Source organism: Cervus elaphus, chromosome 6 (genome assembly GCF_910594005.1).
Source record: "Cervus elaphus chromosome 6, mCerEla1.1, whole genome shotgun sequence".
NCBI classification, from domain to species: Eukaryota; Metazoa; Chordata; class Mammalia; order Artiodactyla; family Cervidae; genus Cervus; species Cervus elaphus.
The window spans coordinates 18563766-18635854 of record NC_057820.1 but is presented as its reverse complement, the minus strand read 5'-3'; the positions used below and the strand labels follow the sequence as shown (position 1 = coordinate 18635854).

The following is a 72089-nucleotide window of genomic DNA, read 5'->3' as shown; positions in this document are numbered from 1 at the left end:
TCTAGGAATATGCCCTGTACCACAAACCAAAGATTTGTCTGGACAGAGCCAGAAATACACACATAATGTCAAGATGCTCAACAAACCACATGGTCTCCATAGCTGGTTCTGATGACCCTTTCCCAGACTGCAGGCATCTCGATGCCTGAGTCTTCCAAGTCCATGCCACATGTAAGCAGAGCTCTGCCTTGCCTTGTTCCTAATCTTGCTTAGATAGAAAACTTCCCCCATAAAACTAGGAAGTCAGCCCTGAACCAATGGGTCAAAGAGTAAATCACAAGAGAAATTAGGAAATATATTGAGACAAATGAAAACAAAAGCACAGCATTGCAAAATTTATGGGATGCAGCAAATACCACTAAGAGGGAAATGCTTATATGTTAAAACTGAAGTGAAAGTGAAAATTGCTCAGTCGTGTCCAAAAAGTGAAAGTTGCTCAGTTGTGTCCAACTCTTTGCGACCCTATGGCCTATACAGTCCATGGAATTCTCCAGGCCAGAATACTGGAGTGGATAGCCTTTCCCTTCTCCAGTGAATCTTCCCAACCCAGGGATCAAACCTAGGTCTCCCGCATTGCCGGCGGATTTTTTACCAGCGGAGCCACAAGGGAAGCCCAAGATTACTGGAGTGGGTAGCCTACCCCTTCTCCAGCGGATCTTCCTGACCCAGGGATCAAACCCAGGTCTCCCGCATTGCCGGAGGATTCTTTACCAGCTGAGCCATAAGGGAAGACCAAGAATACTGGAGTGGGTAGAAAAATCTCAAATCAAAAACCTAAATTTATACCTCAAGAAACTAGAATAATGAGAAAAAGCAAATGCAAAATCCAGAAGGAATGACTAATAAAGACTAGAGCAAAAATAAATGAAATAGAAAATAGAAAAACAAAAGAAAAAAATGACAAAAATAAGAGTTGAGTTTTTTAGCCCATTAAATTGTCAAACCTTTAGTTAGACTAAGAGAAAAAAGAGAAGACTCTAAAAACAAGAATCAGAAATGAAAAAGGAGACATTACAACTAGTATCACAGAAATAAAATGGATTATAAAAGACTACTTGCAACAATTATATGCTAACAAATTGGATAACCTAAGAAAAGAAAACAACTTCTGGAAACATACAACCCAGCAAGACTGAATCATGAAGAAATAAAAAACCTAAACAGACTTATAATTAGTATGAGAACTGAATTAACAGTCATAAACCTCCCAACAAAGAAAACCTCGGGACTAAATGGCTGGAGAATGCTACCAAATATTTAAAGAAGAATTAACACTAGTTTTCAAATTCTTCCCCAAAAGAAAGAAAAGGGAACCCTTCCAAATTCATCTTGTGAGTTTAGCATTACACAGATGCCAAAATTAAACAAAGACATTAAAAGAAAAAAAATTATAGACTGATATCTCTGATGAATATTGAGGTAAGAATTCTCAGCAACATACCAGCAAACTGAATTAAACAACACATTGAAAAGATTATACACCATGTCTAAGTGGGATTTATCTCTGGAATGCAAGGATAGTTAAACATAGAAAAATCAGTCAATCCAATACACTATATTAACAGAATGAAGGAAAAACTCACAAGATTACCTCAACTGATGCAGGAAAAGTATTTGACGAAATCTAATACCTTTTTGGGAGAAGAAAGGCAACCCACTCCAGTACTCTTGCCAGGAGAATCCTATGGATGGAGGAGCCTGGTGGGCTACAGTCCATGCGGTTGTGTAGAGTTGGACAGGACTGAGTGACTTCACTTTCACTTTTCACTTTTGTGCATTGGAAAAGGAAATGGCGGCTCCAGGATTCTTGCCTGGAGAATCCCAGGGACAGGGGAGTCTGATGGGCTGCCGTCTATAGGATCTCACAGAGTTGGACACGACTGAAGTGACTTAGCAGCAGCAGCAGCAGCAGCAATACCTTTTCATGAACTCAACAAATCAGCATTAGAAGGAAATTACCTGAACATAATAAAGGTTATATGTGAAAAGTCCATAGCTAATATCAAACCCCAATGGTGAAAAACTGAAAGCCTTCCCTCTAAAATCAGGAACAAGGCAAAAATGTCCATTCTAACCATTTCTATTTAAAACAATACTAGATGTCCTAGCCAGACAATTAAGCAAGATAAAGAAATAAAAGGCATTCAAATTGGAAAGGAAGAAATAAAATATTTCTATTCACAAATGACATTATCTTGTATGTAGAAAACTCTAAAGACGCCACCAGGGAGGGGATATATGTATACATATATTCACTTCACTGTGAATGTGAAGTGAATCACTTCACTGTACAGTGGAAACTAACACAGCATTGTAAAGCAACTATATTCCAATAAAAAAATCAACAGAATTGTGGGAAACACACAAATATCAGTTGCATTTCTATACACTAACAATGAAAAATCTGAAAATGAAACCTAAAAAGGAATTCCACTTAAATATTAATAGCACCAAAAATATTAAAATTCTTGGAAATAAATTTAACTAAGGAGTCAAAATTTAACTAAGGCTCCAAAATTGCCACTGATGGTGACTGCAGACATGAAATTAAAAGACGATTGCTCCTTGAAAGAAAAGCTGTGACAAACCTAGACAGCATATTAAAAAGCAGAGACATTACTTTGCCAACAAAAGTCCATCTAGTCAAAGCTATGGTTTTGCCAGTAGTCATGTATGGAGGTGAGAGCTGGAACATGAAGAAGGCTGAGCTCTAAAGAACTGATGCTTTTGAACTGTGGTGTTGGACAAGACTCTTGAGAGTCCCTTGGACTGCAAAGAGATCAAACCAGTCCATCCTAAAGGAAATCAATTCTGAATATTCATTGGAAGGATTGACGCTGAAGCTGAAGCTCCTATTTTTGGCCACCTGATGTGAAGAACCAACTCATTGGAAAAGACCCTGATGCTGGGCAAGATTGAAGGCAGGAGAAGGGGATGACAGGATGAGATGGTTGGATGGCATCACCGACTCGATGGACATGAGTTTCAGCAAGCTCTGGGAGTTGCTGAAGGACAGGGAAGCTGGCATGCTATAGCCCATGGGGTCACAAAGAGTCAGACAGGATTGAGTGATTGAACTGAACTGAACTGAAGGAGTCAAAAAAACATGCACTGTAAACTACAAAACATTGTGAAACAAACTTAAAAATACATACGTAAATAAAAAGATTTCCCATGTTCTTAGATTGGAAGACGTAACATTGTTAAAACTGAACACTGCCCAAATTAACCCACAGATTTAATGTAATCCTCATCAAAATCCCAATGGTAGAAATAGAAAAGTCCATCCTAAAATTCATATGGAATCTCAAAGCACCTTGTATTAAAAAAAATCTTGAGAAAGAAAAATAAAGCTGTAGGCCTTATACTTTCTGATTTCAAAATATATTACAAAGCTATATTAAACAAAATCATTTAGTACTGGCATAAAAATAGACATGTAGACCAGTGGAACAGAATATACAGCCCAGAAATAAACCATCATATGCAATATATGGTCAGATTATCTTCAAAACCACAATGGGAAAAGGAGAGTCTCTTCAGTAAGTGATGCTGAGAAAACTGGATATCCACAGGCACAAAAATGAAATTGAACACTAACATTATGCTATATACAAAAAGTAACTCAAAATGAATTAAAGACCGAGATATAAGACTGAAAGCTATAAATATCCTAGAAGAAAACCTGTCATACATTATGATATTGTATTTCAGAATGATTTCCTGGTATGATGCCAAAAGCACAGGCAACAAAAGTAAAAATAGACAAATGCAAATACATCAAGTGTTAAAACGTCTGTTCAGTTCTGTTCAGCAGAGACAACAATCAGCAGAGTAAAAAGGCAACATACAGGGTTGGGAGAAAATATTTGCAAATCATATATCTGATAAGGGGTTAATATTAAGAATATCAAGGACTCAACAACAGCAACAAATCCCCCAAAAACCCAGTTCAAAAATGGGCAAAGGACTTGAATAGACATTTCTCCAAAGAAGATGTACAGATAGCCAACAAGCGTATGAAAAGAATTCAAGATTACTAACCATCATGGAAATGCAAATATAAACCACAATGAGATATCACCTCACACCTATTAGGATGGCCACTACCAAAAGGAAAAAAAAAAAAAGAAAGGAAATAACAAGTGCTGGCCAGGATGTAGAGAAATTGGAATCCTTGCATATTGTTGATGGGAATCTAAAATGGTCCAGCCACAAGGAAACCAGTATGGAAGTTCCTCAAAAAATTAAAAAAACAATTACTATGTAACAGCAATTCTACTTCTGAGTAAATATATATATATATGAAACTGAAAACAGGATCTCAAAGAGATATTTACACATCCATGTTCATTGTGGAGTATTTACAATAGCCAAGAAGTAGAAGGAGAAGCGGTCCCAATGTCCTCTGAGGGATGAAGGCATAAAGAAAAAAATGTCATATATGTAAAATGAAATATTACTCAGCCTTAAAAAGAAGTAAATTCTGTCATATGATACAGTGGATGAACCTTAAAGATATTATCCTAAGTGAAATAGACCAGCCACAAAAAGGCAAATCCTGTGTCATTCTACTTTTTCTTGTTGTTCAGTTGCTAAGTCATGTCTGACTCTTTGTGACCCCATGGACTGCACACGCCAGGCTTCCCTGTCCTTCACTATCTCCCAGAGTTTGGTCAAACTCATGTCCATTGAGTCGATGAGGTATCTAATGTGGTCAAATCCACAGAGACAGAAAGTAGAACGGAAGTTGCCAGGGGCTTGGGGAGTTATTGTTTAATGGGTACAGAATTTCCATCTAGGAAGATGGACAATTCCGAGAGAGGGATGGTGAGGATGGTTGCACATCAATGTGGATATACTTAATGCCACTGAACTGTGAACTTAAAAATGGCGACAGTGATGAATTTTATGTGTATTTAAACAACGCACATGCAAACAGAAATATATATTTGAAAAAATAGATATCCCTAAATGGCATCCTGAGAAATCCTGGTTCAGTAAATCCAGGGCCCAGGAATACACATTTTGAACATGCAACTGTGGTGATTTGATACGTGTTAACAAGCTGCTGGGCTTCCCAGGTGGCGCTAATGGTAAAGAACCCGCCTGCCATAGCAGGCTAGATGTAAGAGACATGGGCTCAATCCCTGGGTCGGGAAGATCCCATGGAGGAGGACATGGCAACCCACTCCTGTATTCTTGCCTGGAGAATCCCTTGGACAGAGAAGCCTGGAGGGCTGCAGTCAATGAGGTCTTATAGAGTCGGACTTATAGAGTCTGTGTGTTAGCACAGACACACACAAACAGTTAAGGTACAGGAAAATCAACGCTTATTCCTATTCTGGGAAGCCTCTCAAGTGAGCTGCCGGTGGAGCCCTGCATGGCTGAGACGCTTCCTGCTGCTGGACTGTTCCTTTTCCCTTTGCTGAGAAACTGGTTGAACACCACCAGTGTGTGAGGTGCTGTACTAGGATTTGGGTGGAGAATGTGAAATCCAGTTTCAGACTCAGGGGAGACTGTCAGACACAGGGAAGTACAAAGAAATAGAGATCCTTGGTAATTTGCAGCACTGTGGCTCTTCCCGTCCTCTTCTGAGCAGTGGGGCAATGATGCCCAGCTCACAGAGTTGCTCTGGAGACAGAAATGAAACAAAAGGTGTGTGAGCGTTTTTCATTTTTGTAACCGTTTATTCACTGTTTACTTTGAGGGCGAGTGCTTGCATCTTGGCTCCATAAAGCGCCAGAGCAGAAGTTCTTAATCCTAGGCATTACCATTACCTGGGAAGTTTTTTTTACATTTTTTTCTTTTTATTGTTTTTTTTTTTATGGGAGTATAATTGCTTTATGATGTTGCTTTAGTTCCTGCTGAACCACAAAGTGAATCAGCGATACGTATGCGTATGTTCCCTCCTTCTTGAGCCTCCCTCCCACCTCCACCCCCACTCCCCTATCCCACCCCTCAAGTCATCGCAGAGCGGCAAGCTGAACTCCATGCGCTAGACACCAGCTGCCTGTTAGCGATCTGGTTCACACATGGCAGTGCCTATGTGTCAAAGCTACTCTCTCAATTCATCCCACACTCCCCTTCCCACACTGCGTCCACATACCCATTCTCGACATCTGCATCGCTATTCCTGGGGAATTTATTTTTAAACAACCCTATTATTGACTCACCCTCCACCGGGGTTCTCATTCCGTTGGTCTGGGGAGTGGCCCGAACATGGGCCCTTGTTTCAAAGTTCTCCGGTTTTTCAGCCAACAGCCAACTGATGCGCTATTGTGCCATGAAATACACAGAAGGGGATGCTGAGTTCACACCGGTAGCATGGGAGAGGCTCACAGAGCCGGTCATGTCTGTGCTGGACCTTCCGAGGCTGTTTGAGATTGGGGGATCGTCTTTGGAGTAGTTATGTACACATGATATAAAATTCAGAAGTTTAAAAGGATCTCTCTTAACAGGCTTATCTTCCTTTTTCTCCTGGGCCCCTCCCCTGTCCTCCTCTTGGGGGCAAATACTCTTAGCAGTTCTTGTTTATACCACCAGAGATATTCCACACAGTTGTCAATAAGGAACTTGTCGGTTTGGTAAGTGGGAAGGAGAAGAGAGATGCAGGTGTCGTTTTCTTTTTCTTTTTCTTTTTTTTGTTTAGCCACACGGCATACAAGATCTAAGTTCCCCGACCAGGGATTGAACCTATACCCCTTGCATTGGAAACATGAAGTCTTAACCACTGGACTCTAGGGAAGTCCAAGTGTCATTTTCTTTAAACACAGGTTTCCCCCTGACACAGAATAGCATCTATGTGTAGCTTGATTGAGGAAGATCATCTAACAAAATAACAGAAAGGTGATTTTTCAGAATGATTTTCTTTTCTTTTCTTTCTTTAGGAGTGGACAGTGTTCTTTCCTCCTGTCACAGTACATTCTGAGAAGCTCGGTTTTTTAAATCACACTTTTTATTTAGAGATAATTGTTGATTCACATCAGTTGTAGGAAATAATAGAGAGAGATCCCATGTACCCTTTGCCTGAGTGGTTTAATTTTAATTCCAGTACTAATCAAGGTACTTCAAATCCAAGTTTTTTATGGTTTTGAAAAAATTGTACCCAGGAAATGAAAGCGAGCTTGCAGCGGAGGGTTGGTGAGCAGAGAGGAACAAAGTATTTTCAGTTTGCCCTCTTGGTTGCTGAGAAATCGAAACCTAACATCTGAATGTGCTTTCTTCTCCGTGGTGACCCACACCCCTTCTCGATCAGAGTGAACGCTGGTGAATCAGGGCCACACCAGGTGAGAAGACCAGCTGGAACAGAGACTCCCTTAGTGCAGTCCAGCAATTTCTAGACCAGGTTCTCCAGGTTGGAACTTGCAAGAGCACTGGGACTGCTTCTTTCAAAGCTCACCTTTCCGGTTTTCAGACTCCCAAGAGTGAACACATGGAGAACCATTCCTGACTTTCTCTTGGGTTTCCAATATCCTCTGTTAAAAGACTTTTACAAACAGATGACATGATAACAGTGTCACTGTGATCCCTTCCTGGCCTCTTCCTCTCTGAACTGCAATGGCAGGGAGGAACAGCTGGTTGGCAAAATTGTGGGTGCCAAGTTGTTTCAGTCGTGTCTGATTCTTTGAGACCCCATGGGCTGTAGCCCGCCAGGCTCCTCTGTCCATGGGATTCTCCAGGCAAGGATACTGGAGTGGGTTGGAAAGACTGATCTTCCCTCAATTCTCCTTCCACTATTTACCCACGTCCTGCATAACAGGAGTTCTATTGATTGAAAATGCAAATTGTCAGGCTTGAGATTCTGTCAGCAAGAAGCTTCTGAGTTATACATCCCCACCCAATGGAAGAATTAGGCCCAGCATTTAGTTCTTACACTGACGTCATTTGTATTCACACTTCTGGATAAAATAATACTTCGTTTTATTAATACATGGCTTTCTTGGTGCAGGAACAGGTACAGACATTGGTCTTCATCACATATGTTTCTTAAGATATTTAAAGACTATAACAGGGGGAAAGAGTGGATTACAATCATTAATAAATATGACCTGGGGCTTTGTAATTATGTGAAATAGAAAACTATGCATGTGTGTGAGATTTAGACACATTGTTTTCTATACAGATAATAGCTATCATTTACTGGATCTTCAGTTCAGTCAGTTCAGTTCAGTCGCTCAGTCGTGTCCAACTCTTTGCAACCCCATTAATCGCAGCACACCAGGCCTCCCTGTCCATCACCAACTCCTGGAGTTTACTCAAACTCATGTCCATCAATTCGGTGATGCCATCCAGCCATCTCATCCTCTGTCATCCCTGTCTTCTGCTGACCCCAATCCCTCTCAGCATCAGGGTCTTTTCCAATGAGTCAACTCTTCGCATCAGGTGGCCAAAGTATTAGAGTTTCAGCTTCAGCATCAGTCCTTCCAATGAACACCCAGGACTGATCTCCTTTAGGATGGACTGGTTGGATCTCCTTGTAGTCCAAGGGACTCTCAAGAGTCTTCTCCGACACCACAGTTCAAAAAGCATCAATTCCTGGGCGCTCAGTGTTCTTTATAGTCCAACTCTCACATCCATACATGACTACTGGAAAAACTATAGCCTTGACTAGACAGACCTTTGTTGGCAAAGTAATGTCTCTGCTTTTTAATATGCTGTCTAGGTTGGTCAAAACTTTCCTTCCATGAAGTAAACATTTTTAAATTTCATGGCTGCAATCACCATCTGCAGTGATTTTGGAGCCCCCCAAAATAAAGTCTGACACTGTTTCCATTGTTTCCCCATCTATTTCCTAAGAAGTGATGGGACTGGATGCCATGATCTTAGTTTTCTGAATGCTGAGCTTTAAGCCAACTTTTTCACTCTCCTCTTTCACTTTCATCAAGAGGCTTTTTAGTTCCTCTTCACTTTCTGCCATCAGGGTGGTGTCATCTGCATACCTGAGGTTATTGATATTTCTCCTGGCAATCTTGATTCGAGCTTATGCTTCTTCCAGCCCAGCATTTCTCATGATGTACTCTGCAACTTAGGAGAAGGCAATGGCATTCCACTCCAGTACTCTTGCCTGGAAAATCCCATGGACGGAGTAGCCTGGTGGGCTGCAGTCCATGGGGTCACTAAGAGTCAGACACGACTAAAGCGACTTAGCAGCAGCAGCAGCAGCATTGGATCTTAATATATTGGAGAAGACTCTTGAGAGTCACTTGGACTAAGGAGATCAAATCAGTCCATCCTAAAGGAGATCAGTCCTGGGTGTTCATTGGAAGGACTGATGTTGAAGCTGAAACTACAATATTTTGGCCACTTGATGCGAAGAGCTGACTCATTTGAAAAGACCCTGATGCTGGGAAAGATTGAGGGCAGGAGAAGGGGACGACAGAGGGTGAGATGGTTGGATGGCATCACCGACTCAATGGACATGAGTTTGGGTAAACTCCGGGACCTGGCGATGGACAGGGAGGCCTGGCGTGCTGCAGTCCATGGGGTCTCAAAGTGCCAGACACGACTGAGTGACTGAACTGAACTGAACTGAATATACCCAAGCAGAATGTTGATGTTTTATATGCAGGATCTCATTTAATTCCTACAACATGTCTGTGATACATACTATTGTTGTGTGTGTGCTAAGTCATTTCAGTCATGTCCAACTTTTTGCGACCCTATGGGAGGTAGCCCACCAGACTCCTCTGTCCATGGGATTCTTCAGGCAAAAATACTGGAGTGGGATGCCATGCCCTCCTCCAAGGGATTTTCCCAACACAAGGATTGAACCTATGTCTCTTACATCTCCTGCGTTGGTAGGAGGATTCTTTACCACTAGCACCACCTGGGAAGCCCACACTATTATTATCTTTATCTTATTGTTGGAACAACCAATGCTTGCAAAGGTGAAATAATTGCTGAAGGTCCACATGGCTGGTAGGTGAGGCAGGGATTGAACCCTGATCTGTCTGGCATTAGAGTAGGATCTCTTAACCTAAATATATGTTACATATAGGTGGAGAAAGGTGGATCTTTTCTTAGAATAATGATTTTCAGTTCAGTTCAGTTCAGTCGCACAGTCCCATCCGACTCTTTGTGACCCCACGAAATGCAGCATGCCAGGCCTCCCTGTCCATCACCAACTCTGGGAGTTTACCCAAACTCATGTCCATTGAGTCGGTGATGCCATCTAACCATCTCATCCTCTGTCGTTCCATCTCTGGCTGCAAAGAATATAATCAATCTGATTTCAGTATTGACCATCTGGTGATGTTCGTGTGTAGAGTCTTCTCTTGTGTTGTTGGAAGAGGGTGTTTGCCAAATGCGTTCTCTTGGCAAAACTCTATTACCCTGCTTCATTCTGTACTCCGAGGCCAAATCTGCCTGTTACTCCAGGTGTTTCTTGACTTCCTACTTTTGCATTTCAGTCCCCTATAATGAAAAGGACATCTTATTTGGGTGTTAGTTCTGAAAGATCTTGTAGGTCTCCACAGAACCATTCAACTTCAGCTTCTTCAGCATTACTGGTTGGGGCATAGACTTGGATTACCGTGATATTGAATGGTTTGCCTTGGAAACAAACAAGAGATCATTCTGTCGTTTTTGTGATTGCATCCAAGTACTGCATTTTGGACTCTTCTGTTGACTATGATGGCTACTCCATTTCTTCTAAGGGATTCCTGTCCACAGTAGTAGATATAATGGCCATCTGAGTTAAATTCACCTGTTCCAGTCCATTTTAGTTTGCTGATTCCTAGAATGTCGACGTTTATTCTTGCCATCTCCTGTCCGACCACTTGCAATTTGCCTTGATTCATGGACCTAACATTCCATGTTCCTATGCAATATTGCTCTTTACAGCATCGGACCTTGCTTCTATCACCAGTTGCATCCACATCTGGGTGTTGTTTTGCTTTGCTCCATCCCTTCATTCTTTCTGAAGTTATTTCTCCGCTGATCTCCAGTAGCATATTGGGCACCTATTGACCTGGGGAGTTCATCTTGCAGTGTCTTATCTTTTTGCCTTTTCATACTCTTCATGGGGTAATGATTTTAATGCCAAAAATAAAACACACTGAATTACAAAGAAAAGCAATTGTGTTGAACCATAGTTATCAATTATGGTAGGTTCAAGGACTTTCCTGGTGGCTCAGATGGTGAAGAATCTATCTGTAATGCAGGAGACCCAGGGTTCGATCCCTAGGTCGGGAAGATCCCCTGGAGAAGAAAATGGCAACCCGCTGCAGTATTCTTGCCTGGACAATTCCACGAACAGAGGCACCTGGTGGGCTACAGTCCACAGTCGCCAAGAGTTGGACACGACTGAGCTACTCACACTTTCACTTTCATAGTTATCAATTATGGTAGGTAGCCTTTAGGGCGATTCTCAAAGATCCTACCCTTGGTATTCATGCCCCCTCCCCTTATGTTTTTTTTTTTTTTCCCCCTTATGTTTAGGGTGGACTGAGTGACTCACTTCTAGTGAATAAAATATGGCAGAAATTATGGGATGTCACTTCTGCGGTTACATTGTAAAAAGACTGTGGCTTTGTGGGGGCTTCGTTCCCTCCCTCTTGGCTGACTTCCACGGCAGGGAGCCAGCTGCCCTGCCCTGTGGTGACTCTGTAAGGAGGCCCATGTGGCGAGGACCTAAGGCCTGACCACAGCCATGTGAGAGCACAGAAGCAGATCCTTCCCCATCCAGCCTCGACAGCACCGAATCTCAGGCTGACTAACCCAGACCTCCGGGCTGAACCACCCCAGAATTCTTGACCTCAGACACTGTGAAATAATAAATGTCTATTATTTTCAATCACTAGTTGTGGGTTATGAGCAATAAATAACTAACACATCAACATGTTAAAACAAATATGGGGGACGCGAGTGGTAGTCAGTAATGAGAAAGTATGTTTAGAATTTAAGCAAATTGAACATCCCTGGTGGTACAGTGGATAAGAATCTGCCTGCCGAGCAGAAGACATGGGTTTGGTCCCTGGTCTGGGAAGATTCCACATGCTGGAGAGCAACTAAGCCCACATGCATCACAAATACTGAGCCTGCGCTCTAGAGGCTGCAGGCTGCAACTGCTGAGCCGATGTGCCACAACTACTGAAGCCTGTGTGCCTGAGTCTGTGCTTTGTAAGAAGAGAAAACATTGCAATGAGAAGTCCTTGGCACTGCAACAGGGGTAGCACCCATTTGCTGCAACTGGAGAAAACCTGCGCACAGCAACGAAGACCCAGCACAACCACAAATAAATAAGTAAATATAGTTTTTCCAGTAGTCATGTAAGGATGCGAGAGTAGGAACATAAAGAAAGCTGAGCACGGAAGAGCTGATGCTTCCAAATTGTGGTGCTGGAGGTGCTGGAGAAGACTCTCGAGAGTTCCTTGGACAGCAAGAAAATCAAACCAGTCCATCCTAAAGGAAACCAATGCTGAATATTCATTGGAAAGACTGATGTTGAAGTTGAAGCTCCAATACTTTGGCCATCTGATGTGAAGAACCAACTCATTGGAAAAGACCCTGATGCTGGGAAAGATTGAAGGCAAAAGGAGAAGGGGGTGGCAGAGGATGAGATGGTTAGACAGCATCAGTGACTCAATGGACATGAGTTTGGGCAGACTCCAGGAGATAGTGAGGACAGGAGAACCTGGCTTGCTGCAGTTCATAGGGTCCCAAAGAGTCAGACAAGACTGAGCCACTGAATGAAACAGCAACAAATAAATAAAAATTTAAGCAAATTAAAGTTAGATTGTATATTTTAAGTCACATGAGTGTGAAGGCTGTTCTTTCTTAGCTCAAATCAGTCAGCTCAGTTCAGTCACTCATTCATGTCTGATTCTTTGTCACCTCATGGATGCAGCACGCCAGGTTTACCTGTCCATCACCAACCCTCGGAGCCTGCTCAAACTCATGTCCATTGAGTCGGTGATGCCATCCAACCACCTCATCTTCTTGTCCCCTCCTCCTCCTACCTTCAATCTTTCCCAGCATCAGGGTCTTTTCCAATGAGTCGGTTCTTCACATCAGGTTGCCAAAGTATTGGAGTTTCAGCTTCAACATCAGGCTTTCCAATGAATATTCAGGACTGATTTCCTTTAGGATGGACTGGTTTGATCTCCTTGCAGTCCAAGGGACTCTAAGGGTCTTCTCCAACACCACAGTTCAAAAGCATCAATTCTTTCTTTGGTGCTCAGCTCTCTTTATAGCCCAACTCTCACATCCATACATGACTACTGCAAAACCCATAGCTTTGACTAGACAGACCTTTGTCTGCAAAGTAATGTCTCTACTTTTTAATAAGCTGTCTAGGTTTGTTATAGCTTTTCTCCCAAGGAGCAAGTGTCTTTTAGTTTCATGGCTGCAGTCACCATCTGCAGGGATTCTGGAGCCCAAAAAAGAAAGTCTCACACTGTTTCCACTGTTTCCCCATCAATTTGCCATGAAGTGATGGGACTGGATGCCATGATCTTAGTTTTTTGAATGCAGAGTTTTAAGCCAACTTTTTCACTCTCCTCTTTCACTTTCATCAAGAGGCTTTTTAGTTCCTCTTCACTTTCTGCCATAAGGGTGGTGTCATCTGCATATCTGGAGTTATTGATATTTCTCCTGGCAATCTTGATTCCAGCTCATGCTTCATCCAGTTGGACATTTCGCATGATGTACTCTGCAGGCAAGTTAAATAAGCAGGGTGACAATATACAGCCCTGACACACTTCTTTCTCAACTTGGAACCAGTCTGTTGTTCCATGACCAGTTCTAACTGTTGCTTCTTGACCTGCATACAGATTTCTCAGAAGGCAGGTAATGTGGTCTGGTATTCCAAGCTCTTTAAGAATTTCCCACAGTTTGTTGTGATCCACACAGTCAAAGGATTTAGCGTAATCAATGAAGCAGATGTTTTTCTGGAATTCTCTTGCTTTTTCTATGATCCAGCAGATTTTGAATTTGATCTCTGGTTCCTCTGCCTTTTCTAAATCCAGCTTGAACATCTGGAAGTTAGACACAACAGAAGCAATTTAGCAGATATGTAAGTTGAAATGAGACCATAAGGATGGACTCTGATACGGTTGGTGTCCTATTTTTTTTTTTTTTTGATGTGGACCATTTTTGAAATCTTCATTGAATTTGTTACAATACTGCTTCTGTTTTATGTTTTGATCTTTTTGGCCTTAAGGCATATGGGATCTTAGTACCCTGAACAGGAATCAAACAAGCATCCCCTGCATTGGAAGGTGAAGTCTTAACCACTGGATCACCAGGGAAGTCCCCATGACTGTCCTTAGGAAATCTGGACAAACAAGAAACCCCAGGATGCACACTTATAGTGAACAGAGCACCTCAAGACACAGAGAGAAGGTGACCCTCTGCAAGCCCAGGAGAGAGGCCTCAGAAGACACTGCACCTGCAGACACCTTGATCTTGGACTTCCAGCCTCCAGAACTATAAGAAAATGAATTTTGTTGTCTAAGCCACTCAATCTGCAGTGTTATGTTATGGCAGCCTGAGCCATCTAATACAGTACACATCATCTTTCAACCCTGGGAAGATTTAGATTTTAAAACAGAATTTTTTTGTTTGTTTGTTTCCAAGTGTTTATTTTTTTTTTCCATGTGTTTTTATTAGTTGGAGGTTAATTACTTTACAATATTGTAGTGATTTTTGCCATACATTGACATGAATTAGCCATGGATTTACATGTATTCCCCATCCCGATCCCCCCTCCCACCTCCTTCCCCACCCCATCCCTCTGGGTCTTCCCAGTGCACCAGCCCCGAGCACTTGTCTCATGCATCCAACCTGGGCTGGTGATCTGTTTCACCCTAGATGATATACATGTTTCGATGTTGTTCTCTCGAAACATCCCACCCTCACCTTCTCCCACAGAGTCCAAAAGTCTGTTTTGTACATCTGTGTCTCTTTTTCTGTTTTGCATATAGGGTTATCGTTACCATCTTTCTAAATTCCATATATATGTGTTAGTATACTGTATTGGTCTTTATCGTTCTGGCTTACTTCACTCTGTATAATGGGCTCCAGTTTCATCCATCTCATTAGAACTGATTCAAATGAATTCTTTTTAATGGCTGAGTAATATTCCATGGTGTATATGTACCACAGCTTCCTTATCCATTCATCTGCTGATGGGCATCTAGGTTGCTTCCATGTCCTGGCTATTATAAACAGTGCTGCAATGAACATTGGGGTGCACGTGTCTCTTTCAGATCTGGTTTCCTCAGTGTGTATGCCCAGGAGTGGGATTGCTGGGTCATATGGCAGTTATATTTCCAGTTTTTTAAGGAATCTCCACACTGTTCTCCATAGCGGCTGTACTAGTTTGCATTCCCACCAACAGTGTAAGAGGGTTCCCTTTTCTCCACACCCTCTCCAGCATTTATTGCTTGTAGACTTTTGGATAGCAGCCATCCTGACTGGCGTGTAATGGTACCTCATTGAGGTTTTTTTTTTTTTTTTCCCATTGAGGTTTTGATTTGCATTTCTCTGATAATGAGTGATGTTGAGCAGCTTTTCATGTGTTTGTTAGCCATCTGTATGTCTTCTTTGGAGAAATGTCAGTTTAGTTCTTTGGCCCATTTTTGGATTGACTGGGTCATTTATTTTTCTGGAATTGAGCTGCAGGAGTTGCTTGTATATTTTTGAAATTAATCCTTTGTTGCTTCATTTGCTATTATTTTCTCTCATTCTGAAGGCTGTCTTTTCACCTTGCTTATAGTTTCCTTTGTTGTGCAAAAGCTTTTAAGTTTCATTAGGTCCCATTTGTTTCTTTTTGCTTTTATTTCCAATATTCTGGGAGGTGGGTCATAGAGGATCCTGCTGTGATTTATGTCGGAGAGTGTTTTGCCTATGTTCTCCTCTAGGAGTTTTATAGTTTCAGATTTTAAAACAGAAATGTTCAAGAGGATAACACCTATGGTATTAATATTTCTATGTTAATGTAGAACCTATACACGCTTAGTGTTCTAATTTCCGCCCTGACACAGGCAGGCGGAGGTCGTCTCTTGTTCAGGTTCGCTAGTTCAGTCCTGCTGCGGGGAGGGAGGGGCGCTGCAGGCAGATATCGCTGTGTGTGGGGAGCACTCACAGTGTTCCGGCCACACTGGGTTTGCCCCGCTCACGGGTGTGTGTTCTCCCCGTCTACACTGCTCAGGCTCCCGGCTGCTCTATATGGAGCGTGCACTGCGTTGCGTGTGGTTCCAGTTTTCGGGTATTCCCCAAAAGCACGGACTCGGTTGCACCTGCGTTTTGTGCCTTCCCCGGCCCGAGCAGCTCAGGCAGCCAGGAGCTTGAGTGGCGCACTCTCCCCGGGTGCGGTGCTCCTTCTCCCCTCCACGGCCCCAGCCTCAGTTTCCGCCCGCGCCAGTCAGGTGCGTGTGCCTTGTGTATAGCCGCGACCCTCCCGGCGGATGTCGACCATCCAGAATCTCAGGAGGTCTTTGGTTAGAAACTGGAGGCCTGTTTGCAGTGCAGTAGGGGATGCGGTCCTTGGGGCCGAGCCTGCCCCCTTCCCCTCCCCCCTGCCTCCTGCCTCCAGCGGGGATGGACCGGTCCACAGCCGGCTAGCTCCTCTGGACTTGCTTGATCCCTTTGTTCTGCGAACAGCCGGCAGTGTGTTCGGGCCGGTTAATTTTCTCTCTCTCTTTTGCTGTCCCACAGTGTAAGTTGGTATCTCACAAAAGCTCCCTCCGATTGTCCTCAGGGCACTCAGGCCTGGTCCTTACCCTAAGCAATGCCGCCCGCTCCTCTCTGCTCTGCCCCCACTTTCTGGTGGCGGATGCGGGCGTCTGGGGTACTTTTCCGCTGGGAGTTGCTATTAGGCACATAATCTGTGGGTTTTATTTGTATTTCCCCTCCCAGTTAGGTTGCCCTCCGAGATTCGAAAACTTCCCCCAGACCCAACAGTGCAAGGGTTTCCTGGTGTTTGGAAACTTCCTCTATTAAGACTCCCTTCCCGGGAGGGGTCTCCGTCCCCAGCTCTTTTGTCTCTCTTTTTATCTTTTATATTTTGTCCTACCTCCTTTCAAAGACAATGGGCTGCTTTTCTGGGCGCCTGATGTCCTCAGCTAGCGATCAGAAGTTGTTTTGTGAAGTTTGCTCAGCGTTCAGTTGTTCTTTTGATGAATTTGTAAGGGAGAAAGTGGCCTCCCCGTCCTATTCCTCCGCCATCTTGGCTCCTCCCTCTCGACTTCTAGTGTTCTAAGTACCAAGAAAGTTTAAGAGACTTTGTCGTGTTGGAATAAGAGATTAGTCTTGTGATTCTATTTTAAAATGTCAAAGGGAGTATAATTGATTTGATGCAATTTAAAGTCAAGCTCTTACTAGATCTCTTAAGAAATTAAAAATCATCATGTTCATAAGTTGTTTATTATATTTGTATGTATTATGTAAATTCCCAGGAAAATTTTGAGATTAAATCAAATAATTATGTATTTATGAATACAATAACATTAAATTTATAAAGGTACTTCAAGAGAGTTTAGGGAGTTTATTTAATTACATTTAGAAATGATACCAAATAACATTTAAGGCCTTTCACAGTGGCTTTTAAAATTTGCTATATTTATAAAAGAAAAATAAAAATTTTCACTTGAACTTAAAATCCTAAGGTGAACTAAGTTCTTAGACTCAACTTAAGTAAATTAAGTATTAATTTTATAAACAGATGTAGGGACTTCCCTGACAGTTCAGTGGTTAAGACTCTGAGCTTCTTCTTCTTTTTTTTTTTTTCATTTATTTTTATTAGTTGGAGGCTAATTACTTTACAATATTGTAGTGGTTTTTGTCATACATTGACATGAATCAGCCATGGATTTACATGTATTCCCCATCCCAATCCCCCCGCCCACTTCCCTCTCTACCCAATCCCGGCTCTGAGCTTCTAATGCAAGGGGCGCTGGTTTGATCTCTGGTCGGGGAACTAAGTTCCCAAGTGTGGCATGGCAATAAATAAATAAGGATCACCATAGATCACTCGTATTAAAATAAAGATCACCATAGATCACTCGTATTAAAAAAGATGTAACCTCTGAATTTTTTTTACTCACAAAAAACAACCTCAAGAGCATCTACAGACTCACACTGACAATTTATAATCTGACTCTGTGATCCCTGGATATTGTGCACAGCACGTCCTCTAGAACGAGAAGGATCAGTGTATTCGGTAATTGCACTCAAGGGTCAGAAAAACGCAGCATTCTTCTTTTCTATAACTATTCTCTCTCGTTCTGAAAGTTCCATTTTCTCTGACAGAGAGATGATGTGATGGAATGAGGGTAGATCACCAAACACCAGCTCTCCATTTAAAGGTAACCAGAGGCAACTTTGTGTTCATCCAACCTCTTCTGGGTAAGAGCTCAGGTTTTCAATCACGCTCCTTTCTCCCTCTTCTCCCAGCCAAAATGGCATCTGGGAGAAGGAAGGTGTATGTATCCACAGAGCATTGAGTGGAGGGGTGACAGGCCCACAGTGAGCTTCTGTCTGGCCCCGTGGGCCCTTCCTGGGCTCTGGTTGCAGGGTCTTGTTCCACTTAGCCCAGGACATCAGCATCTGCTCACACCGAATCCTCCTGGCCTCCAGTGGCATTTTTGCATTGACCTTACTAGTCTATTAGGTCTTCCATACTATTCCTGACTCATCCAAGGCACAAGGAGGCACCTTACCCAAGGATACATTTCATGGTCTCAGGGAGCTTTTCCAGGCTGTGCTTCTGAACTTCTCTGTCTGTCCTGCTTGTCTTCTACTCAAGACCTCTCCCTTAGGATGAAGTTCTGATCTCCTTGGACTAGGCCCTTTATGTCAAACTGAAAGCTGCCTTATGTGGTGAGGGACTTGAGTCTTCCTTGGCTCCCATGCTGTAGCCCTGGGCCAGCCCTTCTCATTTCCAACTGTCTTGGGCCCCAAGATTCTGGACTGGGTCTGCAGCTGGGCCCCTGTTTCTCAAGGAGTTGAAGCGAAAGACATTCAATCTGGGAATGTCCTGGAATGCTTAAGAATTAATAGCTTTTGAAAATGATGCAATAAGAATTGTTAGGAACATGAAAGTTTACAGGGTACTAATTCTTTCAAAACAAAAATTTCTTCCTAATAAAAGTTTAAATTTGAAATAATTTGGAAGAAAATGTAATCATAGATCAGAGCTACTATTAGCCAAATGATACTTTTATGAAAATTAGAGAGAGGTCCTTTCTTCTGTGGAGGGGTATGTCCCTAAGCAGGACTCAGCTTGACAAAGGAAGCAGAGCACAAGCTAAATCCAGCCCCCACCCATCCCACAGCTGGTTGCTTTCAGGAAATAGACATCCTGCCCAACACTACAGGAGATGAGAGAGATGCTATTTGGATGCAGAGTTTTATTAGCTGCCTGACTGGGGCAAACACATCAGTCCTTAAAAGCTTGGATGTCTTATATAACACGTGAACAGGTCATTACTGATCGGTAAGGTCCTTTTTATCTAAGAATGCCACGCTCCAGGGGCCACCAATTATTTTCAAGTGGGAGTTTTCTCAGAAAGTAGAGGAAGTAAGTACCAAATGCTCGCCACAAGAAGGAACTGGGCAGAGAAGTGGAAGTGATATGAATTCATGGGACGAGAATGATCAAATTATTTTAGAGTTCATGATAGTCAGGGAGAGTTGGATGCGGTCAGATACATACTCTAGACTTGAGTAAGGCAGAAGTTTTTTTGATAAATGGTAGGACTTCCTGGAAAATCCCATGGACAGCGGAGTCTGGTAGGCTGCGGTCCATGGGGTCGCTAAGAGTCGGACATGACTGAGCGACTTCACTTTCACGCATTGGAGAAGGAAATGGCAACCCACTCCAGTATTCTTGCCTGGAGAATCCCAGGGATGGGGGAGCCTGGTGGGCTGCCATCTATGGGGTCGCACAGAGTCAGACACGACTGAAGTGTCTTAGCAGCAGCAGCAGGCCTTCCTGGATCAGTTCAGTTCAGTTCCGTTCATTTCAGTCGCTCAGTCGTGTCAGACTCTTTGCGACCTCATGAATCGCAGCACGCCAGTCCTCCCTGTCCATCACCAACTCCCGGAGTCTACCCAAACCTATGCCCATCGAGTCAGTGATGCCATCCAGCCACCTCATCCTCTGTCGTCCCCTCCTCCTCCTGCCCCCAATCCCTCCCAGCATCAGGGTCTTTTCCAATGAGTCAACTCTTCGCATGAGGTGGCCAAAGTACTGGAGTTTCAGCTCCAGCATCAATCTTTCCAATGAACACCCAGGACTGATCACCTTTAGGATGGACTGGTTGGATCTCCTTGCAGTCCGGGGGACTCTCAAGAGTCTTCTCCAACACCACAGTTCAAGAGCATCAATTCTTCAGTGCTCAGCTTTCTTCACAGTCCAACTCTCACATCCATACATGACCACTGGAAAAACCATAGTCTTGACCAGATGGACCTTTGTTGGCAAAGAAATGTCTCTGCTTTTTAATATGCTATCTAGGTTGGTCATAACTTTCCTTCCAAGGAGTAAGCGTCTATTAATTTCATGGCTGCAGTCACCATCCGCAGTAATTTTGGAGCCCCAAAAAATAAAGTCTGACACTGTTTCCACTGTCTTAGAGACCACCAAAAGGAAGATGACAAATAGGGAGAAGCACTTTGACATCCAAATCTAAATCTTGCAAACATGGATGATCTTGGATAGGAAGAAAAGGTAGAGTTATCTAAAGAGACATACTTGGCAGCCTAGTAATTCTCTATAAAAATCTGAGTTTAATTCAGATATCAAAGGACATGCACAAAAGATGGAAGAGGATTAAATTTCAAGTGTGGCCTTTTTGAAAGCCAATTTTCATGAAGTTCAATCTTCAGAATGATATGATACTTGTGAAAATTTTCAAAGGCAATTGAAAGGAATTAAAGATCAGATTTAATGGGATACTATATACAAAAAGGCATATTATTTAATTGGACAGCTTGATGAACTTCAACAAATGTAAAAGCCTGTCAAAATATAGAATATTTTCAACAACCTCAGAAGTATCCTTGTGCCCCATTGCAGTCAGTCATCCCCGACCCTGCCTTAGGTGTCCATGGATCTGATTTCTATTATAGATTCATTTTGCTGATTCTAGAATTTAATATACATAGAATCAAACAGTTTGAAATGGTATAGGTCATCTTGTTTGCAAAGCAGAAATAAAGACATAGATGTATGAGCAAATACATGGATATCAAGGAGGAAAGGGGGGTGGAAGGAATTGGGAGCTTGGGACTGACACATATACACCATTTATACTGAGATAAAACAAATAACTAATGAGAGCGTACTGTACAGTACAGGGAATTCTACTTAATCCACTGGAGTGACTGGAATGGAAGAAGGTCCAAAAGGGAGGAGATATATGTATATGCATGAGTGATTCATTTTGTTGTACAGTAGAAACTAACAGTATAATGAAGCAACTATACTCCAATAAAAAATTAATTAAAAAAAAAAAACCCAGTCTGCATGTATCCCTGTGTTTTCTTAGAATAATGTAAAAGAACTATGAGCAAAGAAAGAGTAGAGTTTGCCCCTTGAACTGAAGGATCCGGAGTGAATCAATAATGAGTGAATGTGGAATTCCTCTGTGATAGGCTAGAATGCTCTGCAATGAATGTCGACTTTTGGAACCATGTGGGCAAAGCCCATAGACCTTAAAACTGGCGATCAGTGTGTTCGACCTCAACACATCATCAGCCTATGGTCTCTGCTCCATAAACTTCATGATAAAGGGGAGGGAGGGCGAAGTAAGAGATTATTTATTAAAAAAACAGATTGGAACTACTAAAGCTGGCATTGGAGGGTTGGTTTGAGAGCTTTCGTATAGACATCATAGAAGGAAGATGGCTGCCTAAGATTCACCAGACTTCAAGATCTGACTTGTTCTGTTTTCCTTATTTGTCTACACTACTTGACCAAATCAACTGCAATTGAATGTGGACATTATTTTGCTCTGAGTGTGTTCCAAGAAGTTGGAAAGAAATCTATCGTGTACCCTGCTCTGAGAACAAGGATACTTAGAGTTGAAAAAACCAAGGTATAATCAGCCCTGGTGATGTTGGCTGAGGTAGCAAAAGACCTTGGACCTCCCTTAATAGACTTCAAAGATTGTCGATGTGAGATTCAGCAAAAATAACTACTGTTGCCCTGTGTGGGCCTCATAAAGGATTTGCTATCAAAAAAGTCAAAATATCTTCAAGTACAAGATTCAGGAATTTCCAAATATTCTATCCAAGACATTAGCATATCACAAGGAGAGGACTCTCCTTGAAGGAGAAAAATAAACACACTGAGCAGGAATTCATAAAAGTGTCACCACTGTTTTCTTAAGTGTCTCGAGTCTATTTTGATATCAGGAGACATGAATTTCTTATCTCACTGTCCCCTCTGATTTGAAGCGTGTGGTTAATGTATCACTGAGGACCACAATGAACCATCTTGAGTGATGTGACTATCTTGCCATCATAGGAACCCAGACCTACCTCTGGACTAAGCATTACAAGGAGACTGTAAAAGAATAATAATTGGGGATCAGGAATCTCTAAGGTGTCCTTTGGTAGAAAGAATTTCTCCTCCAATAAGTACTTACATGTGTGTAACTGTGCTTAGCTTGGATGAAACCATTTTTCTGTCACTCCAATTCTTTAGCATTCAAGTCTTTCTTAGAAACAAGGTGGGGATTTACTATCTTACCAAGGACTATCTTATTTTATGATACCACCAAAGATTAGCTTGTCTGTTAATTTTACCATTAAGACCTCTACATCGGGGACTTCCCTGGTAGTCCAGTGGTGAAGAATCTACCTCCCAACACAGGGGATGCAGATTCAACTCCTGGCTAGAGAATGCCACATGTTGGGCAAACTAAAAGCCTTGGAGCCACAACTAGAGAGCCCGTGTGCTGCAAAGAAGAGCAGCACCCCCCCCCCCAAAAGACCTCTGTCTCATCTCTTTTCCTTCCAGTAAATTCCAGTAAAATGTGGAATTTTTATACAGTTTGCCATCTCTCAAGCATTCAAATCTTTAAGAAAAAAAGCTTCCTGTTAACTCTCCTCAGAAAAAAAAAAGAAGAAGAAAATCTGGATGATGAGGCACAATGACAGGTAAGATATAAAATATCAATATAACTGTTGTTGCCCCCAGGGAGTTTATAAAACTAGAATAGCAACGCATATTGAAACAATTTATCAGGTTAAGAACTGATATACTCACTGACAGAAGTAGAATATTACTCACTTCCTTTCAAAATTATAAGTACTGAACATTTTAACCAATACCTAGATTCTATTTACTACTTCTAGGAAAGCACTGCCAATCTTACATGAACTTATCCTAATCCCAATCTTAAGTACTGGATAAAGTTGATTTGGTAATGATCAGAAGAGATTGCGATCAAGCATTTATTAAGTAAATTAGCACCTACACTACCGAAATGATGTGAATGGAAAGATCCAATGAGACGAAGGGGCTACTGGGACTTCCATGATGGTCCAGTGGCTGAGACTCAGCGCTCCCCATGCAGGAGGCCCAGGTTCGATCACTGGTCATAGCAAACACGCTCTTCCAATAACACAAGAGAAGACTCTACACATGGACATCACCAGATGGTCAATACTGAAATCAGACTGATTATATTCTTTGCAACCAAAGATGGAGAAGCTCTATACAGTCAGCAAAAACAAGACCTGGAGCTGACTATAGCTCAGATCATGAACACCTTATTGCCAAATTCAGACTTAAAGAAAGTGGGGAAAACCCCTAGACCATTCAGGTATGACCTAAATCAAATCCTTTACAATTATACAGTGGAAGTGAGAAATAGATTCAAGGGATTAGAACTGGTAGACAGAGTGCCTGATGAACTATGGACAGAGGTTCATGACATTGTACAGGAGACAGAGATCAAGACCATCCCTAAGAAAAAGAAATGCAAAAAAGCAAAATGGCTGCCTGAGGAAGCCTTACAAACAGCTGTGAAAGGAAGAGAAGCCAAAAGCAAAGGAGAAAAAGAAAGATATACCCACTTGAATGCAGAGTTCCAAAGAATAGCAAAGAAAGATAAGAAAGCCTTCCTCAGTGATCAATGCAAAGAAATAGAGGAAAACAATAGAATGGGAAAGACTAGAGATCTGTTTAAGAAAATTAGAGATATCAAGGGAACATTTCATACAAAGATGGGCTCAATAAATGACAGAAATGGTAGGGACCTAACAGAAGCAGGAGATATTAAGAAGAGGTGGCAAGAATACACAGAAAACTATACAAAAAAGATCTTCTTGACCCAGATAATCACAATGGTATTATTGTGATTATCCTAGATAATCACCTAGAGCCAGATATCCTGGAATGTGAAGTCAAGTGAGCCTTAGGAAGCATCACTAAAAACAAAGCTAGTAGAGGTGATGGAATTCCAGCTGAGCTCTTTCAAATCCTAAAAGATGATGCTGTGAAAGTGCTGTCCTCATTATGTCAGCAAATTTGGAAGACCCAGCAGTGGCCACAGAACTGGAAAAGGTCAGTTTTCAACCCAATCCCAAAGAAAGGCAATGCCAAAGAATGCTCAAACTACCGCACAGTTGTACTCTTCTCACATGATAGTAAAGTAATGCTCAAAATTCTCCAAGCCAGGCTTCAACAGTATGTGAACCGTGAACTTCCAGATGTTCAAGCTGGTTTTAGAAAAGGCAGAGGAACCAGAGATCAAATAGCCAACATCTGCTGAATCATCAAAAAACCAAGAGAGTTCCAGAAAAACATCTATTTCTGCTTTATTGACCATGCCAAAGCCTTTGACTGTGTGGATCACAATAAACTGTGGAAAATTCTGAAAGAGATGGGAATACCAGACCACCTGACCTGCCTCTTGAGAAACCTGTATGCAGGTCAGGAAGCAACAGTTAGAACTGGACACAGAACAACAGACTGGTTCCAAATAGGAAATGGAGTAGGTCAAGGCTGTATGTTGTCACCTTGCTTATTTAACTTATATGCAGAGTACATCATGAGAAATGCTGGGCTAGAGGAAGCACAAGCTGGAATCAAGATTGCCGGGAGAAATATCAATAATCTCAGATATGCAGATGACACCACCCTTACAGCAGAAAGTCAAGAAGAACTAAAGAGCCTCTTGATGAAAGTGAAAGAGGAGAGTGAAAAAGTTGGCTTAAAGCTCAACATTCAGAAAACTAAGATCATGGCATCCGGTCCCATCACTTCATGGCAAATAGATGGGGAAACAGTGGAAACAGTGGCTGACTTTATTTTTTGTGGGGCTCCAAAATCACTGCAGATGGTGATTGCAGCCATGAAATTAAAAGATGCTTACTCCATGGAAGGAAAGTTATGACCAACCTAGACACCATATTAAAAAGCAGAGACATTACTTTGCCAACAAAGGTCCGTCTAGTCAAGGCTATGGTTTTTCCAGTAGTCATGTATGGATGTGAGAGTTGGACTATAAAGAACACTGAGTGCCCAAGAATTGATGCTTTTGAACTGTGGTGTTGGAGAAGACTCTTGAGAGTCCCTTGGACTGCAAGGAGATCCAACCAGTCCATCCTAAAGGAAATCAGTCCTGAATATTCATTGGAAGGACTGATGCTGAAGCTGAAACTCCAACAGTTTGGCCACCTGATGTGAAGAACTGACTCACTGGAAAAGACCCTGATGCTGAGAAAGACTGAAGATGGGAGGAGAACAGGATGACAGAGGATGAGATGGTTGGATGGCATCACTGACTCAATGAACATGAATTTGAGTAAAGTCTGGGAGTTGGTGATGGACAAGGATGCCTGTGTGCCGCAATCCATGGGGTGGCAAAGAGTTGGACATGTCTGAGTGACTGAGCTGAACAAAATAAAAAGTTTAAAAAATCAAGAAATATGTTAAAGGAAAGACTTTGAAAAACTAGTGAGGATGAAGGGTAAGACCCAAGGCCAGACTTGAGCAACAGAAGATGGCTGTAAAATTATTACCCATCATTGAGGAGAAGTTATATTACTCCTGAGAGGGAGAAAGGAGAAAGGGGCAGGGGAGAAAGAGCAGGAAGAGAAAAAGAAGCAAGCAAGATGGCGCAATGCAGGCCAGTCCAGCCCAGAATATTTGTGGATTGGGGCAGGGATGTGGCGTGTCCCGACCGGCTTAGGAAAGCCAGTTGTGCAACTCTGGCTGCATAATCGTGTTGTTAGCTCAAAATAACCCATGGTGAAAGTGTGAAAGTATTAGTGGTGTCCGACTGTTTGCAGCCCCATGGACTGTAGTCCACCAGGCTCCTCTGTCCATGGAATTCTCTAGGCCAGAATACTCATGGTAGAAGTGAGTATTTATTCCAGGGACACTGTGAGCACTGCACACCAGGGTCAGCAAACCCACCTCTCCTCCTAGAGCCTATTTCACAGCACAGTAAAAGTGTGCCCCTGAGTGTGGGGCAAGTGTACGCAGGCATACACAATGTCAGGGACGTTGTGGCTTTGGTTACAGACCATCACAGTAAAGCAAACACAGCCATAAAGTGAGTCACACGAATTTTTTGGTTGCCCAGTGCACATAAAAGATATATTTACACTATACTATAGTCTGTCAAGTGTCCAATAACATTGCATCTAAAAAAAGTACTTACCTCAATTCAAAAATACTTTATTGCTTAAAAATGCTAACCATCATCTGACAACCCACAAGCCTTCAATTGTTTAAAAAAAAATGTAGTATCTGTGAAGTGCTATAGAATGAGGCACAATAAAACGAGGTATGCCTATAAAGAGAGGCCAACATAACATGTATAAATATTTTAAAGCTATAAATCAAGGTAACAAGCTATTATATAAAATATGTTTGACAAGTATACATTTACAATGACCCGAAAGTATAGATTCAAATTTAACTTTCTGTTGGGATTCACAGCAGAATAAAGAATCAGCTGGCTCCCTGACCGCCCCTCCCTAGCCTAAAGCCAGTTCCTCTTCTAGTTCTACCCATCGCTTCGTCCCACACCGCAAAGTCCATAAAGCACGTTCCCCTTTGGCATCCAGAAGGACTCTGGGCATGTATTTCAGCTAGCCTTCTGCCCTTGGAAGGACTGAGTCAGGAAACAGGCTGCACAGGTCCTGAAGGGCTGGTTCAGGGCTGTTGTGGCAGGTCATTGTAATTCTGGGTTCTCCGGTGCCCTGAACACGGTATAGCAGGGAGTGGCTCTGGACCCAGGTGAGTATGTCTTCTGGGTCCAACAGGTTCCTTGTCCTGTAGGGAGGGTGTGGTCAGAGGAGGTCAGAGTAAGGTTCCCTAAAGCCCTGAGCCCAGCCCAGGAGATCTTCCTATAGGTCTAAGGATTATATTGTACTGGGCATTGCACAATGACTCTCTTTATGGCTCCTCCAAATTCTAAGTATATTCTAGAAGAATTATAAAATGTCTGGGTTAGTAGATTTCCTCCGCCCCCCGAACCAGTGCTGAGTCTTTGGTTGACAGAGAATGAAACAGAGGCCATACCTCAGGACAAGATGGGCATGAGGGCTGGAGTGGCCAGCTGCCATTTGGCTTCTGAGTCCTGAGTTGGAAAAATTATTTCCTCTACCTGTGCTTCCGTTCCTGCTCCCCCAGGACCTTTAGTACACCAACCATCTTCTCCTCCACATCTTCCACCCTAATTCTCTAATGGACTTTCCCATCATTTGATCATTTCCCATCATTACTTACATTTGCTCAAATCCCTTTTGTGTGAACACAATACCAAATGACAACTTCTTTAGATAGAAAGTGAAAGTCACTCGGTCATGTCCAGCTCTTTGCAACCCCCTGGAGTATACAATCCATGGAATTCTCCAGGCCAGAATACTGGAGTGGGTAACCTTTCCCTTCTCCAGGGGATCTTCCCAACCCAGGGATCGAACCCCGGTCTCCCACATTGCAGGTGGATTCTTAACCAGCTGAGCCTCTAGGGAAGCCCTCTTTAGATTGGTCCTCCTCTATTAACTCTTTTTTTTTAATTAAAAAAAAATTGACTGCATTGGATCTTTGTTGCTTTGAGTAGACTTTCTCTAGTTGTGGCAATCGGGAGCTTCTTTTTGCTGAGAGGTGCAAGCTTCTTGTTGCGGTGGCTTCTCTTGCATAGCACAGGCTCTAGGTGAGTGGGCCTCAGTACTTGTGGCTCTCGAGGTCTGGAGCACAGGCTCAGTAGTTGTGGCGCATGGGCTTAGTTGCTAGACCAGGGATCAAACTTGTATTCCCTGCATTGGTAGGCAGAATCTTATCCACTGTGCCACCAGGGAACTCCCTCTATTAACTCTTGTCCTATCTCTTTCCTCAAACTCAGAGCCAAAATTCTTGAAAAGTTACCTCTCTTTCTTTTTTTTAATTCTCACCTTAAATCCACCACAGCCAGGCTCTTGCTGTCACCACACCATCCACATTCAGCCTTTGCTTTGCTTACCCGCTCTCTGGCATCTGAAACTATTACCTGCTCTCTCACTTCTGATGGGTTCTCCTCTCTGGCTTCCAGGAAATCAATGTTATGGTTAATCTTTAAATATACCACCTCCTCATTTCCACTGCAGACACCTCTTCTGCCTCCATCCATCAAATGCCTGCTCTCTGTAAGAGCCTAGTCCTTCGATCTTCTCACTTCATGCCCTCCCCTAAGGTCATCTCCATATGTGGATGATTCTCAGACCTTTATCCCCAAACCAGATCTCTCTCTCTTCTGATTTCTAGGCCTAAAGTATTTCACTCTGGATCCACCCGGAAACCTTGGTCACTTTCAACTCAGTGTATCCCAAACTGAATTCATCCCCGTTTCCCTTCATTTTGAAAATGTTGTGTCCTTCAGAAACCTGAGTTAGTCTTGGTGTTTCCCTCTCTCTCACAGAGCTCAGAATGGGCATGTTGCAAATTGACTTAAGTCTAACTGGCTGTTAATAACTGCTAGATTCTTACTGGGAGATGTTGGAGCCCTCCAACAGTTAAAGGTAGGTAAAGACTTCATGGGGCTTCCCAGGTGGTGTTAGTGGTAAAGAACCCGCCTCCCAGTGCAGGAGATGTAAGAGATTCCAGTTCAATCCCTGGGTTGGGAAGATCCCCTGTAGGAAGGCATTGCAACCCCCTCCAGTATCCTTGCCTGGAGAATCCCATGGACGGGGGAGCCTGGTGGGCTATGGTCCACAGGGTCTCAAAGAGTCAGATATAACTGAAGTGACTTAGCACGAATGCACGCACCCTGTTACTGTAAGCTCAGCTCAATCCATTAGGCACTGTATTAGCTGAGATAAGGCAGAGCTGATGTAGCAAACAGATCCAAAAGCAGTCCAGTAGTTTAAAGCAAGAGCCTGAAAGGAACATTTCAAGTCAGCTGGTGGCTTCTATTCCACCAGGGACTCGGGTTCCTTCTAACACGATTTCCCACCATCTCCAGGGCTTCGTTGCCTGCAGGATCAAGGTTGTAGCTACCCAAATGGCAAGAAGGGAAAGAGAACACAGAGGAGGCATACTCATGGTCTTAAGGCTTAAGCTCAGAAATCTAGGTACACATTCTCTTACATTCCATCAGATAAAACACAGCCATGTGACCATACCTATCCATTAGGTGGGCTGGAAGTATGGTGTAGACGTACCTAGGAATGGATTTTTTTTTCATGGATGACCAGTTGTTACCTTTCCTGTCTAACGTGCTAAGTCATTTTAGTTGCATCCAACTCTTAGAGACGCTATGGACAACAGCCCACCAGGCTCCTCTGTCCATGGGATTCTCCAGGCAAGAATACTGGAGTGGGATGCCGTGCCCTCCTCCAGGGGACCTTCCCGACCCCGGGGTGCAGGCAGGTTCTTCACCACTGGTGACCCCTGGGAAGCCCTGTACCACCCCTGGCATATCGCCAAGTATCTTTCATGAAACGGTTAATCCAGACAAGTGCCATAATATTCTAGAGGCAAGTTCAGCTCCTCACTAGTCAGAACAGGGAGCAGAATCTTCAGGTCTAGACCAGAACCAGAGCCAAGGGGGCTATTCTGAAAGATAATCTGCTGGGCTCATAAATTCATAAACTCCAGTACATATAGGGGCAGAAGTGCCTCGGCAGTATTGACAGTTAATATATACAAGTTAAACACTGCTCATTTTTCCAGTTAAAATTATTTCGATGGCTTCTTAAGCTGATTAACAATTAGCATATTCAGACAGAAATAGTTGAATTGCTTATAATAAGTCCTCTGGATTGTGGGGACCTGATAAAGGCATTTCAAATATATTCTGGAGAGTAAATACCCAAGGAGGGGTTTTCACATGCTTAATGATATGTCTAGAGTAAAACTAACAAACACATGTACATCACATTGTCCGTGCTCTTGATACATATTGCAAGCATTATACACACAATGCGGAAGATTAGATGTCAGAATAGAGGTGATAATTATCAGGTTGGGTTCAATCTCTCCAGTTATTAACATACAAATATTCCCAAAGAGATTCTGTAATTCAGGATTTTATGAAGGAAAACAAAGGGATTTAAGAATGACTGAATCCATTCTGCACATCAGATTGTCAATTTCCAGTTCCCCCTTTCTAAGAAACGGCCATAACATCTAACCTCTGTGGCCAGGGGAATGTTTCCGGGATAGCCAGCATTCCCTTTTTTGGGGTTTCATACTGCTCTCATCTCACACCATTTGGGGATGTTTATTTATTGTTTCTAGGTCTTTATGATATACGAAAATGGTTCTTCTTTTTTTTTTTTTTGCTTCAGTCCTGGCACAAAATACAGGATCACTGATACAGTCCTTATCATTTCCTTTGCATGTGACTGTGTTATTGCCTGTGAAAGGGAAATATGACTGATGGTTAAAGCAAGGACTCTGAACTGATCGGGGGTGCTGAATCTCGGCACCACTATTAACCAGCTGTGACCTTATACTCATTACTCAGCCTCCCTCTTCCTCTGTTTCCTTCCTATAAAATGAGTTACAGGTGCGAAGGACTCAGAACATTATCTGGATACAGTAGTACCAGATAGGTATTGGTTATTATCCTTGGTTTCTCCCAACACACCAGCAGATTGTGAGCCTTTGAATCCTTTCCACGTTATTATTATTTTTTCTTTGAAGAAGTAAACCAGAAACAAAAGCTTTTTCACATTTTTAAAATTTTATTTTTGGAGTGTAATAGCTTTACAAGGTTGTGTTGCTTTCTGCTGTACCCCCCGAGTGAAGCAGCCATATGTATACATACACCCCTTCTCGCAGAGTCTCCCTTCCACCCTCCGGGTCATCACAGAACACCGGATGAGCTCCCCATGCTATACGACAGCTTCCCACTAGCTGTGTGTCTTACACACAGTAGTGTATGTGTCAGTGCTATGTTCCCACTTTGTCCCACCCTCTCCCTCCCCCACTGTGTCCACGTGTCCATGCTCCACATCTGCGTCTCTAGTCCTGCCACGCAAATAGGTTCACCAGTACCATTTGTCTAGATTCCATCCACGTGTTAATATACAGTATTTGTTTTTCTCTTTCTGACTTACTTCACTCTGTATGATAGACTCTAGATCCCTCCCTGTCACTACAAATGACCCAATTTCATTCCTTTTTATGGCTGAGTAATATTCCATTGTATGATATACATCATTAATATATATCACATCTTCTTTGTCCATTCATCTGTTGATGGGCATTTAGGTTGCTTCCACGTCCTGACTATTGTAAATAGTGCTGCAGTGTAAATTGGGGCACATGTGTCTTTTATTTTAATTTTTATTGGCATATAGTTGATTTGCAATATTGTGTTCGCCATGGGTATCTTTTTTAATAATTTAAATAATGTATTTTTGGCTGTGCTGGGTCTTCATTGCTGCTCGGGCTTTTCTTTAGTTTCGGCAAGCAAAGGCTACTCTCTAGTTGCGGTGTACAGGCTTCTCACTGCAGTGGTTTCTCTTGTTGCGGAGCTCAGGCTTCTCACTGCAGTGGTTTCTCTTGTTGCGGAGCTCAGGCTTCTCACTGCAGTGGTTTCTCTTGTTGCAGAGCTCAGGCTCTAGGACTCGTGGACTTCAGTGGCTGCGGCACACGGGCTCAGCAGCTGTGGCTACCGGGCTCTAGAGCAAAGGCTCAATAGTTGTGGTACAAGGACTTAGCTTCTCCGAGGTGTGTGGGATCTTCCCGGATCAGGGATTGCACCCTTGTCTCCTGCATCGGCAGGCAGATTCTTTACCACTGACTCACCAGAGAAGCCCGCATGTGTCTTTTTAAATTATGGTTTTCTCAAGAGTGTTTGCTCGGGGTTTCCTGGTGCCTCATACAGTAAAGAATCTGCCTGAAATGCAGGAAATCTGGGTTTGATCCCTGGGTTGGGAAGATCCCCTGGAGAAGGGAAAGGCTACCCACTTCCGTATTCTTGCCTGGAGAATTCCATGGACAGAGGAGCCTGGTGGGCTGCAGTCCACGGGGTCACAAAGAGTTGGATACGACTGAGCACAGCATGGTAGCTCTATCTTTAGTTTTAACACAGACTTTTATACTTTAGGGCTTGCCTGGTTGCTCAGTGGGTAAAGAATCCACCTGCAATGCAGGAGACCTTGGTTTGATTCCTGGGTCAGGAAGATCCCCTGGAGGAGGGTTAGGCTACCCACTCCAGTATTCTTGGGCTTCCCTTACCATTCTTACATGTCACTCCCACTATCTACCCATCAAAGAATCGCAGGTCCAGGTCCAGGTCCAGTCTGCCGTTGGAATTGTTTTGAAATTTAAGATGCTTAAGATTGTGATTCCGGCATAGAAAAAAATTACTTTTTTCTTGTCGCTTATCAGCTGTCTGCCTTTTATATATTTAACTGATTATCAGCCCTTCAAAAAAAGAGAACTGAAATAATTTTTTTGAAAGGAAAAAAAGTCGGTAGGCAGCTGTTGAAAGTCTAAAAGAGAGTTTTCAGATCACCCAGGCATTGAATTTATGTACACACTCTTTGTTCCTCTCGTTTTTGTTGTTTAGTCCCTAAGCCGTGTCTGACTCTTTGTGACCTCATGGACTGTAGACCACTAGGCCCCTCTGTCCATGGGATTTCCCAGGCAAGAATACTGGAGTGAATTGCCATTTCCTCTTCCAGGGGATCTTCCCAACCCAAGGATCGAACTTGAGCTTCCTCTCATTAGCTTAACATCAGACTTTTACTGATGGTAAGATATTCTGCAAATTCTGAGGAAGTTATTTTTAAGTCAATTGTCTATGACAGATTGTGTAATTTTGAGCTTCACATTAACTATTTGTCCACTGAGTTTCCAGTAAATATTTTACCGTCTTCTGATTGGAATCAATACTAATGGCCAAAAGATATATAACATGTTTGTTATTGTTTAGTCACTAAGTCATGTCCAACTCTTTGCAACCTCATGGACTGTAGCCCAGTGCAGGATCCTCTGTCCATAGAATTCTCCAGGCAAGAATACTGGAGGGGGCTGCCATTCCCTTCTCCAGTGAATCTTCCTGACCCAGGGATTGAACCTGTGGCCTTCTGCATTGGTAGGCAGATTCTTTACCACTGAGCCACTAGGGAAGCCCATGTAAAATTTAGAGGATAGTTTATTTTTAAAAGTTCCACATAGACTAACACACTTGATTATATCATGAAGTGGAGCCAAAATCGGCTAAGCTCAATTCATTGCTTACCCATTGCTCAGGTAAGAGCAATTCATCTTTCTGCTTTCCTGTACTCCTAGGCAATAGAGCTGCCAGAATTTATGTAGCTGGATTACTGGGATATGGGGATTCTGGTTTGCCTGGGATTTCCATAGTTGCAGCATGAAAAGTCCCAAGTCACAGGAAATACCTCAGTTCTGATCAAGCCAGGATGTTTGCTCACCCTAGCTGGGGGGTAAGGAGGTTTTATATGCCAGCCTAGAAAGCCCTGAGTACTAGCAGAGCAGCACCTCGAACACATAGGTGCCAAGTACTGTCCTCCATCTACAAGCTCCTAGGAGCCTTTCCTCCCAGAGAAGAAAAGAGAAGCAACATCCCCAGTCACTCCCCAACAGTTGCAGGTCTGCCGCTCAGCATCTAGAATGCTGTGTGCAGTCCACAACGCCCACAGCTGGGTGAGCTTCAGCTGGACTCACACGTCATTCAGACCAGGGCTGACTGTCTCATTACTTTGTGTCCCGTATGGAGATAAAAGATAATAATGGCTAAGAGTAGGAGCTGGGGCTTCGGTGGTCCAGTGGTTAAGCATCCACTGGCCAACCCAGGGCACATGGGTTCGATCCCTGGTCCTGGAAGATGCTGCGTGCCATGGGACATCTAAGTCCTCGAGCTGCAACTACTGAAACCCACGTGCCTAGAGCCCATGCTCTGCAACAAGAGAAGCATGAGAAGCCTGTGCACTGCAATGAAAAGAAAAGCCCGAGAGTGCATACCGTTAGCTGCAACGAGAGAAAAGCTGGTGCAAAAACAAAGACCCAGTGCAGCCATAAATAAATCAATCTTAAAAAGAAAGAGAGAGAGTAGGAGTGGAATTCAAGGCCCTGTTCTGTTCCTTACTTGGCGTGGTGGCCCAGAATTTCTTTCCCTGTGAGGCTCTGGTTAGAGTGTGTCATAAGGGAGATTCTTCCTTCAAAGACATTCAAAGACATAAATTTACTTAGATCAAGAATCCCAAAGTGAAAGGCAATGACTTGCCAAGTTTTGGGCATCCAGTCCTAGAGTTTGCCCTGTGTTAGAAATCAAACCACATGGCAGGCTGTCCACTCTTTTCCATCAGTAAACCACTGCCGAAGATCTCTGTGAGCCAAAGCGTTCTGACTTCTGAGACATCACTGCCACCTTTTACCGTGGGTGTGCCCACACATCTTGTTTTTGATGGTTAAACGCTGTCACTTGGCCTCTGCTACCCTGGGGTGCCCTCAGCCCCATTCAAATCAATGGGCCCCTCCTGATGGTGACACCCTCTTCAGTCACACCTAGCCTATGAAAGAGAGCAGGGACAGAGACTGGCAAGGATGTAGGTGCCTTAGTGAAGGGACTGATCTTCTGGGCCTTTTCCTGGAACAGAGTTGGGAGGTGTATGTGATGATCACACAAGATGAATTAGGTCCAACATTCCTGTCTCCTTAAGCTTTCGCAGCCCTCCTCCACATTATGCCAGGAAAGCATTCTGCTAAGTGTACTCGGGTCAATACATCTGAAAGTGTTAGTCACTCAGTCCTGTTCTACCCTTTGAGACCCCACGGACTAGAGCCCACCAGGCTCCTTTGTCCATGGAATTCTCCAGGCAAGAATACTGGAGTGGGTTGCCATGCCCTCCTCCAGAGGATCTTCCTGACCCAGGGATCAAACCCGGGTCTCCTACACTGCAGGCAAATTCTTTACCACTGAGCCACCAGGGAAGCTCATTTGGCCTGACCTCAGGTTGTATCTCATTCTTCTGGTTTTAACATCTCTAAAGTAAATTCCCACATGTGTTTCTCAGGTTTCTGATGAGCTGTATTAGAAAATGTGGCAGTTCTGTTGGCACAGAAACTATTTCTTCTTGGGTCATAATGTGTACCTGTCCTGTGGGAACATGTTGAGGTTCAACCTGACTTATGCGTCTAGTCACAAAACTGGGCTGCTGGGTCTTGAGAATGAAAGGTCCCTTTCAAGACATCTTGAGTGGCCTCAGGTGGGTTTCTCACAGGTATCCAAGCGAGGGAAGGCTTGTTTGCTTGCAAGCTACTGTTATAGGAAAGAGAGGCTCAGAAACTAAATTCCATCATTGTGATAATTCAGCAACTCAAACAATTAAATTTTATGTTTATTTCTCAGTAGTACCAGCATAAGCTTCTTTTAGGGCTGTCATGGAAGAGTTCTAATTCTCCAAATGTGACTTTTTGGTTGATGTTGTTATTTGGCTGTGCTGGGTCTTAGCTGTCATATGCAGAATCTTCTTTGGAGTACAAAGGATCTTTTAGTTGCAGCATTCGAACTCTTAGTTGTGGCATGTGGGATCTAGTTCCCCGACCAGGGATCGTACCTGAGCCCCCTGTGCATTGGAAGTGCAGATTCTCAGCCACTGGACCAGGGAAGTTCCTCTCCAATTGTGACTTGAGCTCAGAGTTAAAAGATTTGAGTTGGCATTTTCTTTCTGTAAAGTACTCAAGTGTACTCAGAAATAACTGATCTTGCACCACATTTCTTATTTCATCACTGACTGCTATAACAGGTGCAGCAACCACTTGGGATGCTAAGACATTTGTTTCACTTTGCACTTTAATACCATCAACCACAGGTGAGAGTTTGGTTGTGCTATCTCAGAATGCCAGGAATTATTAGCTTCCTATACCCCATGAGCCTGCAGTGCAGGAGACCCCAGTTCAGTTCCTGAGCCAGGAAGATCTGCTGGAGAAGGGAAAGGCTACCCACTGTAGTATTCTTGGGCTTCCCTGGTGGCTGGTAAAGAATCTGCCTGCAATGCAGGAGATCTGGGTTCAATCCCTGGGTTGGGAAGATCCCCTGGACAAGGGATACTGGCCTGGAGAATTCCATGGATCGTATAGTCCATGGGGTCACAAAGAATTCAACATGACTGAACGACATTCACTTTCACCCCACGGGCAAGGAGCTCAACACTGTGCTCAAATGCCAGGATATCACCAGACAAACTCCCAAATCCCATCTCTGCAGGTCTGCCTCTTACGGCAGCTTCTAGCACTGATTCTGTAACAGACTGTAGCAGTGAGTGTCCATGCATAATATGAAAGTGAAAGTTTACTATAAAGAATTATAGTGTCAGACTTTATTTTGGGGGGCTCCAAAATCACTACAGATGGTGATTGCAGCCATGAAATTAAAAGACGTTTACTCCTTGGAGGGAAAATTATGACCAACCTAGATAGCATATTAAAAAGCAGAGACATTACTTTGCCAACAAAGGTCCGTCTGGTCAAGGCTATGGTTTTTCCAGTGGTCATGAATGGATGTGAGAGCTGGACTGTGAGGAAAGCTGAGCGCCGAAAAATTGATGCTTTTGAACTATGGTGTTGGAGAAGACTCTTGAGAGTCCCTTGCACTGCAAGGAGATCCAACCAGTCCATCCTAAAGGAGATCAGTCCTGGGTGTTCATTGGAAGGACTGATGCTGAAGCTGAAACTCCAGTACTTTGGCCACCTCATGCGAAGAGTTGACTCATTGGAAAAGACCCTGATGCTGGGAGGGATTGGGGGCAGGAGGAGAAGGGGACAACAGAGGATGAGATGGCTGGATGGCATCACCAACTCGATGGGCATGAGTTTGAGTAAACTCCGGGGGTTGGTGATGAACAGGGAGGCCTGGCATGCTGCGATTCACGGGGTCGCAAAGAGGCGGACACGACTGAGCGACTGAACTGAACTGAACTGAACAGAATAATAACTATGAGAGGTAAAGAGAACTCTGTAGAGTACTCTAGGACTGAGAAAAGTACCCGAGTAAGAAGCAAACTTGGAATGGTTCCTGTTGTCAAGCTGGGACTCAAACCTGTGGAACTCTAACCCTAACCCTAGGGGACTGGTTGCAGCCCATGGGATGGCCTTCAATTTAAACATCAGCCAAGCAGAAAATACTCTTCTGGGCAGGAGGAGGGCTGGCCAGGGGGTCATGGTCAGTAGGACTGGCAAGAGGAAACACTTCTGGGATACAAACAGGCAAGGCTGGCAAAGACTCTGGCATCCAGGAGGACAGAGGCTGGCATGTGGGTCTGCGCGGGGATTTAGGGCACAAGAACCCGTTTTCCAGTGGGTAGTCATGAGGCCTGACGTCAGGAGGGCTGCAGCTTAGCTGTGTTGGGACTGAGAGCTTGCCTTTGTGTGCACAGCTGGTGTCTTCGTTTACTAGGACTGCCATAACTGGGTACCACAGACGGTGGCTTCAACAACAGATATGTACTTCCTCATAGAAAAATGTGTATTTCCTGATCGCATGCTACTGACAGCCACATGTATTGAAAGCAAGAAGCAAGTAGAAACACACCTGAATCAGGAAAGGGTGCCCCTTCCTCCTGCGATGTCCCTCCAGCACCCTCTACTGGCGAAGTTTAATATCAGGCTGACTGCCAAGGAGAAATGCTTCCAGGGTCCAGCTCCATTATCACAGAGCAGATAATGCAGGTTGAATTTAGAGCTGAGAGGCAATAACTAGATAACTAGCATGCCAGTTCTTCATTTCTGTGAGATTTCTGATATTCTCTTGACAAACTGTCTGCTGAGAGTGACCCGTTTGCAACTAAGAACTGATAACCTTGTGTTCTTGACTTTTTGACAGTAGTTGGGCATGATTGTATCTTCAAGTTATCATTTTGGGATAAATAGACCAAATTTCCCCTCCTATATTATTATTTTGATAAGTATAAATTAAAATGATCTGAATTCATAATGGGTCATGATTATGGACAATGGGAACAAGACCAGAAGTCCAGCAATCTGGTTGCTCCTCGTATCTGCTTGATTCATCCAGTTTCAAGGCCGATACTCTTGCTGTCCTCTCTGCCTGGAGCAATCGTCCCACAGCTATTACACAGTTCCTCCATCACATCATAATCCTCTGTTCAACTACTACTCAGAATGTCCTCCCAGGCATTCTATCAAAAATAGCCTCCTTTACCCTTAACCCAACTCTTTCCCTTTACCATGCTCTATTTTTCTTTACAACTTAACCACTATGCCAAATTATATTATTTTAAATAGTATATTTATTTATTTACCTATGCATTCATTCATTTATTTGTTATTAAAACCCAAGCTCTAGGGAGGTAGGGACTCATCTTGCTCATTGACAGCACATGGCATATAGTAGGTATCTGAGAAATATTAATTAAAGGAACGACTTTAGGTGTTAGGAAACAGCTGGTTCTTCTGGAACATAAATCCATACGCAGACAGAATTTTAGCTTCTAGCTTAATTAGCATAACAACAATGTGATTGCATTTTGAGTGTTATCACCTCACCTTGATGAAAGCAATGTTCATTACTTTTTGTGTGTATGGTATAATTAACAAGTAAAATTCATCTTTGTGTGTGTGCACATTTCTATGAGTTCTGACAAATGTATACAATTGTGTAAAACCTTCGCAATCAAGATGTGGAAGAGGGACTTCCCTGGTGACCCAGTGGTTAAAGACTTCACCTTCCAATGCAGGGAGTGCAGGTTCAATCCCTGATCAGAAAGCTAAGATCCCACATGTCTTGTGGCCAAAAACCCAAAACATAAAACAGAAGCAATATTGCAAAAAATTCAATAAAGACCTAAGAAAAGGGTCCACATCAACAAAAACTTAAAAAAAAAAAAAGATATAGAATAGTTGCAGCATCCCTCCAAACTCCCTCATGCCTTTTTATGCTCAACCTCTCCTCTGACCTCCAGCTTCCAGCAACCACTGATCTGTTTCCTATCCCCATAGTTGCACCTTTATCAGAATATCATATAAATGGAATCCTTACAGTACACTGCTTTTGGAGTCTGTTTTCTCTCACTTGAAAGTGAAAGTGTTAAGTCTCTCAGTCATGTCTGACTCTTTTGTGACCCCATGGACTGTAGCCCGCCAGGCTCCTCTGCCCACGGAATTTTCCAGGCAAGAATGCTGGAGTGGGTTGTCCAGGGGATTTTCCCAACCCAGGGATCAAACCTGGGTCTCCCACACTGCAGGCATATTCTTCACCATCTGAGCCACTAGAAGCCCTTCTCTTAACTTGGGATAATGCATTTGAGAGCCACGCCTAGATCAGTAATTACTTTTTATTGCTGAGTAGCGTTCCATCATGAATATGTGCCACAGATTGTTTACCTTTTATGAGCTGAAGGACATTTGGGTTTTTTCCCCCAGTTTGGGGTGATTATAAATTGAACTCCTGTAACCATTCATGTGCAGGTTTCTGTGTGAACCTGTTCCCTTTTCTCTTGGGTAAATATCTGCGAATGGGAATGCTGAGTCAGGTGGTAAAAGCAGAGTTAACTAGGAGAAACTGCCAAACTGTCTTCCAAAAGACAGCGCTGTTTGCATGTCCATTGGCATGTGGCCACCATGAGTTATAACGCGGCATGGCACTAGGGGTAAATAAGAAATCTGACCTTCTTGTTCCTCGAATCGGCTTGGTTTTTCTCTATTTCCAGGGTTTGCACTTGCTGTTCCTTTTTCCTAGAGCACATTCACACCTGTTACTGTAACTTCACTGACTTTGGAGGAAGGTCTACCTACACACACAATATCCACCAGCCAGAAACAAATTGAAGACACTCAGAAACATGAAGGCAGGAATGGGGAAAAATTATGAAACTGTATGTCTTTTTCTTACAATCTTTTGCATATCATGAGATTGTAATAATTTTCAACTAGTGGTTAATTAATCTGTGCTGAAAACTTTGTTTTCAGGATTTCCCTGGCAGTCCAGGGGTTAAGACTGTTTTTTCACTGCCAAGGACCTGGGTTCCATCCCTGGTCAGGGAACTAAGATCCCACAAGCCATGTGGCCAAAAAAAAAAAAAAAATCTTTCTTGTTTTCAAGTGAATTTATTTAAAATATTCATTGAGAATTCATTATATTATGTCAGAGACATAAACTCATTCTTGATGCTAAAGTGTTATAGTTGCCCTTGTCTCTCTTCAAGGAAATAACGCAAATGGAAAGGAATTATTGTTTATGAGGCATTCCTGGAACAAGACTTGAACTTGGATCCCAGTAATTTTCACTGATACAGTGCAAGTATTTCTATTGCCTAAGCATAAAGGAAGTAAGAGTCACAATCATGTATTTTTGGTACAATGCTCACTGTTGCCTAAAGAAAAATTAAATGATAATTTTAATTTAATTTTGTATTTCATTATTTAAAAATATACAATTTTTAAAGATTACTTTCCATTTACAGTTATACAGCCAATATTTTGTAATAACCAACAGTAACTTTAATTTTTACAAGAAGATTCCTAGTTTTAAACTTTAACAACAGACATCTAATTAGCATTAGCATAATTACTTTCCATTTCTTTACATTGAACTTGTACTTTATGAGTGGGCAGGATATTTCCTTTAAATTTTGTCCATAATCTCAACAAGTTCTCTATTTTCTGTTCCCCATTCTCCTGCCCCTGAAAAATGGAAACCATTTAAGAAACTCAGGCTTAGGAACTGAATGTGAAATCATTCTCCTAGAATAGAACTTTAAAATCAGCTATCTCTTAACTGAGTAGTTCCTCCTTGGTGATTTCAAGAAAGAGGGAGTTTGGGAAGAAAAGGAAAGCTGAAGATCCCTGCAAACAATCACAATATTTAATAAACATGTTCCATGCTATAAAAAGTTTTACATACATGATTCATTCAACGAATATTTATTGAAGGCTTGCTCTGTGTTAAACACCCTTCCAGGCACTGGATATAAGTACTGGTAAAACAGGAAACATCCTTGCCCTTATGGAATTTAAATTCTAGATGATGAGGACAGACAATAAGTAAAGTCAAATTATGTATGGGGCTTCCCAGGTGGCTCAGCTATCAGGAATCCACATGCAGAGGCAAGAAACACAGGTTCGATCCCTGGGTTGGGACGATCCCCTGGAGAAGGGAATGACAACCCACTCCAGTATTCTTGCCTGGAGAATCCCATGGACAGAGGAGCCTGGTGGGTTACAGTCCATGGGGTCGCAAAGTGTCAGACATGACTGAGTGCCTAACACTTTCAGGTGGCTCAATGGTAAAGAATCCACCTGCCAAGTCTGGAGATCCCTGGTCCAGGAGGACCCTCTGGAGAAGGAAACGGCAACCCACTCCAGTATTCTCGCCTGGGAAATCCCATGGACGATGGAACCTTGTGGGCTACAGTCCATGGGGTTGCAAAACAGTCAGCCATGACTTAACAACAATAGCAACAGCAGCAAATCAAATTACATTGTGTTTTACTATGGAGAAAAATAAAGCAAGAAAAGAGAAAAGGAAATGTGTCTATTTCGAGTGTATACTTTGAGAAAGGGAAGACAAACATGTAGGTTTCACTGAGACGGTGATATTGGGGCAAAGCCTGAAGGAGGTGAGGGAGCAGCACTGATGGAACCCCGGGGGAAGAATTCCAGGAACTGCAAGGAGGCCTGCGGAGCTGGAGCAGGGGAGCAGGGGAAGACTGGAAGGAGAGTCAGGAGGAAACAGGCAGCCTTATCACACAGCACCGGAGGGCCACGCTTAGGCCATTGGCTTTACATTGAGATAACTCGGGTGCCCCTGGAAAGTTGGAGAGGCATGACAAGGGCTGGCTTGTGTTTTCATAGGATCACCTGGTGAGGACAGAACGAGAGGGGGCAAGCGGAAAGGAGGGAGGCCAGTTAGGAAGCACCAGTATATTCAGGATATATCACATAATACTTGTAGCATATAAGTATGTAGTTCAGAAAAAGATGGTGACGTGGACCAGGGTGGTTGAAGTGGAGGTAAGGAAAGGTGGGCTTCTGCACCCATTTTGGAGGTGGAGCCCAGAGGCTCTTGTGATGTCTTGGATGTGCAATGTGACAGGAGAGGAACCATGGGCAATCCCAGGGTTTGGCCAGAACAACTAGAAGAGTGGATGCCATTACTGAGGCGGTATAGAGGGTGGGAGAAGGTTTGAGAGGGAAGACAGCTCAGTTTTGAACATGTTGAGTTGGCGGTACCTATTTGGAATTCAAGGGGTAGCGTCAGGTAGGCAGTTTAACAGTCAATTCTGTTCAAGTTCAAAGGGAAAGTTTAGGCTGCAGGTACACATTTAGGAATAATCAGTATACAGATGACATTTAAAGTCACGAGACCAGATGAGATTGTTTTCTTGTGCAATCCTTACACCACCACCACGAGGTAGGTAGTATTTTACTCATTTTAGATATAAAGAATCTGAAGCTGGAAAGATTTAGTTGGCTCTTAGATAGTTATTAAACATGTGGATTTAAATGTTCATTCTTATCTCAATTTTCATCTGGCAATAAATTGTTCTGTTGTTGTTGCTTAGTTGCTAAGTCGTGTCCAGCTCTTTTGGAACCCCGTGGACTGTAGCCCACCAGGCTCCTCTGTCCATGGGATTCTCCAGGCAAGAATACTGGAGTGGGTTGCCAACTGCCTTCTCTAGGCGATCTTCCTGACCCAGGGATCCAACCCACATCTCCTGCATTGGCAGGTGGATTTTTTAACGCTGCACCACCAGGGAAGCCCTATGGATAAATTACTGTAGGTAAATTATTTCTTTAGGCCTGGTTTCCTTTCATGCAGAATTAGAGGAGAAACAGTTTTCTGACTGGATGGTGTGAGAATCCCAAATCTCCCCGGCAGTCCAGCAGGGATGCCCCTGAATGAAAAAGGCAGGCTCAGAGGAAGGACTCAGGTGCCTTCACAGGTCAAAGGGTCAAGTCTGCTTTAATCTGTAATTTATATATTGGGACTTTATGTAGGCTTCTATTTGCAGAATGCATTTCTGTTGCCTATTTAACAGAAGTCTGAGAAATTCACTGGACTAGGTGGTCTCTGTGGACACTGCTGCTGCTAAGTTGCTTCAGCTGTGCCTGACTCTTTGCGATTCTATGGACTGTAGCCTGCCAGGCTCCTCTGTCCATGAGATTCTCCAAAGAATACTGGAGTGAATTGTCCTGCCCTCCTCCAGGGGATCTTCCTGACCCAGGGATGGAATCTGCGTTTCTTATGTCTCCTGCATGGGCAGGCGGATTCTTTACAACTAGCGCCACCTGGGAAGCCCTTCTACATCCCCTGCCTATTTCAAGAGTTCCAGTTATTCATCCAACAAGCAATTAGTGGGTGCTCCTACTGTTCTAGGCACTGGGCACTGCTTTTACGATTCTAGCTCAAGGTCGAGAAGGGAAGGAAAGCTAGGAGGTTTTTTTCCCATTTTCTGATTAAAATGTCAATAGATGAGGTGGACTAACTGAATATCTATGCTTCTACTGGCCGGTTTATCCATCCAACCATTATCAATCTTCTATTTATCATCATCTCTCTCAACTAATTCAAGAAAAAGCACCCAATTAGAAAGACAATACTGTTGGCAGCACTGAACTTAGAAAGTGCTGACATAGTGATTTGCTTCAGTGTTTTTCTTTTTCCATAGCTGCTTACCTTTCAAACAAGGGAATGGGGGAGAAAGGGACTAACATTCTTTGAGTTTTTATCATGTGCCAGGAAATTTATCAGTTTTGCCTCACATCAACCAAGTGAAGTTAAATTTCCCCCGCTGCGTTTAGCAGATAAGGAAACTACAGCTCTGAGTTTATGTAATTTTTATAGATCAAATATGTTGCATATGGATGATCCCATATAGTGTGTTACTATATATCAGAAATACGTTAGTGACTAGTGCAATCCAATGTTTTTCTAGTAGCCACATTTAAAAAACAGGTAAAATGAATTGCAATAACATATTTGACTCAATATACAAAAATGTGATTTCAGCTTGAAATCAGGAAATTACTAATGAGATATTTTGCACCTTGTATACTACGTCTTTGGAATCTGGTGTGTGTTTAACACTTACAGGACATCTCAATTAAGACAAGCCACGTGTCAAGTACGTGATCATCTCATGTGGCCGGTGGCTCCACTGGGCAGTAGAGCATACACAGCAGGCCACCAGTTAAGCCCGGAAATAACATCTTGCTGTTGTTGTTCAGTCGCTCAGTTGTGTCCAACTCTTTGTGACCCCACGGACTGCAGCACACCAGGCTTCCTTGTCCTTCACCATCTCCCGGAGCTTGCTCAAACTCATGTCCATTGAGTCGGTGATGCCATAGGAAGAACTAAAGTTTACATTTATTAGTTTAAAACATGATATTTAGGACCAGTGCCTATCTAATGTTATTATAAAGCCATATTATAATAACCTATTACCCATATCTATTTTTCTTTAATTATATATATATAATGTTTATTTTATATAAAATGTTTATTTATAAATGTTTATTTCTTATATATTATATATTATATAATATATATATAATGTTTATAAAATATAATTATATATATATATGTAATGTTTACTTATTTTAATCATGTGTACATGAGAATCTGGGCTTCCCAGATGGCTTAGTTGGTAAAGAATCTGCCTGCAGTGCAGAAGACCTGGGTTCAATTCCTGAGTCAGGAAGATCCCCTGGAGAAGGAAATGGCAACCCACTCCAGTATTCTTGCCTGGAGAATTCCAAGGATAGAAGAGCCTGGCAGGCTATAGCTCGTGGGGTCGCAAAAGAGTCAGACACGACTAAACGACTAAACAACATGAAAATCTATATTTTTATTATGGTGTCTCACAGTGTAAATTTTTTAATGTGTTGTTGAACACCATTCATAATTGCTAACAGTGGCAATTAACCCTGGTTCTGGCATGTATTCAAATGTTAGCTCATTGATGTATGATAAACTACAAATATTTATGGAATGCCTACAGTGGGCTATGCTGGGGATATTTTAGTGGATAAGTTATCATGGCATCTGCTTTCAGACAGATGCTTCTGAAATCTACAAGATTATTTTTAGCCCCGTTTCAGAAACTGAACCACAGGAAGATTAGGTAACTGGGATATGTTAAAGGAGAGACTCAACCTCGGTGTTTCTGTCACCTGGACTTGCATTCTCAGCCACTGCTCCACTGGTACCAAGAGTTCAGAGGACAGGTCAACAGAGCTCAAATAATTGTTCTATTAGTTTATGTGTTGAAGCTGCAATAAATTACCACAAATTTAGTGGCTTGAAACAACACAACTGATCTTACAGTTCTGGAGGTCAGAAGTCCAAACTTAGTCTCATGGTGCTAAAGTCAAGGTGTCAGCAGGGTTGGGACCCTCAAGGGGCTCAGAGGGGATAAGCAGTGTCCTTGTCTTTCTCAGCTTCTAAAGGTCACCCACATTTCTTGGCTTGTGAACCCTCTATTGCCTCACTCTAACCTCTTGATTCTGTCATCACATCTACTACTGACTTGACCTTCTTGCCTCCTTCTTGGAAAGACCCTTGTGATTACACTGCAGTTGCCTGGATAAACCAGGATAATCTCCCTGCATCAAGATCCTCCTCAATTATATCTGCAAAGCCCCCTTACCATATAAGGTGATATATTTTCTGGCTCTGGCATTAGGACATGGACATCTTTGGAGGGTTGTATTCAGCTTATTATTGTTATGGGCACCATATGTGTTAAAACTTGTGCTTTGAGAAAAAAAAGTCATGGTTGGGGTGGAAAAGGGAGTGCTTTCTAGTAACTGTATTTGCAAAGTATCTTTTCTGTACAGTTCAGTACTACAGCTTGGTATTAAGTTTGCTTCAGCTGCCATAACAAAAGCGTGGTTAAAAACCACATTCACTTTCTCATGTTCTGGAGGCCAGAGGTCTGAGGTCAAGGTGTTCAAAGGGCTGGTTTCTGAAGCCTCTCTCCTTGGCTTGTAGACGACCATCTTCTCCCTGTGCGTTCAGTCATCTCTCTGTGTGTCTCTGTGTGTATCCAGACTTCCTCTGAAAGGAACACCAGTCACAATGGTTTAGGGTTTACCCCAACAACCTCATTTTCACTTACTAACCTCTTTAAAGACCTTGTCACCAAATATGGTTATGTTCTGTGTTACTGAGGGTGGCTTACGACTTTACTATATAAATGGTAGGGCAAAACAATTCAGCCCTTAACAAGTTTTAACATATACCAAACTCTATCTAACGGGACCTTCCCGGGTGGCTCCTATGGTAAAGAATCTGCCTGCAATGCAGGAGACTCGTGTTTGATCCCTGGGTCGGGGAGATTCCCCCCCGGAGAAGACGAGTCACAGACAAGGCCAGATCATGGTGGGCTTGCCAGGTGACTAGACTTTTAGTTTGTACTTGGTGACTGGGAAGGTCCTGGAGGGTTCTGAGCAGAGTAATGACATGATCTGATAGAGGACTTAAAAAAATGATTCTGGCTCCTGTGTTGAGAATATTCTGGAGAAGGCAAGGAAAGAAATAGTTATTACACTTAACCAATATACCACTATCCTATAAATTACAATCAGCTAAGATAAAAAACAGAAACTGAAATAGTCCCTGGTGACTGCCTGCTCATTCTAGTCCCTATGGTTGCACACAGAGGCTTTGCAAATAAATGTCAGGGTTGAAAATAACACCAGTATGTACACGTAGAGTAGGTAAAAAAATAATTTATTTCCTTACTTAAATTCTCCTAAAATATAAAAACCAGAATGGTTTCCTGAATTACAGCTTTTGGCAGTAAGTAAAGGTCAATGCAAAGAACAATAAGCCCTGACTTTCTGTAGCAGCTTTTGTTTTTTCCCCTAAAAACAGAGTCTACTTTCCCAGAGACATTCATTTAGATGAGACATATGTGAGTTTTTATTGCTAAAGTGCTAAAAATCATTAATTCCTGTAACTCTAGATGAGGATTACAACAGCAAGAAAGCATTAATTTAAATACTCCTTGTCACTGCAAATCCTGAACAGTCCCTGGTTCCTGTGACAGGAGAAGAATCTGACATATACATATTTGAACTAAAATCTAGTCCAAAATCCTCTAAAACTTCATCTACTGGTCTGTAATTTAGTATCATACTATAAGACTTATTCAAATCTAATTATGTGGTAACAAGACCTGAAAGTGTTTTGTAAAAGTTTGTTTTAAAAATTCCTAGATAAACCTAATCTTAATTTTCTATTCTGTTTTCTATATTTTTCTTTGTTTCATCTGTCTCCTTTGCTTTCCACAAGTTCCCAAGGACAATCCCTAAAAAAATTATTAGTCCTACTGTTCGGTTGGAGGTGAACTTTTCCCAACAGTCTTCAGGTCTGTGAATGTCCAGAGTGTAAATCTAGGAGGAAAGAGACAATCTTGGTCTCAGCACCACAGATAAATATGTCACTATGAAGAAGATAATGTTGTAGAATTTTAAGCAATGGGAAGCCTTTAATGCACCTGAGAGTATTTCCCAACATAGAAAACAATCGACCATATCTTTAGATGGCTAGCCTCTAAGCTGTCCTAAAAACCAGCACTTGACAGGTGGAGGAACACTTGGAGAGGCAACGCATGCTATTTTTAGTTCTATTTAGAAAGTTCTTCCTTACACTGATTGATCTAAGATCTGCTTCCCCCAGCTCCTACCCTCCACTTTAGCTTTATTCTTTGGAGCAATGTTTCTCAACAGAAGAGCAAGTTACATTTGGGCAGGACAGTTCTCTACTGTGCAGGGCTGTCCAATGCATCAAGAGATAGTTAATGTGCCTGGCCTTCACTCTGTTTACATCTTAGCATTCTGTTCTTATCTTGCCTTGGTCTCAATGCCAGTGGGACCTGAACATGTGAGTGATTAGTTTGCTAACCATCAACAGATGCCCACATTTAAAAAACATGGTTGTGTTGATCAGTTTGCTTTCAGAGTAATTCAACTCGAGGCACAACTTTAAGACATTGCTCAAAGTTTTCTAGACATGCATCAGAAATAATTCCAAGAAAATCAGAAGGAAAAAAGTATCTAGGTTTAGGTTTATACTGTTTCTCTAAAATAATACAGCTAGCTTTTTCATATGGCATACTGGGGCGGGGAAGGGACAGTCAATCGGTATAAACCAAGCAATTGTTTTAGGAAGTGTCTTGCTTGGTAAAACACAGAGGGCATTTGGTTTAAGTGATTTTTATAATTTATGCCAAGGGAAAAAGAGGGAAAGGAAAGAAAAAGACCAAACCTGGTGAGCCAGATGGGCTCCCACGGCAGCCAGGGCAGCGTAGTAGGGCGCAGTCTGGCCGCTGCTCACCCCCACCAGGCTCAGCGCCCCCAGCATGGCCACACTGAAGCCAGTGAGCCACTTCCTGGTGTCTTCACGGAACCGCAGTGCCGTGGACTTAAGCCCGATCAAAGCATCATCTTTCTTATCCTAACATTGGAGAGCAGTAAGAAATCGATTTTACTGAGATTTAATTCACATCCCACAAGGTTCACCATTTTTAAGTAGGTAATTCAGTGCCAGGGTGCGTGCTCAGTCACTTCAATCATAGCTGACTCTTGGCAACCCTATGGACTATAGCCCCCCTGGCTCCCCTGTCCATGGGATGCTCCAGGCAAGAGTAATGAAGTGGGTTGCCATGCCCTCCTCCAGGGCATCTTCCTGACCCAGGGATCGAACCCACATCTCCTGCATTGGCAGGTGGGTTCTTTACCATTAGGGCCACCTGAGAAGCCTGGTGCAACCACCACCACCGTCTAATTCCAGTAGAAACTGTGACTTAAAGACCACACAGGGACTCCCACGTGGTCCAGTGGTAAAGAACTCGCCTTCCAATGCAGGGGATATGGGTTCAATCCCTGGTTGGAGAACTAAGATCCCACATGCTGCAGAGCAACTAAGACTGTGTGCTGCAATAAGAGAGCCCGTGAGCCTCAACCAGAGAAACCCATGTGCCACAACAAAGACCCAACATAACGAAAAAATAAAAACATAAAAACCATGTAGATATACCGTAAGTTGTGAAAAATGACAGTAACTCAGAAACACAGTTGATCAAAAATGAATGTGCAGGCCAAACTGAAGTTAAATATTACTGCTAAAATGATGTTCCAGGTCTATTTCTATGTATCACTGTACTTTTACAATCCTATACTGACTTTTACTAAATTAGAAATCAAACTCAAGCCTAATTCTTCACACAGCTCTTCTTCACTTCTGAGTTCTCAAATCTTGATGATTTCCTATACATTTCAATCTTGCTAAAATCAAACATGTAGAAAAATAATCACTTGCTACCTAACCACATCCATTCAGATTTCACTTCCAGCTCAGTTTATTCCTTGCTTCTCCCGTCAAACCCTTCCTGTTTAAGTAGAGCTAGGTCTTGATGATACACTCACACATGGCAGACTGGTCTCCTCTAGCAACTTTATTTGTAAGCATTTCTATTTATTGTTGTAATCACGGTCATGTGACATTAGAGACTGCATGCAAAGTGGGCATGGAGGAAATGTACCTCAACATAATAAAGGTCATATAAGACAAACCCACAGCAAACATACTCAATGGTGAACATCTGAAAGCTGTCCTTCCAGGATCAGAAACCAGATAAGGATACCCATTCCTGCCACTTTTATTCAACATAGTACTGGAATTCCTTGCTAGAGCAGCTGAGCAAGAAAAAGAAAGAAAAGACACCCAAACTGGAAAGGAAGAAGTAAAACAATCACTATTTGCAGATGACATGGTTTCATATATAGAAAACCCTGAAGATGCTGCCAAAAAACTATTAGAAATTATAAACATGTACAGTAAAGCTGTAGGGGACCAATTTGATATATAAAAGCTTGTGTGTTTCTATACACTGAGCCTGCAGAAAGAGAAATTAAGAAAATAATCTCATTTACAGTCACAACAACAAAATACCTAGGAATAAATTTAACCATGGAGGTAAAAGACCTGTACTCTGAAAATATGAGATATTGTCAAAAGAAATGAAGACACAAAGAAGTGGAAAAATATTCCATGCTCATGGATTCAAAGAATTAAAATTACTAAAATATCCATACTTCCTAAAGTAATCTACAGTCAATCCAACCTCTTTCAAAATACCAACAACTTTCTTCATAGAAACAGAACAAAAAATCCTAAAATTTGTATGGGACTAAAAAAGACCCTAAAAAGCCAAAGCAATCTTGAGAAGAAAGAACAAAGCTGGAGGTATCATATATCCCGATTTCAAATTATACTACAAAGCTATCATAGTCAAAATCGCATGGTATTGGCAGAAAAACAGACACATATAGATCACTGGAAACAGAACTGAGAGCCCAGAAATAAGCTCACCTGTACATGGACAATTAATTTACAACAAAGGAGCAGAGAACATAAAATGGAAAAAACTTTCTTTAATAAATGGTGTTGGGAAAACTAGACAGCCATGTGCAAAAGGAATGAAACTAGACCACTATCTTATATCATACATAAAAATGAACTCAAAACGGATTAAAGATTTGAATGTTAAGACCTGAAGCCATAAAACTCATAGAAGAAAACATAGGCAGTACACTCCTGACAAACGTCAGTCTTAGTAATATCTTTCTGGATATATCTTCTCAGGTAAGCAAAACAAAAGCAGAAATAAATGAATAAGACTACATCAAACTAAAAAGCTTCTGCCCAGCAAAGGAAACCATCCACAAAGTCAAAGGACAAACTACCAAATGGGAGAAGATATCTGCAAATCATGTATCTGGTAAGGTGTTAATATTCAAAATATATAAAGAACTCAACAAAAAAAACTCTACTTAATAAATGGGCAAAGGGTCTAAACAGACATTGCCCTGAAGAGTTTTTCTAAAGAACACATACAGATGGCCAACAGGCATATGAAAAGATGTTCAGTATCATTAATCAATAGGGAAATGCAAACCAAAACCATGAAGAGAGATCACCTCATGCTTGTTAGAATGGCTATCAGAAAGACATGAAATAACAAGTGTTGACAGGGTGAGGGACAAAGAGGAGCCTTTGTGCACTGCTGGTGGGAATATAAATAGGTGCAGTCACTGCGGAAAAACAGCATGGAGATGTCTCAAAAAGTTAAGAACAGAACTACTGTATGATCCAACTATTCCACTTCTGGGTATCTACTAGAGACAACAAAAACACTAATTCAGGAAGATACCTATGTACCCCAATGTTTATCACAGCATTATATACAAGCTAAGATATGGAAGCAACCTAAGTGCCCATCAACAGATGAACTGACAAAGATGTGTTACAGCCATACAATGGAATACTATGTAGCCATAAAAAGATAAAATCTTGCCATTTGCAACAACATAGATGGATCTTGAGGGTATTATGCTAGATAAAATATTATATTAAATAAAAAGTCAGACAGAAGAAGACAAATACCATACAATTTCACTTACATGTGGTATATTAAAAAAATTAATGAACAAACAAAGCTAAACACAAAGATAGATACAGAGAACAGATTAGTGGTTACCAGAGGGGAAGGGGCTGTGGGGAGGGCAAAATAGATAAAGGGAGTCAGCAGTATGGAGACGGGTGGAAACTAAACTTTTGGTGGTCAGTGCCCTGAAGTGTACACAGAAGTCAAAATACAATGCTGTACAATGACACACACAACATGATAAACCAATTACCTCAATTTTTAAAAAAAGCCTAAAGAATAAACCTTTCCTTTTAACTTGCTTCTTAAAAGTTCTTTTAAAAAAAACAACAGTTAAACCAAAGTTACAAAAAAGGATATTTCTTTACCTGATGGGCATAGATAGTATCGTATATCAGAGTCCACATAATTCCAGAAAAATAAAGAGGAAGGCAAACAGATGGATCACAGGAGCCCTTGATAGCAGACCATCCAAGCAATGCTCCCCAATTAAAGGTCAACCCTACAATTAGTGAAACAGAAAGAGAAGAAAAGTCTAAATGTACTTCAGAATCCACAGGGAGCGAAGGAGGCAGCGGCACGTGTTAAGTGCTTCCATGTATTGGGCTCCGTGTGTGCTGTTTCCTCATGTTTCTTTCTTAAATTCCCCCAAGTGTCTATGGTAGTTATTAGCAACACTTTACAAAACAGGAAAACAGAACCCGAAAGGTTAATTAAAAATTACATTGCTAACAGAGAGAATAATACCCCATGATAAATAGGGGGTTCTGTGGGAAGAACATGTGTCCTACCTAGTAGAACGCCTGGCACAACCGATAGACAGACGCCTTAGGGTTTGCACTCAGGCCTGTCTGAGTCGGACTCCTGGGTCCTTTCCTTTATGGCTGCATTTCCCCTCCAAGTTACAGAAACAAGAGTACAGACAGGAGCACCGGTTCCTCACACCCTCTCTAAGGACTATAGACAAACATCCACAGGGCGACAACTGCTACATATCTGTGTGTCGGCCTAATCACTGCCCTCAGCTTTGGATCAGATACTGAACTGCCTGCTAGACGTCTCCAACCTGCAAGTCCCTCAGCAACGCTGACACGCGTGCTATGTGGGACCAGACGAGAGGCACTTATCAGCTGAGGAAGAGGGATTCTAAGTGGAAACAGGCAACGTAGGAGGAAAAAAAAAGGGCATCTGAGAAAAGACGTCTGGGCCTCACTGAGTCTGAGGTACCTGAGGGACTTGCTCCTTAAAGATGGTGAACGTGTTTTGGTCCTTTTTATTTTTCTAGTACTTGGTGTGATTTCTGACATAAAGTAAGAGTTAGGGTTTCAATAAATACTTCAAGTAAATACACCAGCTTTCTTAATACTCTTCAAGATTATTCTAGGAATAGAAGAAAAAAATCTAGGAACAGTCATGTCTGCAATAGATTTTGACTTGCGTACCTATCTTCCTCTTTCTACCAACATATATTTGTTGATAACTGTGATGTGCCAAGTGCTATGTTAGATGCGGCGCCATCCATATATAAAGAATACTTTATCTTCTAGGCGTCTACAGTTTATTAATGGGGATAGAGGGCAGGCTCTCAGGATCTTCCTATTGAATTGCTGCTGCTGGAATGAGTAAGTGCCACATTAGAGTGCTATGAGAGAGACTGGCTAAGTCTAAGGAAGGCTTCACAGAGAGGGAAGAAGCGCTCACAAACTGACCCTAGTTCTCAAGTCCACAGCATCTTCAGGACATCCACATCAATCACCTGAAGAAACCGGTAGGCTCGAGGCAGCTAATTTTTTTCTTCATGACACACCCAGATTTTTAAGAACATTTCAGGAAATAATGATGATGACCTTGGTAAACGTCCAAGATTTTTTAGCCAATAAAAGCAGCTAACTGCCCTCTTTTAAAATATGAAAATCTATTCCTGGTTTGCAAAATTTCAAGACTGACCTGACATTTTATCTCTGTCACATTACACACACATGTGTATGATATTATATATAAAAGTATAGCTTGAGGGTATTGAAGGAGATACTTATGTAGTCATTTCAAGCTTACCCAAGGCTAACTGAGGCCAGTATGTAATTCGTTTCATTAGCGGGTAGGTGATGACAAGCAGTAGGGAGGCTGCTCCAAGAGCTATACTGAAATCAAGAAAAAAAAATTACAAAGATTAGTGTCACCGTCTCTTAAAAATCGCTAAAAGATAACAACAGTAACACTAATTAGGAAATGATTTATCTTGACTTACACCTTTTTATTTGGTAAAATTTTCTTCCTAGACCTTGATTCCTGAATTAATTCCTTTAATTAGTATAAAGGATGATCAGAAAATACCTGCAGTGCTATACACTGGGAGCTCAGCTCAGGGCTCTGTGAGGACCTGGGGGGGCGCAATGGGGGGCGGGGGTGAGAGGGAGGCTCGAGAGAGCGGGAATATACGTATACTCATGGCTGATTCGCATTGTTGTATGGCAGAAACTAACACGACACTGTAAGGCAATTATCCTCCAATTAAAAATAACTTAAAATATCTTCAGTGTTATAAACAACCAACCAAAATAAGAACAGCTGACACATATATCGCTTTCATGTATTAGGACTACTCTAACCGCTCTACATATGTGAAGTCATAATAATCTTCACCACAACCCTAAGAGATGGGCAGTTTTATCCTACTTGGTTGGTTGGTTTTTGTTTTGTTTTTGGCAGATGGAAAAACTAAAGCACAAAGAGAAAGTAATTTGCCACGTGTTATAACAGCTGGTCAGCAGCAGGGTTGGACTCAGGCCTAAGGCATCTGGCCCCAGTATCCAACATATTCCCCATATGCTCAGTTCAGTCGCTCAGTCGTGTCCGACTCGTTGTGACCCCATGAATCGCAGCACGCCAGGCCTCCCTATCCATCACCAACTCCCGGAGTTTACTCAAACTCATGTCCATCGAGTCGGTGATGCCATCCAGCCATCTTATCCTCTGTCGTCCCCTGCTCCTCCTGCCCCCAATCCCTCCCAGCATTGGGGTCTTTTCCAATGAGTCAACTCTTCAGTTAGGCCCCACATGCCACTGCCTGTCTAAATTTCGCTTTAAAACATCGAGACAGCAGGTAAACTGAGATGTCCTAACAGAATGGGAGCCCAAATACCCCTCCCTGTATGCACTACAAGGCATTATTTCTCTGGAAGATAAGGTCACCTAGGAAAGGAGGACAACATCAGATGTTTTCAGGAGCTCACAGCTCACCTGGCATTACCCTCCAGGAATAACCTTTCAAAGTGTTATCACTCGACTGATAAGATATCACTTGACTTTCAGGATAAGATATGCAGTTAAGTCTAGCCTCCATATGCTTATTCGCTGAGCTCCTCCTCTTTTATGTCTTACTGAAGCACTATATGGTAAGCAGCCATCTGATACACAAAAGTTTAATTCTGTCTGTGTTTAAGAGGTACACAAATGAGTCCTTTTTTCTTCTGTCGCTGATTAGGACTATGACTCTGGGAAAGACCCAGTTCCTCTTTTTGCAAAGTGAATACAATCATTCCTGCCTCTCCTGCCCCTACCACTTCAGAGACACTAGGTGGATTGGAAAAATTACACAAATGGGTTTATACACACACTCCCACGCATGCACCTGGAAAACCTAGGGAAGTGCCCTGAGTCCTTCAGGCAACACACAGTGCAAGTCCTAGAGGCGGTGTAGGATAAACGAAATTGCTGATTTCGTCATTCCTTTGGCTGAAAGCATTCCTGACTTTATGCAATATGCGGTGATTTACTTAGATTGTTAACTCAGACTGTTAAACAGATGCTTGATTAGGTAATGAACAACTCTGTGATTCAGGTATTTCAATTCTATCTTATATCTACTTCTGTACCAAGTGACAGATTTTATGCATGATTATGAAAAACACATTTACTGTACCTGTAGTAATTCAGACAGAGAAGAATGCCCAGGGCCAAGGTCAGCTGTCCTCCAAGAAAAACAAAGGACTGAAAAGTTGAAATGTCTCCAGCAGCTATTGGGCGACTTGCTGTTCTTGTAACCTTAACACATAAAACAGATCTCTTAGCGTTGAGAAATAGCTCAATTATTTACTTAAACATTGACTCAAATGACTGGCCCATGGTACCACTAAGACAGATACATGAATAAAAGGTGAAAACTGGAAGTATTGTCAAGAATCAAAGTTCCTATTTAAAACAGCTTTGAAAAGAACTAAAAAGTCCCACCCTTCATTCCTCTTTCTGTCGCCCATCCCCATCTACAAACAAAACAAAGCAACATCCTGATCTAACTATTTAGCTACCCAGCTTAGCAAGTATATGCTCAATTTTCAGAGAACAATGAGGGACAGAAATAACGGGACTGTCAGGAAAGGAAACTGCAGAGCATGTCAGATAAGGGTGCTATCACGTGAATGCTATCATGATTATGGGAAGCACTGCAATCAGATGTCAGATATGAAGAAAGAAGACAGATTATCTGAGTCTGAAAGTGGGAATGGGACTTCCGTGGTGGTCCAGCGGCTAAGACTTCAAATTTCCAATGCAGGGAGCCACGGTTTGAAACCTTGTGATTATTCTAAACTTAACACAAATAAACAGCATAATCAAAATTTTCAGCACAGCTGGAAGTTGAGAACTCAGGATCTGGTATCAGAGAGCCTAGCATTTGAATCCAATTCCATCACTTATTGGCTCTGTGAATTCTGGCAAATTACTTGACCTCCCTCAGGTTTAGGTTACTGACTTACTAAAGGAAAAAGAAAAGAGAGGAAGAGGTAATAATAGCACCTACCTCACAGTGCAATGTCTGATGCCATAAATATTAACTATAATTAATATATTTTTGTATGACTTATATCAAGGGTTTAGCAAACTATGGCCTGTGAGCCAAATTCAACCTTCTGTTTTTATATGGCACTATGAGCTAAGAATGGCTTTTACTTTTTTTGATGATTGAAAGTAAATCAGATAAAGAGTAAAGTATTGTGCCACATGCAAGTAGGTTGAAATTTAAATTTCAGTGTCCACAAATAAAATTTTATTGAATCAGTGACACGCCCATTTTCTTACACACTGTATGTGTCTGCTTTCATGGTGCAACAGAATGCAGTAATTACAACAAAGACTACACGGCTCACAAAGCTAAAATATTTACTATCTGGTCCTTTACAGAAAAAATGTGCTGACCAGATTTAGAGCATGCCTCACTGTGCAATGAAACAGTTTGTCAGAAACTGTAATGATTCATCTTGGTTAGCGCCAGAACTGAATATTTTATCCTCAATTTGGTTCTTGTAGTTTCAAGTGGAAATAATATTTATGTTTTTATATTTGAGTTAGGATATTATGCTTATTCCTGCCAGTAGTTGAGTGTTACAGTATGCTACTTAATCTAAGAGTTATATTCGCATTGCATTGTTGAATCCTTATAACAATTGTTTTTAGCCACTCGAAGTCCTTGCCCCTTCTAAGTTTCAGGAAACAGACAGAGAGGCTCAGTAACTTCCCAAGGTCACAGATATGAAGGTGGCACAGTCAGTCCAGTCCCACCAACCACGGTACTCATCACAAGGTTACACTGCCCTTTCAGTACGATGGAAACTGCCTGGCTAACTAAACGTGAGAGCTGAAAATAAGGCACCCATGAAAAGACTAAAAACGATGTAACATGATGATTTAAAAACACATCCATGAAACTAGCATGCTCACAGCTGACAAAACCAAATCATTAACACCTGTGCACTGAGATTTTTGGACATAATGTTTATCACATGACTAGCAGACTGCATACCTCCTCAACAAAACACATTTAACCCATATAACCTGATAGCAACTCACTTATCATTTAATGTATTAGCAATCTACTTAGTCATCTACTACATTAACCAAATGGAGAAGGAAATGGCAACCCACTGCAGTATTCTTACCTGGAGAACTCCACAGACAGAGAAGCCTAGCGAGCTACAGTCCATGGGGTTGCAAAGAGTCGGACACAACTAAGCGACCAACACACACACCTATTAAGCAAAACCTTCAGCCATAAACATATACTTAAGGATATACAGCCTTTAAGAAACTGTAAGGTAAGCATGACAATTTGACCAAGCTTTTTAACCCACTCCCTCAAAAAGATGCTCATAACATTTTAAAATTCATGTTAGCAAAACCACAGCTATAAAACACTCACTTAAGTGTTCTGCTGTATGTCAACATAGACTCTAGATTCTTCTAATCAGTGAAAAATGGCATGGGGGAGATGTAAGATATCTAATCAGTTCCCTTTTATCTAGGGAGGAAAAAAAAATCACTTAAGAGAAAACTAAAATGGCTCTATTTTGTTAATTTTAGAAGTAGAAAAAGTTGGTTGGTTTGATTATGTTATTTTAAAGTTAATCATGTTATTTTTTAATTAAATTTTTAATTAAATTTATTTTTGGAGATAATCTGTGGATTAATATGCAATTAAAAAAAAATCCCTGTATTTTAAGAAATATAGAAAGCCTATGTATCCATTACCCAGTTTCCTCCAAGGGGAACATTCTGCAAAGCTTTACACTATCACAATCAGGAAACTGACACCAAGCTGCTCTAAATGTGTTCAATAATTATTCTGAAGGGATATACACTAGAAGCCTCATTCACATGGTTATACAGAATGAAAAACCGACCAGGATGTGCAAACCCCCAACTTTCCAATTAAGAGAGTATGCATCGCTTGGCATGGATCAAGGCATCCCAACTGGGTCAGTGAGACAGAGATGCCTTTGCTGTGCATCACGTGACTCTCTGCCACTGTCCTACCCTCCAGCCACACACACAAACCCACAGTTGCAGCCATCAAGCATCACAGACTTTAGCTCACAGCCGTGCCTCTGGATCTGCTATTCCCTCTGCCTAGGGTGACCTTCACCTTCCAGCCAGCCTTTATTTTTGGCATCTTATTCTGTCATAGTTTGAAGGTCACCTTACCCTACCTGAAAAAGTTCTCTCTAACCCTGTCCATGATGCTTTATGGACACCATCTCCTGATAGCTAATAGTACTAAACTGAAGTCAGCAATGTTATCTTTCATCCACGCAATCCCAGAATCTGTCACTGTGTCTCATTCACAGTGGGTATTTGATAAATGTTTTTGTATTAAAAAATATACTAATGTGAACTAAAAATTATAGGTGTGCTTTACTTAAGGAAAACTCACACTTACAGGAAAGGCAAACCTGGGAAGATTATTCACGTTATGTGTTATATGATTATTTACTTTACATAACTCATCCTGGATTTCTTACAAAGTGAAAGTTTACTTGATTATTTACTCAAGCATTTAATGAGCTTGTACTTGTTATAGTATGGCTACTGGAATAAAAGGCAAACAAAATGGACCTTTCCCTTGAGAAAATAAATATAATGTATCAAGTTTTAAATGAAGTTTTCTCTGGGGGCTTGGGGAAGGTGGATAAGGAAGACTGGCATTTTCTATCCTTTCTAATTTTTATACTGAGTGTTTCATAGTAAGCATGTATTGTTTTTTCTAAGGAGAAAAAAAAGATGAAATTATGTTTTGCAGATGCTAGTAGGGCTGCCTTGGTTCATTTAAACTAAGGTTTGATTTACATAGGAATAGTTATGGTCCCCAAAGTTCTCAAAGGAAGGGCTGACAGTTCTTTCAGACACCCACGGGTTCAGGATGGAATTTTCAATCTCACTTCCAATATCCTTACTCTGCCCTTCCAAGTTTGAATTTATGCTGTGAAGAGGAAGTGCACACGCCCCCGCTGCCCCGCTCCTGGGTTGAGAAAGGCAGCTCCCCGTGCTTGGCAGCAGCAGCTGTTCAGAAGATACCGGCACTTGTCCTGCTGATTTCAGCGAGGACACTGGGTGACCCCGTCCCTTTATGTGGCGTCCAAAAGGCAGGCCACGGTCTTACTCTGCAGAACTGAGAGGAGCCCCTCTGTGCCCTTCTGGGACGAATCTACCTTTTTATCAAAGTCCTGGTCCCACATGTCGTTAATGGTGCAGCCGGCTCCACGCATCAGAACAGCTCCTGTGCCAAACAGGGATAACATGTACCAATCCGGGAGGCAGCCTGGGTCCGCCGCCAGACCGATGCTCCAAGTACACGGCAGATACAGCAGCCAGGTTCCTGAGCAAAAGTAGAGAGACAAACAAGGGTACAGATTCAAGGTAGTTAACTGCTTTCATCTGCTTGAACGATGCCTCCAAAAGAAGTAAGGAACACAAAGGCAAAAGCACATGACGAAACTGGGAAAAGAAACTTGAAACTCATGTCACAGAGGACTATTCTCCGATATGTAGGGTTCCCAGAAACTGGACAGACATCAACAGCCCAACTGAAAAAAATGGACCAAAAACATAACGGAAAATGCAAATGGCTTTTCTACCAATGAAAAGATACTCAACCTGATAAATACACATCAAAATTACATTGAGATAATATTTTTCACCTATCAGCTTGACAAAACCCAAAGTCTGACACATACTCTGGGGATTTGGATACTCATGTATTTCTGATGAGGTTACCAATGATCCTATGGAGGGCAAGCTGAGAATTTTTACTATATATGTGTGAGTACGTGTATATATAGGCACATGCATACACATATTAAACAAATATATACATTTGAATGTGTGTTCACTATGCCAGGAAGGACACATTAGAAAGTAACAAATGCTTTCAGGGAAGAGAACTGGTAGGGAAAAAGGAGTAGAAGATGTAGTTTTCACTTTACACCCTTGTACCTTTTGAATCATGTCATATGCATTATTATATGCATGTATTACCTGCTCAAAAAAGTGAATAAAACTTTATTTATTGTTGTTAACACAATATAATAAAATGACTTGGGGAGAGAGGGATTAACCTTTTTTTTAAAAAAATATTTTGCTAGAACAATACATGCACAAATGTGAGTAGTTCTGGTACTCAGCTCCTAAACTAGACTAAATTAAGCTAAAACCAAGGAGATCATCGGGATGGAGATTTCACACATGGACTTTAGCAGATATCCTATGATCAAAAGAACAGATATCCTATTTTCAAAAGAAAATTTTTCAACGACTGTTTGGATATAGTGACTATTAGATAAGTTCTAAGCTTTCCTTTCCTATTGAGAAATATAAGAGTACAACACCCCCCCTCCCCAATCCCTCAAATGTGTCCCTCTGACATGAGGATTAGTTTAGGCTGATTACCTTTAAGAAACAGAAGACTGAGGAAGTTTTCTTGTCATAGAATAGCGCTATCATCACATAACTGAAAAAATATGGGCTAGGTGTGCTGCGGGACACTTGCTAGGGCCGGGAGACCAGAAATAACTGTTTACTGAACATTTGCTTTTCCATCTCCAGTGAATTATCTTCCTCCCTACCCCTCTGAGGTCCCAAACCACTACCTGCAATATCCTGCCATGTCTTTAGCTGAAGATGGTATTTAAGATGAGGATATTTTGACCATTTTGGTGAGTTGCTCAGTCTTCTTGGGTCTCTCTCCAGCATTCATACAATTAAACTTTTGCTTGATTATCTCCTATTAATCTGTCTCATGTCAACTTAATTCTTAGACTTAGAAGAGTGGAGGGTAATTTCTTCCTCCTCAAAAAGTGAAATAGGACACGCGACTAAAGAAATCAGATGCTGCATGAAAATGGTCAGATGACAACGCCCTTAGGATCATGTTTAAGCCTCATTAAATTTAAGCTTTAGTCATTTGCAAATATTTATAAAGCGCATGCTTTGTACCAGAGATGTTCCAGGAATTGGGAATACAATGGTGACTAAGAGAGAGATGGTTTCTGCCTTCGTGCAGCTTGTAAATCAAAAGGGAGAAACCCAGCTAAACAAACAATAACAATAAAATAGACCAATTCAACAACAGGGCAAGTGCAGGATCCTACAAAGGCATAAAATGGTGCCACCCAAATTAACTGGGGACGGAGCAGGGAAAAATGAGGAAAGCTTTTCCCAAAGGGGCTTAAACACACACTGCAGCAAAGGCAAGGAGAGGCTAGAACACAGGAAGGAGCCGTCTAGAGCGGAATTCAGGTGGCCCTGGAGACCCACACTCAGCGTGTCCCATCTCAAACAGTACCAACGACAACGTTCGGCACATGTGCGTGAAGTGTCAGGCATGGCTCCTGATGCTCTCTCTATACAAACTCGTTTAATCGTCAAAGACACCCTCATAAAGCAGGCACTATTATTACTCCCATTTCACAGATGAGGAAACAGATGCAGAGAGGTTAAGTAATACACAGTGGGTGGTTTCAGCACTTCCTTTTCCCTGCACCTACCAGTAGAGTTCAGAGGGACAGGAGTGGCTAGCTGAACCTGTTCTGATAGAGAAGAAAGGACGCTACTTCACAGGCATTTTCCTGGTGCAGTAAGAACTGAAGGTTTCACTTAAAAAAGAATTCTAAAGACAAAGTTGTGTAATCACCTATAGCATTTCATGTTGGTGTCAAGATTTCCTTGGCAGTAAGTCTGTGTTATAGGTTCTGCATGCATGGATGGGAAGCTGTAGGGTACTCCTACAGATGAGGAAGGTTTCTCTAGTGAAGGTTCTAGTGTCTGCTCCTAGCAAGTGATACCAGACACTCAAGTATATTAAATCTGAACGTTCAGTCTTTCTTATCTACAAAAGAGATGAAAGAACATCTACCTCTTAGAGTTGTTATGACAATGCTAAGGACAGTGGTAATGAAAAACAATCACAAATTCAGTGTTTACCTGCTACAGGTGCTGTCATACAATACTTTTGATTCTCACAATAAACATATGTGGTAGGCTATTATACTTACTTAACAAACACAGAAACTGAAGCATTGAGAAAGTAATCTGCCCAAGGCCACATCGACAGACCTAGCCAAACCTGAACTGAAAGAGTGAGTCGCTCAGTCGTGTCTGACTCTCTGTGACCCCATGGACTGTAGCCCACCAGGCTCCTCTGTCCATGGAATTCTCCAGGCAAGAATATTGGAGTGGGTTGCCATTCCCTTCTCCAGGGGAATCTTTCTGACCCAGGGATTGAACCCAGGTCTCCTGCACTGCAAGCAGATTCCTTACCTTCTGAGGCCCTAGGCAGCATATTAAAAAGCAGAGATAACACTTTGCTGACACAGGTCCGTGGAGTCAAAGCTATGGTTTTTCCAGTAGTCATTTACGGGTGTGAGAGTTGGACCATAAAGAAGGCTGAGTGCTGAAGAACTGAAGCTTTCAAACTGGTGTTGGAGAAGACTCTTGAGAGTCTCTTGGACTGCAAGGAGATCCAACCAGTCAATCCTAAAGGAAATCAACCTTGGATATTCATTAGAAGGGCTGATGCTGAAGCTGAAACTCCAGTGCTTTGGCCACCTGATGGGAAGAGCTGACTCACTGGAAAAGACTCTGATGCTGGGAAAGACTAAAGGCAAAAGGAGAAGGGGGCAGCAGAAGATGAGATGGTTAGATAGCATCACGAACTCAATGCACATGAATTTGAGAAAACTCTGGCAGATAGTGAAGGACAGGGGAGTCTGGTGAGCTGCAGTTCATGGGGGTCACAAACAGTCCAACACAACTTAGTGACTGAACAACAACATAGACAAAACATGGCAGAATTCAGTGTAGCTGGAATTCAAGTCCAGGCAGTTTGCCTCCAGACTATCACTCTGGATATCTAAATCTCTACATAACCATGAATTCTTTTTTCTCCTTTTGCCCTCCTGATACTCAGCAATGTGTTTCTGTCTTCCCTATGACACTTTAGCGATTGATTATCAACATGATATTTTCACTCTGTTCTCTCCCATGAAGAAAGATAGTGAGGATACAAATAGGTTTTAGAAAGATATATTCATTACAGAAAAAGTAAAAGCTTTCTGCACAACAATGTGACTGTACTTAGTCCCACTGAACTGTACAGTTAAATATGGTTAAAATAGTATGATTTATGTAATGTGACTTTTACCACAATACAATTTTTTTTAAAAAAGAAAAAGTAAAAACTCTCTGGGAAATTACAAACAAATTGAGCAAGCATTCTTTTTTTTTTTTTTTTTTTTGAGCAAGCATTCTTAAAGGTGATGAGTGGACCAGAGAGCTTGTATAAACTTGAGTCTAAGATTCATGTACTAATAGACACTCTCTTCAAGACAACACCAACAGCCACAAATGCAGTAAAACCAGTTATACCACCAATTTAGAGGAAAGAGCGCCACCTGCTGAAACCTCCTGAAATAATGGAGTCTGTGACATAGTTGTAGGAAGTTGTAATCCCTTCTGAAAAACAGTGAAACCCACTTTTTAACAAGAGCAAACTTCAGCAAATTAAAACATCACACATAGGGGCTTCCCTGGTGGCTCAGTGGTAAAGAATCCACCTACTAACGCAGGAGACATGGGTTCGATCCCTAATCCAGGAAGATCCCACATGCCACAGAGCAACTACGCCTGTGCGCCACAACCATTGACCCTATGCTCTAGAGCCCGAGAACTCCCACTACTGAGCCCACGTGCTGCATCTACTGAAGTCTGTGGGCCTAGAGCCTGTGCTCTGCAACAAGAGAAGCCAGCACAGTGGGAAGCCCACGTACCACAACCAGAGAGAAGGCCCTGCTCGCTGCAACTAGAGAAAAACCCACGCAGCAACCAAGACCCAGCACGGTCAAAAATAAATAAAATTATAAAACCATACACATAATACCCACAAAAGAAGAACGTAAGTAAAGAAAAATCAAATCTGGAATTCTACTACTGTCAATTTATTATTCTTGGCAAACAGTAGGGGCTCAAAAAAATGCTTGCTGAATGAATTCTAATAGTACTGAGACTGCCCGGGTGGGGCTAGTGGTAAAGAACCTGCCTGCCAATGCAGGAGACGTAAGAGACCTGGGTTCGACCCCTGAGTTGGGAAGATCCCCTGCAGGAGGGCATGGCAACCCACTCCAATATTCTTGCCTGGAGAATCCCATGGACAGAGGAGCCTGGCAGGCTACGGTCTACAGGTTCACAAAAAGTCAGACATGACTGACACGACTTAGCACACAGCACAGTACTGAGACTGTTACTAGGTTGTCTGAAAAGTCCTACAGTCATCTTATTTAGAACCAAAGCAAGCAGGCAGGTATCCTCCTAACAAACCTAATACTATTTACCCAATCTTCTCCAATTCCAATTTCTCAAGTAATGGCTAACGTTCTCGTACATTTATTATGTCAAGCACTGTTCTAAGGACTTGACACTTATTAACAAACTCTCACGACAACTTTACAAAGTCAGTATTCTTAGTATTTTCATTTTACAGATGAGACATGAAGGCCCAGAGGGGTAAAGTAACTTAACCAGAGGTCCCTCAAGTGAGCAGAGTGAAGACTCAAAGAAGTCTTGTTATGCCCGATGTCCCAATCCCCGAGCGGGAATAGAGAAGGCCTCCAAGACAATGCAACTCGCAGAAAGGGAAGTTTATTACTGACTCGAGCCAGGACTCTCTGCTGCAACCAACGCAGTGGTGCGGGTCAGAGAGCCCTGAGCCCAAGCTGTTACACAAATTTATAGGGTGAGAAGCAGATTGGTTACACGTCTGCAAAGCAATTTCATTGGTCAAAACTTTCCTGCGCGCGGGAATTTCCTGGGAGTTTCTGCCCCCGCCCCGTTCCTAATTGGCAAACAGCGGTCAGTATTAAGTGAAAGCTAATTGGTCCTAATTGGCAAACAGCGGTCAGTGTTAAGTGAAAGCTAATTGGTTGTATCCAGGTGGCCTGATAATCTTACCAAGTAGGAAGGCCTGCTCTCGCCTATATATAAACCCTTTACAGTCTTATTATGTGGTCCAGCTTCTAAGGGAAAAGCCAAAGATTTCTGGAAATGGGACTTAGAGCAATTGCTGATATTAGATGCCCATAAGCCTACACTACGGCTCTGTGACATAGATCCCAACAATAGAATAACAACGATTAGGCTTCAGGTTAGAACTAGGCTTAAAATTTTATGCCTATCAACTTGAATCTGGCCCCAAAACGTCATGGGTCATGATGGCAGGACTGTGCCTATCATTTAATTGACTTTTACACTTTAATTGCTGATTGTTATAAATGCTTAGTGCTCTGATCTCAAATGATAGTGCATAAATCTAGAATACAAAAAACAAGGCCTAATTTGGGGGTCTTAGCTGAGCAAAGGTGGCATGACTATATCTAGACATTTGAATGTATTTACCATCCACTGCAATGGTACATGCCGTCAGCCAGATTACCTAGAGTTCAACCTCCACCCCTCCCTCTCCTCTGTCCATTCTTATTCTGTCCAGCTCTTAACCAGCCTTGATGCCCACTATTCTCTATGCTCAACTCGGGTTCCAGACGAGCTTATGTCCTTAGTGTACCAACACTGTACCCTTGAGTCATTGCAAAAATAATTCCCCCACCAATGTGGAACTCTTTCCTCCTCTGCAAGATCTACCTGTCCTTTGAGGCAGGGGTCCCCAGTCTCTGGGATCTAATGCCTGATGACCTGAGGTGAAGCTGATGTCAGAATTATAGAAATAAAGTACAGAATAAGTGTAATGCACTTGAAAAACGAAGTGAAAATGAAAGTTGCTCAGCTGTGTCCAACTCTTTGCAACCCCATGGACTAAACAGTCCATGGAATTATCCAGGCAAGAATACTGGAGTGGGTAGCCCTTCCCTTCTCCAGGGGATCTTCCCAATCCAGGGATCGAAACCAGGTCCCCACATTGCAGCTGGATTCTTTACCAGCTGAGCCACCAGGGAAGCCCAAAATGCACTTGAAGCATCCCCAAACCATGCCACTCTCCCACAACCCCCAACATTGGGAAAAACTGTCTTTCTCGAAACCAGTCCCTGATGCCAAAAATGTTGGGGACCACTGCTTTGAGGTACACTTTCTTCTCAACTTTTTCCAGCAATGAAGATCCACAATAATTACTCTTTTCCTGCTGTACTTACTATCTGTATCACTTATATTTGATCCCATACTTTCCCAACTCACCCAATACTTTTTTTTTTAAACTAGACTGGGAGTTCTTTGAAAGGACAAAGTTACCACAGCTCTTTCTACCCCTAAGGCTAGGCGATGCTGTAGGACTTCAACCTTTCAATACTACTGCCAGACTCTTCTAGACATTAGAAATAAAAGTCCCATATAAGTGGAGTTTATGCTGTATTGGAAAAGTGTATCAACCAATAAATGTATAAGGCTAGCGGTGAAGGTTATGAAGAAAAATGAGAGGAAAAGAGAGAGACTGAAGTGAAAGGTGAATACGTTACACAAAAAAGTCAAGGAAATCCTGCCTTAGGAGGCGACCGTGAGCTGATTAGTAGTACACAAGTGCAATGCCTGCAGCATTCGAATGAATTAAATCTTTGTGCTACAAACAGTGTAGGGCAAAGAGCTAGGAAACTCAGCATCATCCGGTCTGGCTCTCCAAAGAGCCTTGGTTTCCTCTGCATTTGTTGTGGGGGCCTTGCAGCATTATGGAAAAGATGAAACATAATGAATGTGGAAGTGCTTGCACACTGTAAATCTGCGCAAATGCAGGGATGCGGGCACGGAATTACCGCTCGATTCACAACTTACAAACACGGTCTGTGGAATGAGCGGAGTTTCTGCCCCGCTCCGGTGCTCAGGATTCAGGGAGGCGTGACAGCCGGCCGGGCACTTCGGAGATCGCCCTGTTCGGCTTTCTCGAGGGTAACGAGCACCTGGAGGCCAAGCCCCGGCTTTCGGGCTTCATTTTCACGACGCCCGCAGCCCCCGGACCGCCGCGTCCGTCCGCACTCACCTATGGGCTTGTCCAACCGCATGAGGCGCAGGTAGGGCTGCAGAGGGCGGGGCGCCGAGTTCACAACCGCGGCTGCAGACAGGCTCAGCGGACGCCTGCGCGGCCCCCGCCCGGCCGACGGCTGCCAGTCCGCCGCGTGGGGCCCGCGGGACGCGTGCACCAGGGCCAGGGAGCGGCCGCGCGCGCCCCACAGCCATGCCTGCTTCCCAGCCCGCAGGGCCCGCGCGAGTCCCGCGCTGCCCACGCCTAGCATGGCGCTCGGGAGATCCTGGACCCGCAGGGGCCTGACGTCATTCCCGAGCGTCAGGTCAGCGGCAGGCTGCGCGGTGACGTCAGCGGGATGACCGTCCGCGTCGGTCCGGCCCCACGGCCCAGTGGCCTGCCTGATCCTTTCGAGTAACGTGAAATGGAACGTGTCGCGGTCACCTAGTGCTGTGAAGGAGTTCCTCAGAGAAAGGAATTCCTGGTATCAAAATACGTAGCAGTTATATAGGGAAAAGTAAAATAAAACCACCTGAGAAAAATCTACTGAAGCCCAATACTGGTTTGCAGTAGCAACGGTTTCTTTTTTAAAGCTAAAAGGTCACCAAGCGGCCAAAAGCCAAGAATGTAAACTAAAGCTATATTCAGGGTTAAGGGACATTCATTGCGCAAATGAAAACCTTAAATTTGATAGTCAATTCAGAGTTCGTATAACCCAGAGGCAGCGAGTGTATGGGGTCCTGTGAGCTTGCTGCTGGAACATCTGGTCTGAGCACTTCTCCTAGTCAACTCCTGGGGGGCGCTGTGTCCAGGCCCCTTGACAGGCACTTTACATGTATTATCCCATTTAATCATTACTGAGTGACTGTGGGCAAGTCTCGCGTTTGAATTTTAGTGTTCTGGGGAATTAGGTTAGTCTTTAAGTGCCTATCTTTAAAACCCCGATCAGTAATTCAGTGATATCTTGAGTCTCCAGTGGTGGTGGCCTAGGAAATAGTCCTTAATAAATTTAGGAAACTAGTTCACAGCTAGTTCAATAACTCCGGAAGCTTGCTCAAACTCATGTCCATCCAATCGGTGATGCCATCCAACCATCTCATCCTCTGTCTTCCCCTTCTCCTCCTTCCAGCATTATGGGAAAGAAGAAACATAATGAATGTGGAAGGGCTTCCATACTGAACACTTTGTTCAATTGTAGACAGCAGGATCCAGGCACTGGGAAATTTTATTCGATATTTGTAAAGGAAAAAACATTCTCCCGTACCTGTTTATTCTTAACTACAGCACTATATGACTTGTGACACCAGACGTGTGGATTTTCCACACATCAAACGCTTCTGCAACACCCAAGTGTCCTGAAATTTTACTCAATTCTGGCGCTCTCTAGCTGGAGTTTGCATCAGCTCCCACAGGTTTTAGGCTGAGTCCTATAAGATTGGTGATAGCCCCCTTTCAGTGAAAGTGGCTCAGTTGTGTCTGACTCTTTGGGACCCCATGGACTGTAACCCACCAGGCTCCTCCTTCCATGAAATTCTCTAGGTAAGAATACTGGAGTGGGTTGCCATTTCCTTATCCAGGGGATGTTCCCAACCCAGGTATCAAACACAGGTCTCCTTCAGTGCAGGCGGATTCTTTACCTTCTGAGCAACCAGCGAAGCCCATCAAAAGTCCAGATTGTTACCTGTGCTTCTGACCTATCCTTGTTGGGGAGGAAAAAAGTTTTCCTCTGCCTCTCTAGGTTCTTTTGACTAGTCTCAGACTTAATTGACATGAGACAGATTAATAAGAGAAAGTAAATTTTAATTACATTTGTAGGAGGAATCCTAACATGAGAGCCCCCAGAGACAGTCAGGTAAAATGAGGTATATGTGATCTCCTGGACTAAAGAGAAGAGGGTAGGGGTCTGGGACTTCAAAGAGAAAGAAGATATTTCACAGAGAGAATGTTTGGTAAACAAATATTTGCTGGGCCATATAGAAATAATAGGACACAGAACTTTATTTTTTTATTGAATGTTTTTTGAATGAAGTTTTATTTATTTATTTTTATTTTATTTTGGTCATGCTGCATGGCTTGTGGGATCTTAGTTCTCTGGCCAGGGATTGAACCTGTGGCCCCTGCAGTGGAAGCTGAAGTCCTAACCCCTTGACAGCCAGGGAGTTCCCCAGACAGAGAATTTTAACAAACAGATTTTGTTAGGTTCTTCCCTGTCTACCAAACCTAGCTCACATTGTACTGTACTTATCTATGGTGATAGCTCCCTTCCTGGAACACATCCTCTTTCTCCAGTTTGTAGGCAGTTGGAGAGGGAAGGAGGTAAAAGCTCTTCCTGATCCATTTGTTTTTTTAAAAAAACAACCAGTCTACAGTAATCCTCATGCCAAAGAGACATATTTTGGGGTGAAACATTTTGCTCTCAGGTGGCACAGTGGTAAAAGAATCCACCTACCAACACAGGAGACTCAAGAGACACAGGTTTGATCCCTGGGTTGGGAAGATCCCCTGGAGCAGGAAATGGAAACCCACCCCAGTATTCTTGCCTGGAAAATTCCACGGACAGAGGAGCCTGGTGGGTTGCAGTCCATGGGGTTGCAAAGAGTCAGACATGACTGAGAATGCATGCATTTGCCATTGTCATACTGGCTATAAATCGGAGGTTCCCAAGACCCAGATTAATTTACTAGAGTGACTCAGAGAACTTAGGAAAATGTTTCACTCACCAATTATCAGTTTTGCTTTTTTTTTTTTTTTTTAATAAAAGAACATAACTATGAAACAGCCAGATGGAAGAGATGAACAGGGCAAGCACAGAGCTTCCACTCTCTCTAGACAGATACCACTCTCCCATCACCACCATGTGTTTCCCGACCCTGAAGCCCTTGAACTCTGTTCCTTTGGGGTTTTATGGGGGCCTCATCATATAGGCATGATAGACAAAATCACTGGCCGTGAACTCAGTCGTTTGTCCTTTTGCCCCCTCTGGAGGTCTGAGTGGGAGTAAAAGTTCCAACTCACTAACAGGTGGTTGGTTCTTCTTGCTACTAGCCCCCATCCTTCAGGATGTCCCACTCCAGTATGCTTGTCTGGAGACTTCCATGGACAGAGGAGCCTGGATACATACACTCCATGGTGTCACGTAGAGTCAGACACAACTGAGCGATTAACACCATCACTTCTAAAAGTCCCCTCTTTAGTATAAATTCTGCTGTGCTCAAAGGGAGTTCCTTATGAATAAGATAAGACACTCTTACCACTCAGGAAATTCTAACAGTTTCAGGGACGTTATGCCAAGAACTAGGGGCAAAGATCAAATCTTTTTCTTATATGACAATATTATATAAATATTTGTAAATATATGTTCCATATATAAATGTTATATATACATGGATATGTATATAGAAGTCAGAGGAGGACTTAAAGGTATAGCCATTCTAGTCCTAATAGAAACTAAACCTGCATAAACTTCTTCCTTTCTTAAAGACACAGACAAACAGTCAAGTGTTTGCAATCAGGTCACTAGATTCAGCTTAGGACATTTTCTGTGAAAATAAAAGACATGCCCCAAGGATGAGAGAGCAGTAGCATGCTGAATTGTACTTGTTCCAACTGGCTTTGCAACTTACTCTTTCAGAAGCTGGAAACAGATGAGCTCACTGTTAAGGACATATGACTGGAGGTCAGTGATAAATAGTAACCTAGAGACTGCCATTCATTTGCAGCCAAAACAAACAAACAGGCAGATAAGCACTTCAGGTAAAGGTTTATATGCCTGCCTCTGGGGATGAGGTACATTCTAAAGTGACTGCGTTTGCTGGTCTAGCCATCTAAGGTGGAGTTTTCCTACCTATCCTCCCCCAGTTATAAACGTTGCAATATTTTGCCAGTTGGGATCTGCTACAGAGGGGCAGGCATTCTTGCAATCCTGATTCAGTGGAGGACAATAGAGAGCTTCTGAGGATGCACTGGCCCTAGGATAAGGGTACTCTTTGGGGATGTGGGTCTTTGTAGGGTGTCTGGGGGACAGGTATGATGTTTAGGCCAAGGCTCAGCATTGCCAGAGAGTACCTCCTGATCACACAACCATCCTCCTCCATGTGTTCTGTTAAATTAATTAAACAAGGAGTTTATTAGACTGATGTGATTCTGTGCTGCGGTGGTCTAAATGCATATGTGCATACCTGCTCAGTCACTTTTGTTGGTAACTACCTCAGGGTTAGGAGATCAAAATACTAAGGATAACGAGTCACAAATAGCCAAACTAAGTTTCAAGTGATAGCCAGATAATTTCTTTTTTCCTGTTTCCACACTTTCTCTGTATGTCTTTCCCTCGGCTCCTGTTGGAAGAGAGTTCCTAAGCACTTTCACTTTGGCCTTAGAACTATTTTATGTGAAGCAGATGTTCTTTGTGAAAATTATAATTGACAATAAAGTGAGTATGAAATGATAGCTGCTAAGAAACATGAGAATA

The 72089-nt window shown here is 42.5% G+C and overlaps 1 protein-coding gene across 4 annotated transcripts; it reads right to left on the bottom strand.

The window, feature by feature from the left end:
* Positions 1-41728: 41728 nt before the first annotated feature.
* Positions 41729-67935, bottom strand: COQ2 (coenzyme Q2, polyprenyltransferase). Of its 4 annotated transcripts, none has more exons than XM_043906313.1 (8): positions 67640-67935; positions 59820-59986; positions 55763-55884; positions 53896-53981; positions 52209-52342; positions 48660-48848; positions 47723-47785; positions 45184-46445 (listed from the first exon to the last, which is right to left on the bottom strand). In XM_043906313.1, exons 1-8 carry the CDS (start codon positions 67890-67892, stop codon positions 46407-46409), a joined length of 1053 nt encoding a protein of 350 aa, XP_043762248.1. In that variant the 5' UTR covers positions 67893-67935; the 3' UTR covers positions 45184-46406. The 4 variants fall into 4 exon arrangements, with proteins under 4 accessions (XP_043762249.1, XP_043762248.1, XP_043762245.1 ...); XM_043906310.1 differs by lacking the exon at positions 45184-46445 and adding an exon at positions 46517-46904; XM_043906312.1 differs by lacking the exon at positions 45184-46445 and having other exon boundaries at positions 47104-47785.
* Positions 67936-72089: the final 4154 nt, after the last annotated feature.

Coding starts and splice junctions, on each gene's coding strand:
- COQ2 (XM_043906310.1), bottom strand. CDS start 67,892: ATGCTAGGCGTGGGCAGCGCGGGACTCGCGCGGGCCCTGCGGGCTGGG. Junction 55,885..59,819: donor ACCAGGACTTTGATAAAAAG/GTAGATTCGTCC, acceptor TTATGTGTTAAG/GTTACAAGAACAGCAAGTCG. Junction 52,343..53,895: donor CTGGCCTCAGTTAGCCTTGG/GTAAGCTTGAAA, acceptor CACTAATTGTAG/GGTTGACCTTTAATTGGGGA.